Source organism: Zonotrichia leucophrys, chromosome 7 (assembly GCF_028769735.1).
Source record: "Zonotrichia leucophrys gambelii isolate GWCS_2022_RI chromosome 7, RI_Zleu_2.0, whole genome shotgun sequence".
Lineage (NCBI taxonomy): Eukaryota > Metazoa > Chordata > Aves > Passeriformes > Passerellidae > Zonotrichia > Zonotrichia leucophrys.
Genome location: NC_088177.1, coordinates 37,025,644 through 37,094,914, shown reverse-complemented (window position 1 = coordinate 37,094,914; position 69,271 = coordinate 37,025,644). Strand labels below are relative to the sequence as shown.

The 69,271-nt window shown below is 46.6% G+C and overlaps 2 protein-coding genes across 3 annotated transcripts in view; both read left to right on the top strand.

The window, feature by feature from the left end:
* Positions 1-16,430, top strand: part of USP40 (ubiquitin specific peptidase 40) — a 28,557-nt gene extending 12,127 nt beyond the window's left edge. Inside the window, exons 13-32 of one of the 2 annotated variants that reach the window (XM_064718275.1) lie at positions 476-647; positions 1,119-1,203; positions 1,956-2,026; positions 3,529-3,848; positions 4,299-4,425; positions 5,422-5,479; positions 5,770-5,823; positions 6,232-6,320; positions 6,746-6,832; positions 7,300-7,336; positions 7,929-7,993; positions 8,087-8,161; positions 8,562-8,688; positions 9,789-9,883; positions 11,007-11,125; positions 11,550-11,615; positions 11,836-12,046; positions 12,166-12,261; positions 12,992-13,086; positions 14,410-16,430. In XM_064718275.1, the coding sequence (XP_064574345.1) occupies positions 476-647; positions 1,119-1,203; positions 1,956-2,026; positions 3,529-3,848; positions 4,299-4,425; positions 5,422-5,479; positions 5,770-5,823; positions 6,232-6,320; positions 6,746-6,832; positions 7,300-7,336; positions 7,929-7,993; positions 8,087-8,161; positions 8,562-8,688; positions 9,789-9,883; positions 11,007-11,125; positions 11,550-11,615; positions 11,836-12,046; positions 12,166-12,261; positions 12,992-13,086; positions 14,410-14,515 (2,155 nt within the window). In that variant the 3' untranslated portion in view covers positions 14,516-16,430. Of the gene's footprint in view, positions 1-475; positions 648-1,118; positions 1,204-1,955; positions 2,027-3,528; positions 3,849-4,298; positions 4,426-5,421; positions 5,480-5,769; positions 5,824-6,231; positions 6,321-6,745; positions 6,833-7,299; positions 7,337-7,928; positions 8,162-8,561; positions 8,689-9,788; positions 9,884-11,006; positions 11,126-11,549; positions 11,616-11,835; positions 12,047-12,165; positions 12,262-12,991; positions 13,087-14,409 lie in introns of both variants that reach the window. The other variant, XM_064718274.1, reaches the window with a different exon arrangement.
* Positions 16,431-20,086: 3,656 nt separating this feature from the next.
* Positions 20,087-54,356, top strand: TRAF3IP1 (TRAF3 interacting protein 1). The gene is made up of 15 exons (XM_064718244.1): positions 20,087-20,249; positions 21,812-21,880; positions 23,205-23,366; positions 25,166-25,306; positions 25,451-25,903; positions 26,536-26,613; positions 30,934-31,009; positions 35,897-35,995; positions 37,694-37,775; positions 38,859-38,942; positions 39,239-39,350; positions 39,865-39,901; positions 40,433-40,509; positions 52,694-52,917; positions 53,944-54,356. Exons 1-15 carry the CDS (start codon positions 20,127-20,129, stop codon positions 54,107-54,109), a joined length of 1,983 nt encoding a protein of 660 aa, XP_064574314.1. The 5' UTR covers positions 20,087-20,126; the 3' UTR covers positions 54,110-54,356.
* Positions 54,357-69,271: the final 14,915 nt, after the last annotated feature.

Below are 69,271 nucleotides of genomic sequence, written 5' to 3'. Positions count from 1 at the left end.
ACTTCGTTTGTGGGGAATTTACAGATAAATGATATTCTCTGCCAGAAAAGTCAAGAGCTTGTGGCATTCAGGTTGGACAAAGCTTTCCCTTGTGTTGAGGGACACAGTGCTGATACACCTGAATCACAGTGAAGATATCAGAATACAGACACAAGAGTTACAGTTTATGGGATATTTCACCCAGGACTGTGGCTGCCCCATCCCTGGAAGTGTCCAAGGCCCCTTGGATGGGGCTTGGAGCAGCCTGGGGTAGGGGCAGCTGTCCCTGCCCACCCAAACCATCCTGGGATTCTGTTTCTGAGGGAATTCCACTCCTTTATTTTTTTAAAGTTTTGCTGCTGCAGCTAGGGACAGGTATAAAGGAGGAGGGGATGTGACAGGGAATTTAGCCCTGGGGGGATCAGCTCCAGAAGAGCTGCACAGAAACATCAGTTTGGTGTTAAATTCACCACTTTGTTGTGTTGTCCTCCCAAAGAGCTGAATGTGACTCAGCAAACAATGGCATTGATTTGCATCTCCACCTGAGCTCCTGCTATAAATTCCACAATGGGGCTTTGCATCCTTCACTTTCTTGGAAAGAGAGCGTGGTGGATTTGACCATTGACAGAAGGAAGACCCTGGGAGACCTCCGGCAGGCAGTGGCCCAGGTACCTGCTCTAGCAAACTCAGCTTCCTTTTTACTTGAGCCACTGCAACCTTTGCAAATAGATTTATGCTGCAGTCTATGTGTCAGGGAGAAATTTTCAACAGTAAATGGAGCTTAGGAGGCTAAAAACTTAATATAGGAGGAAAGAGTGGTGTGGGGGCTGTTCTTGAAGCCATGAAATTGCTGGAATTTTAACTGTGGAGACTTCAAAGTTCACATGAGCTAATTTATTATATTTGGGTAGCATGTGCATGGCCATGGATTGACATTGCAGGACTCCAGGCTTATTCTTAATATTTCATTTTGTGACAGAGTTGGCTTTGTCTTTTCAAGGAGTCACCAATTAAGTGTCACCCAGTGAGCTTGGGAGCCAGGCTGTGGCAGCTTTCAGCAGATTGTAATTATTGTGAGTGCAGCGAGGTGCTGCTCGCTGTTATTTGACATAATTTTTCTGGTTATATTTCCCAATTAGATGTTGGAGTCTTGGGAAGGGGACATGGTTCTCAGCATGGCCAAGCCTTTACCAGCAGGATTACACCTGTACCAGGTGCTTGATGGTAAGAGCACTGCATGCCAGGCCTCCATGCTATTGCTGAATTTTAATTCCTGCAGCCATCAAAGATTTCATCTGTAAACCATCCTGGAGATGTGTATTACTGAACACTCTTCCCAGCTCAAACTCATGTTTAATTATTTAATTTACTTGTTTCACTCTTGTTAGTGGAATGAATGATTTTAAGACTTTGCTGTGAAATCTTGGTTGTGAAATGCAGATCTTAAGCACGTTTGCTGACAAGAATGTATCAGTCTGTGTCTTGCCCTTGATTTGCTTGTGAATGTTTGCTTTCATAGGATTGGCCTAATAGGTGGAGGAGAGGATAGAAGAGAGGAGCCAGGGTGACATCAAAGGAAAATGTAGGTTAGACTCCAGCTGAAGTAGGAATTTTGTAAAGGGAAATGCTCACATGAAGAGTTCATTAATTTATTAATGGTACATCAGTTTTTCAAACTGTCATTCTTGTCTCCAGCTTTGCTTTGTTAGGCAATTCTAAGTGTCAGTTTTTACAACTTACTCAGTAACTTTCAAATGTTATGTTCTCTGTGGTCAGCTTCAGAAAATCACTGTGGAACCAGAACATAACCCAACTCTCTACAGTGTTGACATCAAAATACAGAGACACTCAGAGCTGCTCTAAATATTCCTCCCCATGCTTGTACAGTTTAAGTGTAGTGATTTTTAAAAACTTGCTGACCCTGTTTGTCTGTTTCGTGGGGAGCAAGAACTTGATGATTTTCTCCTATTTTTTAGGAGATGAGCTGACCCTGGATGGCATTGGGCTGGCTGATGGAGCAGACATCTTTGTCTGGAATGGGAAAGAGGTAAAGGAACCAAGCACTTCCTTCCTTGTCAGCTCTGAAGAGATAAGACTGTGCAAAGTCTCCTGGAAATCCTGTGCTGCTTTTATAGTTTTCCATCTTCCTTTTAATATTAAGGTTTCTGCTTAACCTGGAAGTGGTTGTGAAGCTCAGCATTTTATTCTGTCTATCAGCATTTTATTCTGTCTCTATAGTGGAATAAAATGCTACTTTTAATTACTTTTATTGTAAAAATATCCAGTTGATACTGACTTTCTCAAAAAAAAAAAGACCCCAAACTAAACAAAACCACCCAAACATGTAGTAACAGAGTTGGTTTTGTCTTGGTTTTATTTTTGGTGTAGTTTTATTCTATTGCAGCTTTTGTGTCATTAAATTTTCTTCAGCGAGGAGCTTAGGTTGAATATCAGAAAGATTAAGCTTTTAAAATGTAAAATCACAATGTTCAGTCACATTTGAGTAATTCTTTAATGTCCTGAGGGGCTAAATTCCTGTGTCCTAGATTTTGCCAAGTGTCCACTGGTTTCCCAGTTGCTTACCATGGAATGGTTTGGGAAGCCACTTAAGGATCTCATTCCACCCCCTGCCATGGACAGGGACACTTTCCACTATCCCAGGCTGCTTCAAGCCTTGGCCAGGGATCCAGGGGCACTTGCAGGGATCCAGGGGCAGCCACAGCTTCTCTGGATAACATTTTTCTTTCTCTCCCAACATCCATGGGTTACTCTAGTTGTTTGTTCAGTACAAATTTGCTCCGAGGAGGTTGGTTTGAATGGGGAGTGTCTCCACTTTGGTCTCAATTTTCTCCCTGCCCAGTCTTGTTGGGTTTTCTGTGGCTGTTGTTTGAAGGGCCTGGAAAGGCCCGAAGTGGCCTTGGGGCAGCCCGCGTATCGAAGGATGAGAAGAGGCTTCAGTTCTTCTTTCGGTTTTTATGTTTATTAATTGTTTATCTAAAAGATTTTCTTTCAGCCAAACAGAGATCTGCTCAGCAGTCAGCCATGAGCACACTGTGCTGCCTTCTGTACAGCCACCTATCTTTATACCCATTGTTACGTGTACAATATTTATCATTTTTCTCCAATACCATTTATTCTTATTACTCGGTGCACTTTCAGTAATAACCAATCTAAAAGTGCCACCATCACTAAAGAAGATGGAGGAGAAGAAGAAGAAGAAGAAGGACAGGACACGCCCCAATTCCTCCATCTTACTCCTCCAAACCCCCCTGTACATAAATCTTAAACCCTGTGTCTCACCCTCTAATTAACCAATCCCTTCACCATTCACCCCGGTGAAACCCTCCTATCCTCATACAGGTGTCGTCTCCTGTGTAGGACCAAAGTCCAGCCACCAGACACTTCTGGAACATTCCAGGGCTCCCGAGCCCCCCAAGGGTGGTCTCGGTGGCTCGGCACCTCAGGACTGAGATCCTGAGATCCCACACAGTCTCTTCTGTATTTTCTGGAGAAATCCACAGCTGTCATTTCCTTGCTGCTTTCCCTCAGGTTGGAGGCACGAAGGTGCTGACGGGCCCCGAGCACGAGCCCGTGGTGCTGAACGTGCTTCGCTTGGCCGAGCACAACGAGGGCGGCAAGGGGCAGCACTTCAGCGAGGCCCAGCACGTCTGCTCCTGCAGCACCAGCCTGGGGCAGCTGCACTCTGCCCTGGCTCCAGCCGGGGGCATCATCCTCAAAAACACCTCAGGAGCAGACCCAGAAGCCAAGAACTGGGAGGTTTTCCATGAGGAGGACATGAAGGAAACAGTCCGAAGTGTCGGGCTCAGGGACGGGTGCTCTGTGCTCATCTTAGACAGCCATGACCAGAGGTAACGTTTTTGATTATGATGGTAATGAAACAAAAAAGCAATTTTGGCAAAACCAAATTCCAATTTTAGTTCAAGTTATCCTAACAGCATATATTCTCGCAACTAATTATCACTTTGACCTTATAAATATAATTTCATCTTAAGTTTTGGAGACCGGTTATTCGTCAGCTGTTAGGTTTTCTTGCCCTCAAAATGCAGCACCAGTCACAACCTTTGATTTACCCTTGTAAAGGGGGAACAACGCATGCTCAGTGAATCCAAAGTTGCCAGAGGGAAATTTGTGCTCTCATGACACTCTGTGCTCCCTGAGGCCTCTGCTGTGTGAGATGCCATCACTTTGAACAGCTTTGGCACCATTGGTTTATTGAGAGCTGTGCTGGAGAGTGATGTAGCCCTGCTAATGTTTAGTTTTCCTGTCTCTGACTGTCTTTGCACTGCTGATTCCCACAGCTTTGTCAGCGTGGCAAGTGGGAATTTGACTGCCTTCACCTATGACATCAGCTGGCTCCAAGTGAAAAACTTCTGTGGGGGGGAAGAGGAGCAGAAACACGTTAAAATCACTGCCACTATTGAAACAGTAAGTGCGCGGGGGCGTGAACGGCCCTGGAATCCGGCTATCTGGTGAGGGGCGAAGGCCAGGGCCCCTGCGCATCAGAAAACAGCCCCCCTCGGCGTCTTGGCCTCGGGCTGAGCTGGGGGATAGCTCGGAGCAGCGCGGTGAGAGACGAATCAGGAGGCGACCACTTGCTGGGGGTAAACTGTCGGTTTATTACAGAAGAACCAACAAAGAGGGGAAACACCCAGCAAATGACCCCGAACAAGGGCAGGAGAGGGTTTTAAGGGAAAAGGGGGGAAGAAGGCAGGGAAACCTGGCTAACCAATAGAAATACATATTTGGAGGTGCGAAACATAATTGATATACCAAAGTAACCAACTGTTATAAATCATGGGAGGGGCTCCGGGCTACAGCCAACCATAACTCCCAGAGAAAAGAAAATTCTCGAAACCTGGGAGGAGAAAAGGGGTGATTGACTGGACCCAAGGAGGAGACAACTTTCACGTTATAAGAGAAATTAGGAGAAGAGCAGTTTCATTTCGGCAACTAAGAACAGCGAGGTTTCCATAGCAACCTAACTGACAGGGTAGCAGCAGGAAGTCCTGGGAAAGGAAGAAACCATTTAATACAGAAAATAGGGGAGCATACTAACAAACTTAAGAACACACTACAGCAAGTAAGGACTCTGCTTTCCTGAACAGCTTGGCCCCTGCACTTGGCCCAGCTCATTCCATGTTGCCTCAGGGATGAAGCCTTTCCCTGCTGAAATTAGTGTTTGAGCTCAGAGTTACAATGCCTGGGGTATTTGCAGGTAGCTTAAAACCAGTGCAGTGTTTTAGGGTCAAACACTTTTCTCTTTGGGCCACCCTGTAAATGGAAGTTTGAGATGGTGTCAGAACCAGAGCTGAAAGAGAGGGGAAGGATTATCTTTGTGCACTGGCACTTGAGCAAGCAGGGGTGTTGGTGGCATTCCAGGCTGGAGGTGTTCATATCCCATTTCATGTCCCTGTCTGTTAGGTGATGGCAGATATCAAAATGAAAGCCATCAGGGAGCTTCAGCTGGAGGAGGAGCTGGGTAAGTGTTCAGCTGCTTTATCAATCTGATAATGCTATAATTTACTGGCTTTTGACTGGGTTTAGTGGTGGAATTTTTCTTTCAGTGAAAGAATAAAAGCTGAGACTGTTGCTGGAGTCTTGAGGAGTCTCTCTCCAGTTATTTTTGATGTCACTGAGGGAGACCTCTAAGATAAAGCTGTTGTAATTAATCTTAAAGGTGTTACTTGTCTGAAATTCTGAGCCAAATTCCTATTTTATTCCCATTTGAATTACTTAATACTTCTCTCTTTCCTGCCCTTTTTGCTGCAGCAAACGAGAGCTGTCTTAGACCTGTTAGTGGCAATGGGAAACTCCTGTCTCCAGGTAAATTGATTCATTGAATCACTGTTCTGTAAGAAATTCACTGGGGAGGTCTCTGTTTGTCCTTCCCTGGGAGAAGTTACCTATACATAACTCCACTGATTCCCAGGCTTAACTGAACCAGTTGTGGGTTTGGTTTTTTTTTTTTTTTTTTGCCCAGTTTTAACATTAATTAACAGTACCAATACAAAGATAGGGGTTAAACTGAAATGTTCATCTTGGTTTTATTGCTTACATCCCTAATCCACCTGTGCTCCTGAGGAACTCTGGGAGATCTCCATGCCTTTGTTCTCCTCATAGGGCTCTCCCAGATCTGCTGTCAGGGCTGAGCAAGCTCTCCAGAGAGCACTGAAGGGTTTTAGCTTGCTCTGAGGATGATAAAATTGATGTTTTTATTTGTCTTCCCTGAAGTGCCTGAGGATTACACAGTCAAGGAAGCAGAGCTGAAGATGGGAAGCTTGCTGGGGCTGTGCCGTGGGAAAGCTCCAACTTCCACTCAGGTACAGCAGTGTGGGATGGGAGGAGCCTGGTGCAGGGACTCTCCTAAAGAGAATAAAGGCAAAAAAGGAGGGATATTGCTCTTGGAACATGCAAGTTGTAAATATCCCAGGATCCCAGAATGGTTTGGGTTGGAAGGGACCTTGAAACTCAGGCAATTCCACGCCCTGCCATGGGCAGGGACACCTTGCACTGTCCCAGGATGTTCCAAATCCTGTCCAACCTGGCCTTGATGTGCAGGGGAAGGAGTGGTTGTGCATTTCTAGAGACCAGGGGTGGCTAATGAGGATCTGATGATGGCCATAACTCAACTATCTTTGCTTTTTGTTCCCTTTTAGCGTAAATGTCATTTTTGATTACATTCTTGCCACTGGAATTATTCTTACACTTCCTTATTTATTCTGATGGTTTGCTTTTGGATTTTCAGCTCTTCCTGTACTTCATGGTTGGGAGTGACCAAAGCTGCAGCCCTGAGATGGAGATTGTTGTGGAGGAGACTGCCTCTGTCAGAGAGGTAAGGCTGGCTGCTCCCAAGCTCCTGGACAGCATTCCTTGCACAGGCCTGGAGGCAGAGGGGTTGGGAAGAGCCATGCACACAGTGAAGGAAACTCTGGTGCTACCAGTCCAGTGTTGAATTTGCAGCTTTAATTATTTATTTAATTTTTTTAAAAGCGCATCTGAAAACTCTGGGGCAGAATTTGTTCAAGTAAAGGCACAAACTGACAGCACAAGTTTAATTTTTTACCAGCTTGGGAAAGCTGGCTCAGCTGATGTGGTGAAATTTTTGCCTGAAAACTATCTCATCCATGAAGGGTTTAATATGTAGCCCAAATACATCTTGTCTATCTAATTATATTGTTTTAAGAATTGACCAGCAATCAGTCACTCTCTAAGTCAGAAAATTCTAACATAGGTTTACTGAAAAATCTAGTTTTCAGCCTCAGCATTGACACAACTCTCATCCTGTGTTTCTTCTTTCAGTGTCTCAGTTTAATGCTGGAGAAATCAGGATTATCAGGTTAGTTGTGTTGTTATTTACATACTTTTTAAAGGAATTTTAAATGTTTAAAAGACAGCTTTTCCTGCCATAAATTGTGTAAGTTTTTTCAATGATCTGTGTCCTTGTAATGGGAGGAGGGGAATATGTATATGTATATATGTATATATGTATATATATGTGTGTATATATATGTATATATTTAATATTTTATATATGTTTTATATATTATATATATTTTTTATATAATATATTTATATATATATGTTTTAAAGTTTTTCTATTTTTAATAAAAATACTGTTTTTATTTTAAAGAGCTTGCTGTAGATTGAAATGATAATTTGACACATGGGAATTCTTTCTTTCCTCTGAAACCAGGGAAAATAATTAGATAGGTGAGGAAGGGAGATCTGTGCAAATAAAAGATTATTTTCATACAGCAAAAGATCTGGGGAATATGAAAGTGATAATTTATTTGTGTTTAAAAAGCAAATAAAAATAAAGAACAAAAGAAAAAGGACCCTTGACACTTGTTAAGAGTTTTAGAACATTTTTCCACACTGGTTTTATTGACTGGTTAGTTTTCTGTGTGTATCTTTTTTGGTTTTGGTAGGTGACAACTGGCATTTGAGAAGGATTGACTGGTGCTACGAGGCAGGGGAAGCACTAAGTGAGGAAGTAAGAGGAGCCTGTTTTAACCCCTGGTTCTGTGCTCCCTGGGGGGAAGGCAGCTGTGGGCTGACAGGGATCCTGTGCTTTCTCTTCCTGCAGAATGCCACCCTGAAGGAGCTCAACGTTTGCAGAGGAGACACTTTGGTTATAACTGAAGGAAAGCTTCCAGAAAAGGTAAAAGGAGAGTGGGCAGTGTCTGGAGACTTGGAATCCCACAGTGGTTTGGGTTGGGAGGGACCTTAAAGCCCATCCAGTGCCACCCTGCCATGGCAGGGACACTTCCCACAATCCCAGGCTGCTCCAAGCCCTGTCCAAGCTGGCCCTGGACAGATTGTCACTCAAAATTGTGGCATTATTATTTTTGCACCACCACCTTTTTCCCCACTGAATCACACCCCCAGCTGCCACATCCACACATTCTTTGGACACTTCAGGAGTGCTGACTCCACCCTGGGCAGCCCATTCCAAAAGCTTAAGTTTTAAACAAATCTTTTCTCTCTTCCTGTGCTAAAGGTGAAATTTCACCTTGTCTGCACACCAAACTTGAGGAGCCACCTGGTATTTTCTGTTCCAGGGTTTCCTGAAAATCCCCATCTGGTGGCTGAAGCCTTCAAGCCATAAGAAACATGGAGAGAATGCACAAGAGCAGGTGAATGGGATCACCTGGAAGATGGAGGCTTTGCAGGTGTCTGCTGCAGCAGGTGAGCTTGGCCAGGCTTTGAAAGGAATCATCAAACCCAAATTTTAATCCAAGGCCTTAAAACCCTTCTGAAACATGGGAAGGGCTGCATGAATTGCATCAAGGTTATGGTGAAAGGACCACTCAGGAGACAGATGCAGTTTTGGACATAAATGCTGGCTAATCCTCTTGTAGGGATGTTCCTCAGATGGATTGGCTCAAAACACCACTAAATTTTGTAGTAGGGGCTCTTTATTTGTCAGTCTCAAAAAATTCCTAAATAGATTGAGTCTCAGAAAATTCTAACATAGATTGGAATGTTAGGCAGTGGCAGCAGTGTAAAGCAACTCCTTCATGAGCACAGATGTGATTGGCTTCAAATGCCAGACTCCTGAAGGCACAATGAATTCCCTTCAGGCTGTGTTGCTTTTTGGGAAGCTGTAAAAGGAAGGATGGGTAAAGATTGAATAGTATCAAAGATCTTAAATGCAGTGTTTTAACTGTGTTTGCTCTTAAAGGTCAAATCCAATACCAGCCAAGGCAGCAAAATCAAATGAGGGTTGAGAAGGAAGGAGAAAATGAAGTGGAAATAGAGAATTGGAAAATGTGGAAGAAATTGATTTTTTCATTATTTATTAAAAGTAATATTCCTCTGGTGCTGAATTGTGCTGCAGGGCAGGATCCCTCCCTTTGCAGAAGTTTCTTTTGCATTTTTCTCCTGCCTCAAACCTTTCCTGAGTTTCACTTTCTCCCCTGCTGATTCCAGTAGGGGAACTAAGAGCAATTTAGTTTTGCTTGAAGTAGGTTTGCCCAGTAACTAACACTATTTATCAGTGGCAATAACTGCTCCTAGCTCTGAAATTTGCAGTATAGGATCTGTATGGGAACTGTTTGGAAATTATTGGGGTGTATTTTGTGTGCTGGATGTGGCCATGGCAGGGGGTTGGAATGAGGACACCTTTAAGGTCCCTTCTAACTCACACCAGTCTGAGATTCCTGGATATGCCAAGTGGATTCCAGACTCCTTCTCTAAGTGAAATGTGACCATGCAGTGGCTGTTATCTCTCAGGACCATACAAATCACATTGACTCTTCCATTATTTGTTTCTTCCTCCTCCAAAGCTCCACCAGAAGCCACCCACCCAGGCCTGGATCTGTGTTATGCTGGCAGGATAGAGATAGCAGGAGAGGCCTCTCTGGAAGATCTGAAGATGCAGGTTAGATGTTCTCCTGTGTGGGACTGTGCAGCAGCGCTGTGGTGCCTCGAGCTCTATTAACAGCTCTTTTCTATTTCCTTTTCCCCTGTCTCCAGTCTGTTGTGCCATGGTGTTTATGCCATGGCCACTGGTAAGTACCAAGAGGCAGCTGGAGCACGTAGCTCAGACACTTCCTTAGTGTCCCTGCTGTCCCCATGCTCCCTGTCACCTGGCCTGGCCTGCAGGAGCCTCGTTGCACATCAGCTGAAGCTCTGCCTGGCAGCTTTTGTCTTTATTTCAGTGTAAAACCTCTCCATGGGAAGCACACACACGGAGCAAGCACCTCCTAAAAAACCACTTTGCCATTTCCACATTGTTCCTGTATTAGTTTCTTGCATCCTTTTGGTTTTTAATTTCTGTATGTGGAATCTGATGAATGAAGAATTGCTTTGGGGTGCACAGGTTTGCCAGCCAGGAAGGTCTGGCTCATTTTGTTTGGCCAGAAATCAAAACACCTTTGTATGGTTTTAATACACTAAAAACCAAACCAAGCAAAACACCCCAAAAGAAAAAAAAATAAACCCAAAACCCACCCCAAACTCACAAAAATGTAGCACCCAGACCTACAAAAGGCTCTGTGTGGTTTAAGCAGTGATTGATCTAGTTGAACTGCATGGGGAAGGGTCTCTCACCTGATTCTGCTCCATACCAACACTTATTTTTTGGGTGTGACTTCAGTTTTGGCCTCTGCCAGGCTACTGCTATGGAGAACTGTTTGCAGCTTGATCAAGGAGAACTGGCTGAGCATGGGAAGTGCTGTGTCCTTGGGAAGGGCTTAGAGGAGCTCAACACTTGGCTGGAGACTGGGGCAACCACTGCAACAGCCTCATTCCCTCCCAGTTGTTCAAATTCTGGTTAAAAAAAAATAATTGGGTACTTTGGAAATGGAAGTTGAGTTGAGAATTGTTGAGAGGGAGGGAAATCCCAACTCCCTTTGGGGTTGAAAAGTGAGTATTTTGCTCATGGCCACAAGCAACAGCTGGTGTGGAATAAATCTCAATACCTTGCCCTCTTTTTTGGAAGCTAATCCAGTGGTTTTCTGTTTTTCCAGAAAAATTATTGAGCAAGTATTTCTGGTTTTCAGGCTCTGACCTTGCCCTGCTGCCAGGAGCAGGTTGTGCCCCTGCCCTCGTTCCTCAGAGCTTGGACAGTGGACAGCAAAGGCCCCGGGAAGCTCCTGCGGGACAACAAGAGGAGGCTCAGGTGGGTTCCCTGGGGAATGTGCAACAGGCTGGATGTGGGATGGACTGGGGGAGATTCATCAGCTCAGTCTGGGTTGGAAATGATCTTAAAGATCAGCAGTCCCCTGGGCAGGGACACTTTGCATAGTCCCAGGTTGTTCCCAGCCCCAGTGTCCAAACTGGCCTTGGAGACTTGCAGGGATCTGGGGACAGCCACAGCTGCTCTGGGCACCCTGTGCCAGGGCCTCACTGCCCTCACAGGGAGGAATTTTTCCCAATATCCCAACCATCCCTGTCCCAAGCCCCTCTCCAGCTCTCCTGGAGCCCCTTCAGGCCCTGCAAGGGACTCTGAGCTCTCCCTGGAGCCTTCTCCTCTCCAGGTGAGCACCCCCAGCTCTCCCAGCCCGGCTCCAGAGCCATGTAGACAATCTCTGCTCTGTTTTCAGTGACTACAGGCTGGGTGCCAGAGTGGAAATCTGCATAGAACCCTTGCAAGAAGAAGAGAATTTGGGGTAAGAGCTCAAGTTCTTTCTCTTGTTTCTTACAGCTCTGCATTTGAGGGAAGCCTTCACTGAGCAGCTTTTGACTTCAGGGCTCTCAGGATGTGGGAAAACCTTGGAAGTTGTTTATTGTTTTCCACAAACAAAGTGAGGGAGGGCAGGAGTGGGAGGAAAGCTGGGAATTCTGAAAGCATGGCTGACAAGAATTTCCATTCTCTCATCCTGCTGCCAGCCCCCACGAGCTGCTGCTGCGAGTCCAGATGGGAATACCAGGAGAGAGGGACTACTCCAGCTCCCGGGATTTGGTGTGGGATATCTCCAAGGAATGCACAACCTGGGCTCTGAGGCAGAGAGTGGCTTCTCATTATTGTCTCCCTGCAGATAAAATTGAAATAGCCAAATACTTCCCTGAGAGATTTGAGTGGCTGCCAATATCTAGCTGGGTAAGAGCTGGAGTGACAGAATCCAACAGTTGTTGGAAAGGAGTGTTGGTTTGGGCTGCAGTTCCTTAGGGATTGAATTTAAGGAGAATTCCAAACTCTTCTGCTTTGATTTTGTTCAGACACAGCAAATCTCCAAGAGGAAAAGGAGGAAAAAGCAGGCGAGTTTGCAGTCAGCACCTTACCACCTGAAGGATGGAGACATCATTGGGGTGAAGGTAAATTTCCCTGGATTTAGTTGTTGCACGAGGATCAGCTTCAGGCAGTGTCCCCTTTGCTGTGTCTTTATTTCTTCCTGGTTTTCTCTCATCCTGCTGCATTTCTGGGAGTACTGGGATGTGGGTTTGGACACTTCATTCTGCTGATAGGAAATTTCTTGCTCTTGCTCCTTTTCCTTTTTCTCCTGGATCTTTTTTCTTGCCCTCTTTTTTTGACTTTTTTTTTTTTTTTAATTCTGAATAAATCCAAGGAAGTGCCCTTTCAAAATCACATTACAGACACAAACTGTTACATCTTATGGATTACTGAACTATGACAGTTCTATTTCATGGTGTGAAAAGGAATTACCCAGCATTGAGCTCTCAGCTGGCAATCAGGCTTAGTTAGAAAGAAAGAACATTCTGGCTGGGTTTTAGAGCAGCAGGAGAAAAATGTGATATCCTGTCCTGCTGTTTTAGCCTATTGAAAGAAATCCAACCCTGGAACTGTTCCTGTCCAGGTTGGATGGGGCTTGGAGCACCCTGGGATAATGGAAGGTGTCCCTGCCCATGGCAGAGATGGGACTGGATCATCCTTAAATCCCTTCCAACACAAACCATTGCAATTCTAATGAGCTTGAAATTAATCAGTGCAAAACTAGTCAAAAGAAACAATCTGGGAATTTATTGTGTCAGCTGGGAAATAGTTTTACCTTCTGACTTTGATCTCTCCAATCCTTTTTTATAACAGAACCTTCTCCTTGATGACACCAAGGACTTCAGCACTGTCAGGGATGACATTGGGAAGGAGAAACAAAGACAGCTGGCTCTGGAAAAGAGGAAAAGGTAAGTGAGCATTTAGTTTCATTTTTCTTTAGAAATATGCCAAGTGTTTGCTGCTTTTCAGAGGGGCTGTGGCTGCCCCATCCTTGGAAGTGCCCACAGCCAGGTTGGGTGGGGTTTGGAGCAATTGAGACAGTGAAAGGTGTCCCTGCCCATGGCAGGGGGTGGCACTGGGTGGTCCTTAAGGTCCCCTGAAATCCAAACCATTCCATGATTCTGTGGTGCTGTTTGCAGGGGCCCCAGGACAAGGGAAGAGATGAGAATCTTGAGTCCATGTTTCATGTATCTCACCTCTCATATCACCTCTCATATCACCTCTCATATCACCTCTCATATCACCTCTCATATCACCATCTCATTCCACCATCTCATATTCTCATATCATTCTCATATCTCACTCTCATATCACTCTCATAATCTCATATAATCATTCATATATCTCATATATCTCATCTCATATCTCATATATCATATCTCATATCTCATATCTCATATCTCATCTCATATCTCATCTCATATCTCATATCTCATCTCATCTCATCTCATATCTCATCTCATATCTCTCATATCTCTCATATCTCATACTCTCATATCTCTCATATCTCTATATCTCTATATCTTCTCATATTCTCATATCTCAATTCATATCTCTCATATCTCTCATATCTCTCATATCTCTCATATCTCCCCATATCTCTCATATCTCTCATGTCATATCTCTCATATCTCTCATGTCATATGAAAATTATATGATGTTATATGAAAATGATGACTTATAAAGAAATTTGAAGATGTTTCATTAGAAGGCTAGCTAAGAATAGAAAGGAATGAATAACAAAAGCTCATGACTCTCAGAGTGCAAGCCAGCTGACTGTGATTGGCCATTAATTAGAAACAACCAGCATGGACCAATCACAGATGCACCTGTTGCATTCCACAGCAGCAGATAATCATTGTTTTTCTTTTCCTCTGAGGCTTCTCAGGAGAAAAATCCTGGCAAAGGGATTTTTCAGAAAATATCATGGTGACATGATTCAGCCTAATTGGATAATTTTGGAGGCCAGTGGTAGCTGGGTGCTGTCAGAGCACCCAATTCCACTAATCCTGCAGGGAGCACTTGCAGAATTCAAACTCCTGGCTCTCAGTGTTCCTCACTGAGCCTCGTGGTTTTCCCTCCTGGAGCACACTGTGAGGATGAAAATGAACCCTTGGCTGGCCTGGCCTGGCTCTGGCTGTTTTCACAGCTCCCTGGAGCTCAGAGTAAGGCCAGGCTCACCCTGCTGAGGCCCAGCACTGAGCTTTACCCAGGTTGTTTGTGTTTTCCAGCCGCCAGGAGCGTGCCCAGGATCCGCTGTTCCCTGAGGAGAAGCTCCCCACGAAGCCCCGCAAGCCGGAAGTGGCTCTTTCCATCAACGTGGGCGTTTTCAGATAGCACCAGGAGCTGCTCTGCCCACACCACCCTGTGCTAACCTGGCCTGCAGCTCCAGCAGCAAGAGGGGCTCTCCCAAAGGGTCTTCAAGGATCCCTGAGGCACAAACTGGCTGTAGGATTCAGGATAACGCTGATTTTCTTCTGCTCTCTCTTGGGGAAGTGCTTTAAGGGTCCCTTTCTCAGTGTGGTACTTACTCTCAGGCTGAGTAAATGCACTTTATAGAGGAGGAAAAGGATTAATATATTGTATAACCCCTCAGTGACTCTTTTTTAACCACCCAAAATGCTTTGTTGGGTCAGATCTGACCCTTCTGCACCATCACTACTGAGATCTAATGCAGTCATAATCATCTCTTTTTAGAATTGTTTCCCATCTCTGATCACTGAAGCTGCTGTTGATACCAGAATTTGCTTTTCTCTCTTTATCTCTAAACCTAAGTCTGTAAGAGCTGGAGTCAGCCCTAAGAATGAAGGCAGTGTGGAAATCTCTGAGCAGAGTGCAGGAAATTGGCTTAAAAAGAACAAGTCCAGGATCTGTCAAGATGTAAAACCCGGAGACATCTTTTGATGTGGAACAACAGGGACGTAATCTTAGATTTTGAAGTTTCTGGGGCCTGTTTTGTTGCCCATAAACTTCATTTTGCAATTTCTAGGGTATTTTTGTTGTCCCTGAACTTCATTAACAGGCAAAGCGGTTGGAAAAAATGGACAGATCCAATGTTTGAGCTTCAGTGGGTTTTACTCAGGAAAAAGGCTTGCATTTATTTTCAGTGCTCCTCTTCAGAGGAGTTTCCCTCATTTCCCATCTTTCCAGCTGTTCTGATACTGTTACATTGGAGAACCAGTTTCTCTTGGTGTCCTGAGCTGACTTTGAGCAGCTCACTGAGCTCCAGGTCAAAGGCTCTGAAGTATTAACTCCAAAGTGAGCCTGATTATCCTGAGTTAAATCTGTGGCAATGACAGGACAAAACACAAGTTTGCTTTTGGGGGCTGCAGTAAATATTGGACCTATTTGCTGTATGTAAGAGGAGCTGCCAGTTGAGAAAATTTCTCAAATTTTGGGTCATGTGAGATTTAGATTTTTCATGTACCTTTTATAGGTTAACACTACTCTGGTATTTCAGACAGCAAAAAGATAAAAACTGACACTCTGCTAGCAGCAAAACAAAAGAAGTGAAAAGCACCATGAAACACACAATTATTATTTATTTCTGTGCATATCTTTAGAATTCAGCAGGTGCTCCTGTGCTTTTTGGGGCTGATGCTCTGCAGAAGGAGCTGTTTAATGTCCTCACTGACTTGGATCCTGAAATCCGAGTTTCATGAATACATTTTCTGCCTGTGGAAGGGGCAGTGGAGGTTTTCCCATCTTCATTTGTGTCGCCTTCTTTCCATGTCAGGTGTTCTTGGGAGCCTGGCTTTACAGCAGGGATCAGAGGTGCTGATTCCAAAGGTTTGTGTTCCCACATGGTTCCAGCCCGTTGGATTTGTTCGCTGTCCCTTCAGTTCCTCTGGTTCCTGCTGGAGAGCTGGGCTGAGCTCAGCCTTCCCCTCTTGAATAACTCTGGCCTCTCCCTGAGAACACCAAGTTTGGAGAAATTGAAATGCAAATTCCAAGTGGGAATTTTGTGCCTTTGTTCAAGTGTAATGTAGCAGCACCTGCACTGAACCAATCTTGGATTATTTCTAGTGTTGGCTCAAAATGCTTTTTGGTTTTTTTTTTCCTTCCTTGAAACTCTTGTGGGCCATTCCACAATGAGAGAGTTCATGGAAAACGGGGCTGGGGAGAGGAAACACCTTTTGAAAACGGAGTCTTGGTGACTCTGTCGGTTCTGATGGTTATTCAGCCTGGAAGAGCTTTCATCTTTATTTTTCAAGTGTTCTTCACAAAATAAAATGTCATTTTTATCTGCCTAGTTGGCTTGTCTGTGGATGTCTCACTGGTTGGGAGTGGCACAAATGGGTTTCTGATGTGAGTATTAATTAGCTTTAATTTTCCAACGTTTCTGGACCAACATTCCCATCTCTGGGGGAGGTTTCCCCATTCCTTGTGGCTGTTGTTATTTCCTGAGCCTCCTGTCTTGGTCCTGGCTCAGGGCTCTGAGTGCAGGAGCAGCTTTGCTTTGTCCCATTATTCCAATCCCTGTGGGGGAAAGCACCAAGGGTGGCAGGGAAAGTTCCTCCATCAGGACACAAATTAAAGCCACTCTGATGCCCTAGACTTATAAAAAGGCTTGGAAAATTTTTTAATTCCAATTTTAATGCATTTTTTGGACTGGTTATTTTGAGCAACAGGTTTTGACTGAAATTAGCAATTGGCTTCTAGAGACTACTAAGCCACTTCCTGGGAAATAATTATTTTTAAGGGTTTTTTTGTTTGTTTTGGGGGTTTTGGTGGGGGGTTCTTTATATTTTTCCCCCCTCTTTTTTTTTCCCCTCTTTTTTTTGTCCTCTTTTTTTTTTCCTCTTTTTTTTCTCTTTTTTCTCCTCTTTTTTCTCCTTTTTCCTTTTTTCCCTTTTTCCCACTTTTCCCCACTTTTTCCCACTTTTCTCCTCTTTTTTCCTTTTTTCCTCTTTTTTCCTCTTTTTTCCCTCTTTTTTTCCTCTTTTTTTCCTCTTTTTTCCTCTTTTTTTCCTCTTTTTTTCCTCTTTTTTTCCTCTTTTTTTCCTCTTTTTTTCCTCTTTTTTTCCTCTTTTTTTCCCTTTTTTTTCCTCCCTTTTTCCTCCCTTTTTCCTCCCTTTTTCCTCCCTTTTTCCTCCCTTTTTCCTCCCTTTTTCCTCCCTTTTTCCTCCCTTTTCTCCCTTTTCTCCCTTTCCGTTCCATTCCTCTTTTCTTTCCTCTGGCTCAACCCAGCTTGCTCAGACCTTTCTGGGTTTCCAGGTACAGCGAAATCTCCCAGACTTGAGCTGAAAGATTCCTACACTTTTCACAGCATCCTTCCTGACAAGTGTGGTTTACAGTTCATGGCATTTCCAAGAGGTTTAGCAGGGTTAAATTGGATATTGGGGAGAAATCCTTCCCTGTGAGGGTAATGAAGGCCTGGCCCTGGGTTTTGGTTCTTCAGTTAAATGGAGCTGTGCTTCCTCTGCAGGAAAATGAGCTAAATTTAAATGAGGCCAAATTTAAACTCCCCCTCGAGGTTGCTCCTCAGGCATCCTAGATGCTTCCTAGAGAGTCAATGGAAAAACCCAGATAAAGCCCACAACCCCAAAATAAACATCCCTCTTCCCCAGAGCAGCTTCTTCCCAGTGTTCTTGCTTCCTCTGAGACTCGTTCCAATGCCCTGGCATGTGGAAGCTGTCAACACCTCCTGTTCTTCCCAGCATCACCAGGTCCTGGAGGCAGAGCCTGTCTGGGAACCTCAGACAGGCTTGGGGGGAAGGCAAAATTCACTTCCTTGGAGCACCTGCTGGAAAATGAGCTGATGGAGCCCAGGTGAAATTACCCACGTGGCATGGAAGTGTCTGCTTCCTTTTTGCTGGAAAAATTTCCTTGCCTGCCCTAAGCCCAGATGGATGTGCTTTGTAATGGCTCTTTCCATTGCCAAATCTGATTCTTCCTTTACAGAAGGGTGTGGGTTGGAATGGAGTGGGTGATCCATGGGCAGGGACACCTTCCACTATCCCAGGCTGCTCCAAGCCCATCCAGCCTGGCCTTGGGCACTGCCAGGGATCCAGGGGCAGCCACAGCTGCTCTGGGAATTCCATCCCAGCACCTCCCAGGGAACAATTCCTAATTCCCAATCTCCCATCCATCCCTGCCCTCTGGCAGTGGGAGCCATTCCCTGTGTCCTGTCCCTCCATCCCTGGTCCCCAGCCCCTCTCCAGCTCTCCTGGAGCCCCTTTAGGGACTCTGAGCTCTCCCTGGAGCCTTCTCCTCTCCAGGTGAGCACCCCCAGCTCTCCCAGCCTGGAGCATCTCCCTTTCCTCTGGAATTGCTCCATGCATTCCGTTTTTCTTGTGTTGGGTCCCATAAAGTCACTGTTTAGTGATGAAACAAAAAAACCCCAATTTTCCTGATCCAATTCCCCTCCTGCTGACACACAGAATCTCTTCCCTAACATATTTTATTTACTGCCTGTTGAGCTGAGGGGCGGGGGGCACAATTTTGGGGCTACTTTCAGGTATTTTGGGGCTGTTTCCAGTTCTTTGGGGGCTGTTTACAGGGGTTTTGGGGCTGTTTCCAGAGGTTTATGGTCAGTTTCTGGAGGTTTTGGGGCTGTTTCCAGGTTTTTTGGCCTGTTACTGGGGATTTTGGGGCTGTTTGCAAGAGTTTGAGGCTGTTTCTGGGCCTTTGGGTGGTTGTTTCCAGAAATTTTGGGGTTTCTGTGGTCTTTTGGGGTTCCCCTGTTTCCAGGGGTTTGGGGAATGTTTAGGAGGGATTTGGGGCTGTTTCCAGGGATTTTTGGCTGTTTCCAAGGGTTTGGTGACTGCTTACAGTGGTATTGGGGCTTTTTTCAGGGGTTTGGGGGGGATTTCCAGGAGTTTTGGGGCTGTTTATGGGAGATTTGGGGGCTGTTTTCAGGCTGTTTCCAGAGGGTTTGGGGCTGTTTCCACAGTTTTTGGCACTGTTTTCAGGGGTTTTGATGCTATTTCTGTGGGTTTTTTGGGCTCTTTTTGGGGGGGTTGGGGCTGTCTCTAGGTATTTGAGAGCTGTTCCCGGGGGTTTGGGGGCTGTTTCCCGGGTTTTTGGGGCAGTTTCTTGGGTTTTGGGGCTTTTCTCAGGATTTCTGAGTCTGTTCCTGGGGGTTTGGGGGCTGTTTCCAGGGTTTTTGGAGATGTTTCTGGGGTTTGGGGGGCTCTTTTGGGGGGTTTGGGGGCTGTTTCTGGGGTTTTGGAGCTGTTTCCAGTGGTTTGAGAGCTGTTCTCGGATTTTGGGGCCAGTTTCCGTAGGTCTGGGGCTGCGTGCAGTGTTTTTAGGGCTGTTCTTGAAGTTTTTGGAGCAGTTTCTGGGGGTTTTGGGGCTGTTTACAGTAGTTTTGGGGCCGTTTGTGGGTATTTAGGTGCTGTTTCTGGGGTTTGGGGGGACTGTTTCCAGGGTTTTGGGAACTGTTTCTGGGGCTTTGGGGCTCTTTTTGGGTCTGTTTCTGGGGATTTGAGGGCTGTTTCCAGGTTTTGGGAGCTGTTTCTGGGGTTTAGAGGGCTCTTTTGGGGGTTTTTGGGGGCTGTTCCCGGGAGTTTTGGGGCTTTTTCCAGGATTTTTGGGACTGTTTCCAGGGATTTGGGGACTGTTTCTGGGGGTTCGGGGCTGTTTACAGTGGTTTTAGGGCTGTTCGTGGGTATTCAGGTGCTGTTTCTGGGGTTTTGGAGCTGTTTCCAGGGATTTCAGAGCTGTTCCCGGGTTTCGGAGGCAGTTTCCGTAGGTCTGGGTCTGTTTACAGTGTTTTCAGGGCTGTTCCCGGGGTTTTTAGGGCAGTTTCCGAGGTTTTTGGGGCGGTTCCTGAGGTTTCCCTCCCCTGAGGGCGGCGCGGGGCGGGCCCGTTGCTATGGCCGCGCTGCCTCCTTAGCAACGGGCCGTGCGCGCGCCGCGCGGGGCACGCCGGGAGCGCCGTGCGGGGCCGGGGGCGGGCGGGCCCCGCCGCGATCCCGGTTCGAGCCCCGGCCCGGCCGCGATGAACGAGGCGGTGTCGCGGCAAACGCGGGAGACCCTGGGGCAGGTGATCCGCAAGCCGCCGCTCACCGACGCGCTGCTGAGCAAGCCGCCCTTCCGCTACCTGCACGACCTGATCAGTGAGGTGGGTGTGTGGGGCTGAGGCACCCGCGGGCCTCCCCCGGCGTGTGGGGCGTGCCCGGAGCGCTGCGTAAATCACGGGGGTTTGGGGTGGGAAATCACGGGGGTTTGGGGAGTTTGGGGTGGGAAATCACGGGGTTTTGGGGGTTTGGGGTGGGAAATCACGGGGGTTTGGGGTGGGAAATCACGGGGTTTGGGGGTTTGGGGTGGAAAATCACGGGGTTTTGGGGTGGGAAATCACGGGGTTTTGGGGAGTTTGGGGTAGGAAATCACGGGGTTTTGGGGTGGGAAATCACGGGGTTTTGGGTGTTTGGGGTGGGGAATCACGGAGTTTTGGGGGTTTGGAGTGGGAAGTCACAGGGTTTTGGGGATGTGGTGTGGGAAATCAAGGGGTTTTGAGGTGGAAATCAAAGGGTTTAGGGGGTTTGGAGTGGGAAATCACGGGGTTTTGGGGTGGAAATCACAGGGTTTAGGGGGTTTGGAGGGGGAAATCACGGGGTTTTGGGTGTTTGGTTTTGGAAATCACGGGGGTTTGGGGTGAGTTTGTGAGGTTTGGGCGCCTGAAGCGGTAGGAAAAGGGTTAGGTGGGGTTTTGGGAATCAGGAGTTGCTCCCTGTGAGGGTGGGCAGGCCCTGGCAAAGGGTGCCCAGAGAAGCTGTGGCTGCCCCTGGAAGTGTCCCAGGATTGGAGCAGCCTGGGATAGTGAAATATCAGAGAATGCCGGAATCGCTGAGGTTGGAAAAGCCCCTTGGGATGTCTGAGTGCAGTCTGTGCCCGATGCCCACCGTGCCACTCACTGAGTGCCACATCCAGGCCTTCCCTGGGCACCGCCAGGCATGGGGACTGCACTCCATTGCCTGACCCCTCCTTTCCACGAAGGACACTGTGAAAAATGCATGTATTTTATGATTGGCTTTTTGCAAACATTGAAATGAATATTATATGTGTTGTGTGAGAAAGTAATGCTGTATTAATTCTCTCAAGTAGTGTGTTACGTATAGTTTTAGGTTATAAAAATTGTTAAAATAGAAACGATGCTATGTAGGATACTTCTTTAAAAGAAAGGACTCGCAGCGAGATAGCAGCCACAGGACACCTGAATCTTTCAGAGAAAAAGAATTTATTGCCCCATTATCAGGAGAAATGAACAACTTCCCACCTCGAAGGTGCTGTCAGGACTCAGAGGAAGAAGCTGACACTGCCCAGACAGAATCCTGTGTTTGAATGGAATTTATCCATCATATATGAGCTGTATGAATATGCAACAGGCTGTTGCTTTTAAGGGTTAATCCTCTGTTAACGTGGGTCCTTTTTTGGGCTCGTGCTGCCCAGAAAAAGGCACCTGGACGTTCAAAACTCGTTGTTTCTGTTGTCTCATATTGCCCTAATTCAAATTGTCCAAATTATTATTACTCTAATTATATCACTATTTTTATAACCACTTTATTACTATTAAACTTTTAAAAATAAGTGATTGGCGATTTTCACAGACACATTTCCTGCTGCCCCACAAGGCTTATTGAGCTTTAAATGTTCTTGACTTACCCCGTTTCTTCTGTTTTTTAGGTGATCAGAGTGACAGGTTTTCTGAGAGGACTTTACACAGATTTTGAGCTGAAGTCAGATAATGTCAAGGTGGGCATGGGACTTCCTTATTTATTTAGCTTTCAGGGTGTTTTGCAACTTGCCACAAGGTTTTTCTGGTCTTCTCTGTGTTCAGCACCAAGGGGCTGTTGTTGTTTTTGCGAAGAAGTTGTAAAACTTCATTCTGGTGGGTTATATTATACTTTCTATGGGATAAACACCTATAGATTTGTGTGCAAATTTTTGGTTTTAAAGAGTTTTTGCAATCTCTCAAGAGAATCCACGGCCCTAAACTTACTGCTCTCTATATTTGTATGTACAAACACATATATATATAGTATATAGATATATACATTAAATATCTGTGTTTAATATCCCAGGACTCACCTGTCTAGGATATGCATTCCACAGGAGCTTTATTGCAGTATAAAACTGCCTGATTACTGAAAGAGGAGGTTAATGCTGTTACTGAAAACTCCTTTTCTTAAGTCCAAGGGTGACTTTACTCTCTGTTTGCTGCCTTCCCGTGATTTTTGGCTGAGCTGATGCCAAATTCCCCAACTCCAAGCCTGATTTGGGAGCTTTGGTTGCTGATTCCTGGCAAACAAAGCAGTTTTTGTGTGTTGCCACTTAGGCAGCTGATCCCATGGTGTTTGTTTAACATAGCAACTGAAGTGTGAGCTCTGACTTCTCATCCCTCCAGCCAGTTTTAGTCACTGATTAATACATGTGTTTATTGCTGTGACTGCTCCTACTGCTGTCAGGATAACTACAATTAAGTAATTTATAACTGAATTGTTGGGTTTTTTTTTTTTGCTAGTGTCCTTGTTGGCTCAAAAAGCAAATTTCCCAGCAGCTCCTGAGCAGGTCTTTGCTGCATCCACGTGCTGCTACCTCTCTGAGAATTTCTTTCACACATTTCTTTCACAGCCCATGAGTCCATGGGGTTTTCCAGAGCTCAGGCAGAAGAGATCAAAATCTTGGACTGTGGGGAAAAATGTCTAAATGTCTCAAAACCTTGAGTTCCTCTTCCCAAAGCTGGTCAGGAGGACAACTCAGCTGATTCCTTGCTGTGATTTCTTTTGGAGTTGTAGAAGATCAGTAGAATAATTTTTATCTGAGTAATCAATAGGAGAGAGCTTATAAGGAAGGCTGAAATCATGAAGATTCCTTAACTGGGAGGACTTCTGTGAAATTTCTCTTGGCTTTACTTTGTTAATTTTGTCTTTTATTTTTTACTTCTGATTTTATGTCATCATTGGAAGACATCGTCTTTATTGAAGGGCAGGTTATTTGTGAAGTATAACTGTGAAGCTAAAACAATCATGATAATAATTGTGGAGACAAAAGTTTCTCTTAATTGCTCTTTTACCAGGATAAGGATTCCAAAATCAACTTCCTTCAGAAGGCCATCGATGCAGTTGTGATGGTGACAGGAGAGCCACTGGCAGTGAGACCAGCACGAGTTGTGGCTGGGCACGAGCCTGAGAAAACCAATGAATTCCTGCAGGCCATTGGGAAGTGCTGCTTGAACAAGGTAGGACAGAATTACACAGATTTCATGCACGCAGGAAACAGGCACAGGAGGAGAGGAACAGCCTGAGGCTGGGCCAGGGCAGGCTCAGGTGGGACAGCAGCAGGAATTTCTGCATGGAAAGCATGCTCAGGGATTGAAGGGGCTGCCCAGGGAAGTTTGGAGTGCCCATCCCTGGAGGTGTCCCAGGAACATTTGGATGTGGCACTCAGAGCTCTGGGCATCAGTCACAGCTTGGACTCTGTGACCTTGGAGGTCTTGTCCAACCCAAATGATTCTGTGCTTTAATTCCCCCTCTGCTGTCATTAACTGCACAGCAGAAACATTCTGTCACCCTAGTTGAGGTTCATGATCTTCAGCAAGAGTTTGAGCCAGTTCCACCCAAATGCATTCTGAATATTAAGGATTTAATTGTTCACTTTATTTTTTCTCTTCTAATAGCATTTATTAGATTTGAAGCCTAAAATGAAGCTCCAGAACCTTTAAAATTTTGGGATACAGATGCATTGCTTATACAACCAGTTGCTCACCAGTTGCTCCCACCCAAATGCATTCTGAATATTAAGGGTTTTATTGTTCACTGTTGTTCACTTTATTTGTTTGTCTTCTAATACCATTTATTAGATTTGAAGCCTAAAATGAAGCTCCAGCACCTTTAACATTTTGGGATACAGGTGCATTACTTATACAACCAGTTGCTCACCTTTGGCTTTATCTGCTTGGACTCTGTGACCTTGGAGGTCTTGTCCAACCCAAATGATTCTGTGCTTTAATTCCCCCTCTGCTGTCATTACCTGCACAGCAGAAACATTCTGTCACCCCTCAGTAACAGCAGGTAAAGAGTTCATAATCTTCAGCAAGAGTTTGAGCCAGCTTCCCACCCAAATGCATTCTGAATATTAAGGGTTTTATTGTTCACTTTATTTGTTTGTCTTCTAATAGCATTTATTAGATTTGAAGCCTAAAATGAAGCTCCAGAACCTTTAAAATTTTGGGATACAGATGCATTGCTTATAGAACCAGTTGCTCACCAGTTGCTCCCCCCCAAATGCATTCTGAATATTAAGGATTTTATTGTTCAGTTTATTTGTTTGTCTTCTAATACCATTTATTAGATTTGAAGCCTAAAATGAAGCTCCAGAACCTTTAAAATTTTGGGATACAGATGCATTACTTATACAACCAGTTGCTCACCTTTGGCTTTATCTGCTTGGACTCTGTGACCTTGGAGGTCTTGTCCAACCCAAATGATTCTGTGCTTTAATTACCCCTCTGCTGTCATTAATTGCACAGCAGAAACATTCTGTCACCCCTTAGTAACATCAGGTTGAGAGTTCATGATCTTCAGCAAGAGTTTGAGCCAGCTTCCCACCCAAATGCATTCTGAATATTAAGGGTTTTATTGTTCACTTTATTTTTTTTCTTCTAATAGCATTTATTAGATTTGAAGCCTAAAATGAAGCTCCAGAACCTTTAAAATTTTGGGATACAGATGCATTGCTTATACAACCAGTTGCTCACCTTTGGTTTTATCTGCTTTCAGTCAAATCTCTTAGTTGTGGAATGAAAGTCATTTTTCAAATCACTGTGCTTTTTTTGATTATGGAAATACAATAATGGAGACATTTCATAACTGTTTAAAAACAACTGCAGGGGCTGTTCTTACACAGAATCATTGCATTTTTTCACGGAATTATGATGTTTTTACACTGAATTGTTCCATTCTTCAAATAATAATTCCTACATTAATTATTTAATGAAACAATTTACTCATTTCAGTGGTGTTTTTCTGTTCCTTGCAGCTGTCCAGTGATGCTGCTGTGAAAAGGGTCTTGGCTGGGGAAAAAGCTGATGCTAAAGGGAAACCTCCATCCTCTAAACCTCGACATAAAGAAAGCAGAGAGCCCAAAGCAGAAGAACAAAAAAGCCATAAGGATAAAGAGGTAGCAGTTGCATTTTTGGGGGGTAGTGGGGTACCATGATTTATTTGTTTGGGGTATTTTTAGCATTTTTGTGTTTGTAGAGTCACTGTGTGATTGAGTTGCCTTGTGTTGGAATTTAATTTGTAGTGTTTGCTATCTTTTTAGAGCAGGAGAGACACTGAAATTAAAGAGAGAAGCCCCAGCAGAGACAGAAAACCCAAAGGAGATTTGAAAGAGAGCAGAGAAAGAGAAAAGGAGAGGGATAAACAGAAGAACAATGAAGAGAAGCACAAAGAACCTGAAAGAGACACCTCAAAGGAAGGAGAAAAACAAGAGAGGGAAGGAAGCAAAAGCAGAATGACCAAGCAAGGGAGAGAAACAGAAAAAGCCAAAGGAAAAGGAGACCCAGAGCGAGGCGAGGACCTCAGGCAAGATAAAGGACAGGAAAGAGAGAAAAGACAAGAAGGAGGAAGAGAAAAGGACAGGCTGAAAGGAAGAGACAAAGACAAGGCCAAGGACAAAGAAGGAGAGAAAGACAGAGAGAGAAGAAGAGATCGGGACAGAGAAAAAGATGGGGAGCACCTCAGGGAACATGGCAAGGAGAAAGCAGAGAAAAAGGTAATGGAAGTGTTATTTTGGGGAAGAACTTTCCCCACGCTGTGGCTGGGACTGTGTTTGCTCCAGTGGCCTTCCATGTTTGTGTTCCATCAGGAAGAGCCCTTGTTCCAAACCCCTGCCATGGGCAGGGACACCTTCCACTGTCCCAGGCTGCTCCAAGCCCATCCAGCCTGGCCTTGGGCACTGCCAGGGATCCAGGGGCAGCCACAGCTGCTCTGGGAATTCCATCCCAGCCCCTGCCCACCCTGCCAGGGAACAATTCCCAATTCCCAATATCCCATCCATCCCTGCCCTCTGGCAGTGGGAGCCATTCCCTGTGTCCTGTCCCTCCAGGCCCTTATCCAAGTCCCTCTCCCTCTTTCTTGTTGGCTCCCTTCAGCTGCTGGAGGCTTTCCCAGAGTTGGGACTGAATGGTCTTTAAGGCCCCTTCCAACCCAAAGCAGTTTAGGATTCCTGGATATTCTAAGGATTATAGGCCCTAAACTGCCCTGGGAGCCACCTCTTCATTGCCTTTCTTTTTGTTACTCTTCTGTTTCCTCTTCCTCTAAATATTTCTCATTCTGCCTTTCTGTTCTCTTGGTAGAAATTCAGAAATGCTTCTCCTGAATCTAAACCAGTTCATTTCTTTCCAGCCCTCAGATTCTGAAGAATCCTTGAATAGAAAACCACAGAGGCCAAGTAAAGACAGCAAGTGCCAGCCAGACACTGAGGTTAGTAAAGGAGGAGGTAGGAATAACCAAAATGTTGTATTTTGATCTGGGAATCTGCTCAAAAAAAATGTGGGGTTGAAGGGTGGGTAAATGGCAAGTTTTAGGGCTGGGAAATAAATTAAATAGAAGCTTCCCTGGGATTTTTGGTCGTTTATTTGTTAAGAAATTTCTCTGATCTTGGACAAAAAAAAAGTCTACTCAATTTATTTTATTTTGCAGATTTTATTTCTGTGTATTCATATTTTGGACACTTCTTAGGATCACAGACTGGTTTGGGTTGGGAAGAACCTTAGAGCTCATCTCTTTCAGCCCCCTGCCATGAGTTTTCTTTATTCCTCACAATCTTTCCTGGAAAATTGATAGGGTTTTTGCATTTGTTTTTGAATTTTAGCCAAAGTTACTGTTTTGGAAAGAAAAGGAGTCCAGTGTTGTTTCAGGTTTGCAGCTGGAGGAGCAGCTCTGCACAGGAGCTGCTGCTTGTGTCACCACTGTGCCTCCATCTGCTGCTTCCTGATGACCTGAGGCAGTTTGGGGAATTATGGAGCCACATGTTTAAAGGGGAGACTTCAGTAAATGAACCTAAAGCTGCACAGGCTGAGGAAAAACCAGGCAGGATCCCAACTCTAGCAGGACTCTCTGGGCCCACTGTCATTATTGTGTCTTCCCCCATGAGATGACAAATTTATGGCTCTTCCTTGACTCCAGTCCAACCAAACTCTTTAAGTTATTGGCACTGGGAGGGAGAGCTTATAAAAGAGTTTTTTTTGGGGTTTTTTTTAAGCCTCCAGCAAATATTCATGGCCAAGTCAAACTTCCTGCAAATTGGGTCTCTAATGGAAATTCTGAGCCTCATCCCAAGCTCTCATCATGCTCTTGGGCACCACAATAATGCAGTGGGGCAGTAAAGTTTCATTTCCCCTCCTAAGTGCTTTTGGGAGGGATTCCAAGGCTTTGGAATTATTACCTGAGATCCAAAGGAAATTCCTGCCTCTGCCTGCCTGCGTAACAGGGGAGGCTGCTCGTTTCTGAGATGCTGAAAACACAAACCTGAGAGCAGAGCATGGCAAATGTCATCATTTTAAAGCTGGGGAAGGGAGAGGTGACAGGACAACATGCCCAGTGAATTTTGGGAGCTGAGAAAGCTGCACAAAGTGATTTAGAGGAAACTCCAGCAGGAAATCATTGGAAATTGCATCTCCTGGACTGGGGTTGATCTTCTGGTCCTCCCAGGAGTTTCCCAGCCTTTATTTCCAGGGATTCACCCCAGTTTAACCACTGTGGTTCCACTTGAGTCACATGGCAGGGAAACAAATGGATTCAAAAGAAGGCAAACTACTTTCTGTGCACATGAAGGATTAACAATCTTATTTTGTGGTCTCTGCTGCAGAATTAACAAATCTTCAGCATCTCTCTTTAGCTTTTTATATGTATTTTTTCTATAGATAGTTACAGAATGTATCTATTCATTATAATAGAAGTGAAACAGCTTGAGATGGTACCCAACAAGTCAGCCACTGGTTTTTCCCCCTCAGGATTAATCTCTTTACCTTTTTACTGCATTTACTTTAGAGAACAGATCCATTTAGATTTTTTTATTATTCTACATGTACACCAAAGCTATCACTTAAAGTTTAGTCCCTGACTTTGCTTAATGAGATTTTCTCTATTTATGCAAATCTCAGTTTTTCTTCCTGCTAATTATTGATGCCAGCTTTCAAATCTACTTAAGGCTGACTTTTTTTTGTAATTTAAATGTAATTTTTTTTGTTGCTAAAGAAACTCTTTGTGTTACCCAGTGTGCAGTAGTCATCACATGGGTATCCATAATTTTCTGGAGCTAGAAGAAAGCAGGGATAAGTAGGAATTAAGAGACATTTGGCTCCCACATGGCAATCAGAAGCTGCCTCAAGGCTGGCTCTTGCATCCTGCAGTTTGGGATCAGGGTTGAGTCGTGTTCTGTTCACTCTCAGTCCATCTCAGGGAAAAATCAGATTTAAAATGGCCTTTTGGACCTTATAAATAATGAAGACCATTATTGTTTAGACTTGACAGGAGGTGGGGGAGGTCACAGAGCATCTGGTGCTGGAAGTGGCTGCAGAACAGGTAAATCATTTTCCCCTGAGGCCAAACACCTTGGAAAAGTCTCTTCCATGTTTCCCATGGCAGCTGGAGCTCTTGGCTAAAGCTTTCTGTAATATCCTGTCATTTCTGGCCACTTGCACAATGGGTTTGCATTTGCCCTGAAAACCCTATTGCTCTGGAAGTGGTCACTTCAGGCAGCCTCTAATTCCTGCCTAATGAACTTCTGTTCCTCTTGAAACTTAGTTGGGTTATGTAATGAAACTGTGGAATTAAAAAAGGACAGCAGAGAGAATCACCTCCTGGAAATCTGCAGGACGTGGCTAAAACATTTCTGTTCTGGAGCTGGGAATGTCCCTCTCTCTTTGGTGTCACTGCACCAGAAATCCATCCTTTAAACTGCTTTAAAAACAGAGATTTTCCTCATCTCTTTGTGTTGGAGCAGTTTTAATTTGCAGGATCTAATACCAATAGAACATCATCTTGTGAGATTTTAGGTGAGGAAAAGAGAATTGATTGATATTTCCCTAACAAATCTTATCAGCACAGCACTCAAACTGGCCTCAGCAAGTGGAGATCTTTCCTTGTATGTGGTTTATTTATATAAAATTATACCTGCACACTGTGTATTGTAGAGATGGAAAGATGCCTCCTGGCACTGTGGATTTAATTAGAAGAAAAGTACTGTGGAGGGTTGGTGGAATGAAATTGCTGTTCACAGACTTAATTCTTATTTATTATTAGAGAGCCATCAGTAGAGCTGATGAATTAGAGGGGGGAATCACAGTGGCTTATTTTGTAATGAGCTCTGAAACACCAGCAAACATTTTCTTCTGTCTTGAAGTGAAATTCAGCCTCTTTAAAGGTTAATAATGAGGACAAAGCAGCAGCCTGGATGGTTTGCAGAAGGCTCTGGATCCTCTCCACGTGGAAACACAATTACTCAGGACTGGGAAGCGTGCATGCATCCATCAAGGATTCTGCTGTAATGTGTTTTTCCACCATGGTGTGAGATGAAGTGCAAGATTTCCCTTTAATGGCTCTGGTGGCTGCTTTTCAAAGTCTTGAAGGGGAATAACCTCTTTTATCTCCCTTTGGAAAGCCCCCCCCCAATCATAAATACTGTGAGCTTTCTGTTTTGGTGTGCTGCCATAGTGAGTAAACGTCAGCTTTCACCCTGCACCTGCTGCCAGGCTGCACATGTGGCTCCACAAAAATTCTGTTTGTGGCCACATAAATAAATGACCAAATCCCCTCTTGCAGCACCTATTGGCAGCCCCCTCCCCACCTGTGCTAATAATGACCTCACCCAGAGAGCTGCTGGGGCTGCACTGTGCCAGATGTGCTCCTGATGGGATAAGAGCTTGCTTTCCCTTCCTTCCATAGTGTTGGCCTTGTGGAGGTTATTATGGAGAATTAAAATTAAGATGAACCACTTCAAGATTGGAATTCTGTCTGGTTTTCCTTAGACCATGCCAGGATTTGTAAAGAGGAAAAACACTTCTGGTGGAAGGATTCCCTGCACAGGCCAGGGGGTGGAAGGGGATGAGTTTTAAGGTCCCTTCTACTCAAACTATTCTTTGATGGCAAAAAAATGGCAGAAATTGTGATTTTCAGGTTATCAATGAAGGTTTTTCCCAACCTTAATGATGATCTGCAGGTCTGACAAAAAATCTTGAATGAAAACTGAAAAAAAGCATATAAGGAAGGAGATCCTGGGAGGTGTTAAACATATTTCAGGATTTGGGATATCAGGCAGGATTTTTATCCAGGGAAGTTTCCATTTAAGTAATGGACTGGGCAAACCTGGTAGCACAAGTTTTTAAATCCTTGCTTCTCTTTTGGAATGAAGTCTAAAAGATTTTGCAGCAGGTTGAAGAGGAGCTGTGTATCTGATGCAGCTGAAACTCAGAGGTGATTGTAGGAATCATCCTCCTTTTTATAACTTTTTTATTCTACAAGGTTGGATACTCTTAGGTCCCATTTGGAAGTTGTTTTTCTATCAAATAAGTTCATGTGAAAGAAAACAGCTGGCATTTATCCAGGAAAAAATATCCCCAGGCTGTGAGGGAAATAAACTCAACATAAAAGTGTGGATCAATTCTTGCGTCAATATTTGCTCTGTATAATACTTAGAAAAGCAGCACAAGGAAGTAAATTTCAGATATAATGATATAATATTTAGATCTACTGTTATATAAATTTCTGGCTTTTTATTGTTTTGTTTTGTTTTTTTTCCAGACTGAAACTCCTGCAAGGATATCAAAGGAGCCTTCAGTAAAAGCATCAAGGCATCCCTCCAAGCCTGCAGGAGAAGGTAACCACAGGGAGGATATTGTTATTTCTATCAGATATGCTGCAGGGTTATTGAGTAGGAAGAGCAGAAATACTGAAATATCCCTGTTTATTATTGCCAGGGTTTGGTTTGTACTCCCAGCCTGCATTTGTGAATCTAAGAGGCAATTCTGCCTGGATTTGGGATATAGGGAGTGAGATTCAGTTCAGTTTGCTCTCATTTCCAGTGCACAGTTGCAGACAGAAATTCAGCCTGCTTTTGGTAATTTCTGTGTAATTACTCTCTAAACGAGCTTGTGGACTTGTCTGCAACTATTCCTGACATGTAACATTTGTTAAATGTTTACAGCAGAGCAAAGGGAAGGTTGCAATGGTTTTAATTTGGTTTCCTAGACAGTTGGTCCAGGCTTTCCAAATAAATGATTTCTCTGTGGAGGTGCTTCCTTGCAATTATGATGCTGTGCTTTGTGTTTATTTCAATCAGTTATTATTACATGGTTCATTCTGTTATCCCCTCACATTTTCCCCAAGTTGTTTTTTCCTTAAGTTGTATACCTTCCTTTAGAGCTGTGCCTCAAGCTTTTCCCCTCCCTTTGTTTTAGTCCATTCCCTGCCTGTCAGGGTGATCCTGCCCCTCTTTCCCTGTCAGGGTGATCCTGCCCCTCTTTCCTGCCTGTCAGGGTGATCCTGCCCCTCTTTCCTGCCTGTCAGGGTGATCCTGCCCCTCTTTCCCTGTCAGGGTGATCCTGCCCCTCTTTCCTGCCTGTCAGGGTGATCCTGCCCCTCTTTCCCTGTCAGGGTGATCCTGCCCCTCTATCCCTGTCAAGGTGATCCTGCCCCTCTTTCCCTGTCAGGGTGATCCTGCCCCTCTTTCCTGCCTGTCAGGGTGATCCTGCCCCTCTATCCCTGTCAAGGTGATCCTGCCCCTCTTTCCTGTCAGGGTGATCCTGCCCCTCTTTCCCTGTCAGGGTGATCCTGCCCCTCTTTCCTGTCTGTCAGGGTGATCCTGCCCCTCTTTCCCTGTCAGGGTGATCCTGCCCCTCTTTCCTGTCTGTCAGGTGATCCTGCCCTCTTCCCTGTCAGGGTGATCCTGCCCCTCTTTCCTGCCTGTCAGGGTGATCCTGCCCTCTTCCTGTCAGTGTGATCCTGCCCCTCTTTCCTGCCTGTCAAGCTGATCCTGCCCCTCTTTCCCTGCCTGTCAGGGTGATCCTGCCCCTCTTTCCCTGCCTGTCAGGGTGATCCTGCCCCTCTTTCCCTGCCTGTCAGGTTGATCCTGCCCCTCTTTCCCTGTCAGGGTGATCCTGCCCCTCTTTCCTGCCTGTCAGGGTGATCCTGCCCCTCTTTCCTGCCTGTCAGGGTGATCCTGCCCCTCTTTCCTGTCTGTCAGGGTGATCCTGCCCCTCTTTCCCTGTCAAGGTGATTCTGCCCCTCTTTCCTGTCTGTCAGGGTGATCCTGCCCCTCTTTCCTGTCTGTCAGGGTGATCCTGCCCCTCTTTCCCTATCAGGTGATCCTGCCCCTCTTTCCCTGTCAGGGTGATCCTGCCCCTCTTTCCCTGTCAGGTGATCCTGCCCCTCTTTCCCTGTCAGGGTGATCCTGCCCCTCTTTCCCTGTCAAGGTGATCCTGCCCCTCTTTCCTGTCAGGGTGATCCTGCCCCTCTTTCCCTGTCAGGGTGATCCTGCCCCTCTTTCCCTGTCAAGGTGATCCTGCCCCTCTTTCCCTGCCTGTCAGGGTGATCCTGCCCCTCTTTCCCTGTCTGTCAGGGTGATCCTGCCCCTCTTTCCCTGTCAGGGTGATCCTGCCCTCTTTCCTGCCTGTCAGGGTGATCCTGCCCCTCTTTCCTGCCTGTCAGGGTGATCCTGCCCCTCTTTCCTGCCTGTCAGGGTGATCCTGCCCCTCTTTCCCTGTCTGTCAGGGTGATCCTGCCCCTCTTTCCCTGTCAAGCTGATCCTGCCCCTCTTTCCTGTCTGTCAGGGTGATCCTGCCCCTCTTTCCTGCCTGTCAGGGTGATCCTGCCCCTCTTTCCCTGTCAGGGTGATCCTGCCCCTCTTTCCCTGTCAGGCTGATCCTGCCCCTCTTTCCCTGTCTGTCAAGGTGATCCTGCCCCTCTTTCCCTGTCTGTCAAGGTGATCCTGCCCCTCTTTCCTGCCTGTCAGGGTGATCCTGCCCCTCTTTCCTGCCTGTCAAGGTGATCCTGCCCTCTTTCCCTGTCAGGGTGATCCTGCCCTCTTTCCCTGTCAAGGTGATCCTGCCCCTCTTTCCCTGCCTGTCAGGGTGATCCTGCCCCTCTTTCCTGCCTGTCAGGGTGATCTGCCCCTCTTTCCCTGTCAGGGTGATCCTGCCCCTCTTTCCCTGTCAGGGTGATCCTGCCCCTCTTTCCTGCCTGTCAGGGTGATCCTGCCCCTCTTTCCTGCCTGTCAAGGTGATCCTGCCCTCTTTCCCTGTCAGGGTGATCCTGCCCCTCTTTCCCTGTCTGTCAAGGTGATCCTGCCCCTCTTTCCTGCCTGTCAGGGTGATCCTGCCCCTCTTTCCCTGTCTGTCAAGGTGATCCTGCCCCTCTTTCCCTGTCAGGGTGATCCTGCTCCTCTTTCCCTGTCAGGGTGATCCTGCCCCTCTTTCCCTGCCTGTCAGGGTGATCCTGCCCCTCTTTCCCTGTCAGGGTGATCCTGCCCCTCTTTCCCTGCCTGTCAGGGTGATCCTGCCCCTCTTTCCTGTCTGTCAGGGTGATCCTGCCCCTCTTTCCCTGTCTGTCAGGGTGATCCTGCCCCTCTTTCCCTGTCAGGGTGATCCTGCCCCTCTTTCCTGTCTGTCAGGGTGATCCTGCCCCTCTTTCCCTGCCTGTCAGGGTGATCCTGCCCCTCTTTCCCTGTCAAGCTGATCCTGCCCCTCTTTCCTGTCTGTCAAGCTGATCCTGCCCCTCTTTCCTGCCTGTCAGGGTGATCCTGCCCCTCTTTCCTGCCTGTCAGGGTGATCCTGCCCCTCTTTCCTGTCTGTCAGGGTGATCCTGCCCCTCTTTCCCTGTCAGGGTGATCCTGCCCCTCTTTCCCTGTCAGGGTGATCCTGCCCCTCTTTCCTGCCTGTCAGGGTGATCCTGCCCTTTTTCCTGAATGTTTCCTGCCACTCAACCCATGATTTTAACACCCACTTGCAAATCCCCTAATCCACGATGCCCCATTGGCCATATTTCCCTCTCCTGCCCCTGCCCAGATTGGTCCCACAGTGTTGATATAATCCCTTAGCTCCACCCTTGAAATCCCCCTATTGGTTGTTTTCTGTATTCACCCCCTGGTTTGTAGCTGTATTTAAACTCTTGCACCGAGGTGTTTGGGACTTTTCTGCCTTTCCCTCTTCACCTGGAGTGAACTTTCCCTGTGGAACCTCGAGACAAAAGAGCTTCCTCCTTCCTTCTTGTCACGCTCCAGTCCCCAGCTGTTCCCCACCCCTCTTGTGGCTACCAGAGTGTTCAGAGCCTGGGTTCTGGTGGGCTTGGGCATTGTGTCACCAATTTTTGTAGTTCAGCCTTTCAATGTTGTGTTTACACACTGACTGGAAGTGGATTATCTTCAGAATGTTCAAAATATTTCACATCAGGAGGAAAGGAGTCTTAGCTTAGCCCTGCCATCCCTTTGTGTAGGAAGGCAAGAGGAAGGGCCTGGAGAAACTCCTGGATAAGGCATAAAAGTGGCTTGTACCCAGAGCTCAGACAGCAGCTGTGGAATTGCAATTTCTGTTTGTATTTCAGTGATTGTGCCCCTGGTATTTAAATCCTAAAGAAGAATAAAACAATAAATCTCTTTAATGTCTCATTTCAGAAGATTCAGTGAGACCTGTGAATTGATGCCTGTTAATAACAGCCACTTCTGGTTAAACATTGGTGCATGAAAATCTTCATGCACTTAATTTTCCAATCTCATTATTAATAATTTATATAAAGAGATCATGTGTTGCTGGATGTCTTCCCAAGTTCCCACTTATTTTTTGGATTTCTGTTTTAGGTTTCCATGTGTCTGAGGCAAAATACTGGAGTTATATCAGTCCTGCTTTCAGGATAATGAATTGCCTTGTTTGGGCACCTTAAATATATTGGAAACCCCCCTGTATGTGTGTTCATTTAGGAGCCTCATTCAAGTTGGTGCTAGAAAATTGAAATTTTTATGTCACATCTCCTGTGCTGTGAACTCTGAGTAATTTGGCAGCTGAAAAACCCCTGTCTGGATTCCATTAAAACTGCAGCCTTATTTTACTACTCAGTGATCCTTAGCTGATCCTATAACTTCTTTTATTTCCCAAAATTTCAATATTCATTTTATATGGCACTAAACTGTAAGGACCAGACACACTGTATTTATGGGATTGTCCCTTTAACACCAGAATCCAGTTTTCCTGATAAGTTTAATACAGGGAATGACTTTAGGGTGAGTATTTTAAAACACTCCTCTTTCCCTGATGCAGCATTCAGATTGAAGTTTATCAGAGCCAGGAATATTTTGGGGCATTACCCCTCTTTCTTTTCTGGCACAGTGAGCTTGCCAGAGGTGAATAATCCAGAGGGTTGGAAAACTTTCTGGAGCTGTGCTGATGCACATTGCACACTGGTGATGATGATCAGAGCTTTCTATTTTATCTTCTATTAATTGGTAATAAATGAATGTACAACAGGAGGGGATGTCTCTTCTCTGTGGGCAGATAAATTGTAGAGGTTTATACTGAATAGTTCAGCTTTCAGGAATTCAGTCAGCACTCATTTAAAAAGCCTTTGTGCACCTTGAATGTGATTTATTGACACTGAAGAGGGTTTATTAAACTAGGGTAGCCCTTAAAGAAGTCCTAGCAGGTATTTAGCATGGCTTTTTATTTTGAATTTTTATTGGCTCTTGGGTTTCATTTGACTATAAACTGGTTTGTTACAGGAGCTGTGGACACGAGGAGTGTGGCAGATGGGATTTCAGAGGATGGTGCTGCTGAGCTGCAGGAGAAAATTGAACCAGACCTTGCAGAAAAACAGAAGGGTAGGGAAAGTTAAAGGGTGGCTGCCATGGAAAGCCCAGCTGGAGTGTTTGGGTCAAATCCATGCAGCTGAATGATGTAAGGAGAGTGATTTACACTTCATCCAAGTGCTGCTGTGTGTTTTAATGACATCTGATTCATGAAAAATGTCCATCCCCTGATCAAGCAATTACTTTGATTTTCCTTCTCCTATTCTTTTGTTTTCCAAGAGGCAAATGCTGCGCCTGAATCCCTTGGTGACTTGTTCTCTGTAAGAAGGGAATCTTTGCACGTTGCCTTTTGTGAAGCTATTTGGGAGTCTCAGCATTTGCGTTTTACAGGATTCCAGAGGAAAATTCCATCCCTGTATTCTTTCTTACTCCTCCATTTCCCCCCCAAGCTGGATATTGCTCCCAGGACATGGATGTGCATCCAGCCACAACACACACAGAGCCAGGGAAGCAAAGTGCAGGAGGAGGAGCTGAAATTGCAGCAAAAAGCTGCATTTTTGTTCTCTCCAGCTGCAGATGCTTGAGCTGGTTGGGAGGATGGATCCCATGGATGTGGGAGGTGTTCCCAGCCCACCTTTGGCCTCCAGGGCCTCATGGCTGTGGCAGCCTAATGAAATATGGATGGATGGCCAAGACATTTGTGTGACCTTCCCCAGCTGGGAGAACTTCCATGCAAATTCCCTTTCATCTCTTGGAGCTGTCTTGTCCTTTGGAATGCATCTGGGGTGGAAAAGAAATTTATGGTATAATTGGGATGGATGTAAGAGGAGTACCCCCAGGTTCATTATGGATTTGGATTGGATCCCCTGGTGGTTTAAGAACCAAATATTCAGGATCAGAAGAATAATGAAGGTTGGAAAAGATCTCGAAAATCATCAAGTCCAACCTTTACCATTGAGCTCAACCTTGATTTTATTGAGTGATCTTGTTTTTCAGTTTTATTCACCAAGGCACTGTAAACCCCTCACTTTTTAGGTTCAGGACCAAGGTCCAAATCCAAGCCACTCCATGAGCCCAGGATTATAAAACATTGTTTATTAGCTGAAGTAAACTGATTTTCCTGGATCTTTTAGAGCATTATTTCTGTCTGTTTCACTTATATTTTGTTGCAGAGCAACGAGGCTCTGTATCCCAATTTTCCTGGCCCTGGGAGTAGTTCTCAGGTTCTGAATGTAATTCCTGTTGTGTGCTTCATGCCTAACTTGATCAGATTGCAGAATAAGTAGAACTTTTCTAATAAATAATTCTGTTTGTTATTTACAGATTAATTTGCCAGAGACTCAGTAACATTCCAGTGACAAAAGAGTAGCATCAAACATAGTTGAAAACTTTTAGCAGGAAAAAAAGTGCTTTTTAAGAAGTCAAGCTCTTCTCTAATGCTTTTTGCCCTTTTTGTGATGTATTATAGAATTTTTAAACATAATTGGGTTGAGTTTAGATGCTTTGAGTAGACTTTACTCAAGGAGTAGCCACCACCTCAACGAAGAATCCCAGCAGGGGAAGATAAGAGGTTAAGGGAAACAAAAGCATTGAGTGAGATGATGTCATTTTCACAGAGGGGGGAATTACACAATATTAAGATACTTATAAAAATGAAGAATTTTATGTGGTTTTTTTTCAGTGCAATGCCAAGATTCCAAATACTTTCATAAAAAACTGAGGTTTTCCTGGCCCAGCTAAGCCCCACTTTTATGGTGTTTTGTTTAATAGAAAGAGAAATGGAGAACACAGCTCCTGAGAAGCCTGAAAATGGTGAAGCACCTCCTGATGTCCCACCTCGGCCTGCCCAAAGGTGTGTTTCCATCCTTTCTTCCCTTCTCAACCCATAAACTGCTCCATGGAATAAAATTTTTAGTAAAATTTTGGAGTAAAATTTTTAGCAAAATTTTGGAGGAGAACATTGCATTTCCTCTGTGCATTCCATAAGGACAGTGTTATGGATCAGGTGAACTTGCTTTTCAATTTGAATGTTTGAATTTATTTTTTTTTTTTTGCTCAGCAAAGGCTTGTGTTGCTGTGTTATTGTATTTGCAGGCACCCCTGTGGCGGGGAGGAATGATGAATTTGAGTCCATGTTCTCAGAAAGCTAATTTATTACTCTATAATACTATATTATATTAAAGAATACTATACTAAACTATACTGTACTAAAGACTACAGAAAGGATACTTAGTGAATGCTAAAAGATAACGAAAACTTGTGACTCTTTCCAGAGTCTCTGCTAAAAAGACAATAATGAAAACTTGTGACTCTTTCAGAGTCTCTTTTCCAGAGTCTCAACCTGGGGATTGTGCAGGGATTATCTCGGGGGGTGATTTGGGCTGTGTAGGGGAATAGTCAGGAAGTAGTTTAGTTAAAAATGCCAGCTTTGGGAGTTGGAGATGAGGGTTTGAGTCCTTTCTTCCTGAGATGGGATGGTGGGATAACTCTAAGAAGGGGTTTAGTCTTCAATCTTTGGCTTACAAGACCAATGTTTTTATAAACTATTAGACTTAATTAGAGTTTGAGTAGTTTATTTTTTAGGGCGGCTGCAAGGGGGAAAAAAACGAGGATAATTTTGAGTAAGTGAATGAGGCTGGTTGGCCAGTGATGATGAATGGGTGTTCTACTGGTTGGCTGCCTGCTCAGGTTAGGAGCCAAAACAACTCCCAGCAGAACCCAATGGAACAATCACCTGTGGGTGAACAATCTCCAAACACATTCCACATGAGCACAGCACAGGAGAAGCAAATGAGATCAGAATTGTTTTCCTTTTCTCTGAGGCTCCTCAGCTTCCCAGGAGAACAATCCTGGGTGAAGGGATTTTCCAGAGACTGTGAATGCCACACTGTGTCCCTTGTGAAGGTGATTTTTCCCATTCCTGCTGTTCTTGCAGACGGATTCCCCGTCCAGGCAGCGCGAGGCCGGCGCCCCCACGAGTGAAACATCAGGAGAGCACCGAGCTCTTAACCCCAGAAAGGTGAGGGATGAGGGACCTGCAGAGTTGGGTGTTCCTTGGAGCACACCCTTCCCAGCTCCTCTGGCATCACCAGTTTGGGATGGTCACCTCATGGTGGAGTTCCCATCCCTGGAGTGTCCAAGGAAGGCCTGGATGTGGCACTCGGTGCTCTGGGCGGGGACTGCTCACAGGTTGGACCTGAAGTGCTTTTCCAGCCTCAGTGATTCTGTGCTGTTTGGTGCCTTTTAGCTCAGTTCAGTTTATTCTGATAGAGCTCAGGACTTGCATTCATTCCCCTGTTCCTGTGTCCCTGACAGGAGTGGCAGTGCTAAAACAGCCCCGAGCGTGCTCAGGGAGCAGCAGGTTTCTGATGAGGAGGATGAGCAGTTCGTGGTGGAGACAGCAGAGTCCCTGCCAGAGATGCCAAAGGTCTGTTCCTGTTGCAGCTGACTGAACCTTTTTCCATATTTTGTTTGGAATGTCCAGCCTGGAGAGGAGAAGGCTCCAGGGAGAGCTCAGAGCCCCTTGCAGGGCCTGAAGGGGCTCCAGGAGAGCTGGAGAGGGACCTGGGAGAAGGGGTGGAGGGACAGGACACAGGGAATGGCTCCCACTGCCAGAGGGCAGGGATGGATGGGAGATTGGGAATTAGGAATTGTTCCCTGGCAGGGTGGGCAGGGGCTGGGATGGAATTCCCAGAGCAGCTGTGGCTGCCCCTGGATCCCTGGCAGTGCCCAAGGCCAGGTTGGACACTGGGGCTTGGAGCAGCCTGGGATAGTGGGAGGTGTCCCTGCCCATGGGATGAGCTTTAAGGTCTCTTCCCACCCAAACCATTCCATGATTCCCTGACTTGTTGAAATATCCTCCAGCTGAATATTTTTGAATAGTTCCATATTACAGCAATGCCAAACTTTTTGCAACTAAAGCTCTCTTCCTGCATGTGTAGGAGCCAGAAGTGGAGCTGGTTGAGGATCAAAAGCATGGTAGGTTTGCTTTTATGTATATTTGTACAGATCTAGAATCAACCCCTGGGTTTAAAGCAAATGCTGAACACTTAAAGTGCTGAACAGAGCACTAAAATCCCTCCTGAGGGAAGGAGTTTGCAACGTTTGCAGGAAAACCAACTTATTTACCCAGGCTTGTTTTCCTGTGCAGCTGGATTTACAACTGTGTTAAGGACACGTTTTCTATGCATCCTCAATGTCAGCAGGATTTAAAATTCTGCATGAAGCTCATAAATTAACATTTCTTCAAGTATCAGGTACAGCTTTTCAGCTCTGAGATACGAGGTTGGATTTAAAGACAAATTCTAGAAAAGCTTGGGAGAAAAAAGGTCAGATAGCAAATACCTTGTGTGTCAGTGTTTAAAATACAAAATAAAATGCTGTTTATGTTGCTCTAAAAATTGTCTGCATTAAAAAAAAAACAAACCAGTTGGGTCTTATTTTATTGTCTGAATGTTTGAAACTATTAAGTGTCCATCAATGCTTAGAAAAATCCTGATTTTTCAACAGGTGGGCTGGTGAAAAGAATCCTAGAAACCAAGAAGGATTATGAGGCATCACAGAAATCATCACAGACCACAGACAGGGTGAGGTGGCAATGGCTTTCAGAGAACTGAGAGATGAGATGTTGCAATTGTGACCTTTTCCTTTGCTTTAAATGTGTTTTATTCCATCTGTGATCGATCTTTTCTCTGTCATATCTTGTCTTGCTTATGTGATTTTTTTTCCACAGTTGAGAAGGAGAAGGTAGGTTTTGTTTTTGCTGAGTTTTGTAGGGTTTTTTTCTTGTTTTGATCACTTAGAAAGTGTGTGGGAAGGATCTAGCAGTGATGGCAAACCAGAAGCAAAAGCTGGATCCCCCATATTTGAGTGTCTTGCTGTTGAAACAGAGAGCTCTGGCTTTGTGTGCCTTGCAGAGCTCCTGGTATATGAGAAACAGCAAAGGCAGAACACTGAGATGGATTCTCTGATCCCATGGAAAGTTCCTAAATCCATTTTGGTGTGCTGGGGAGAGGCACTGCAGTGATAAAAGTCTCATAAAATTAGACAAGTGTGTTTAGATGTTTTGGGGAGGTGAATGCATTCCATGAGCTCTTACATCTTCCAATCACATTTATTTTAATCTTAATTCAGTATCTTAGGGTTTTCCTACGTGTATGCTTTTCAGGAAAGGTCTCTGGTGTTGGAGACAGCTGTTCACAGCTGTTCCCTGGGAAATCAGTGGTGACTCCTGAAGACTCTTGAAGCAGACTCCTGTCTGCCTCTTCTGGCTTTCCTTTCTTTTCCAGCACATTGATGAATTTGGGATGGCAGATCTGACTCTTGGGAGAGTATCCTCCTTTCTGGAGTTTGGGATTGGCTGAGATCCAGGCCTGGAAGAAAATTCCTTTCATGTGTTGCAAGAGCTGTAGTTGAGGAGCCCAGGTAGGGTTAGGGGGGATATTGGGAATTAGGAATTGTTCCCTTTCAGGGTGGACAGGCCCTGGATCCCTGGAAGTGCCCAAGGCCATGTTGGACAGGGCTTGGAGCCACCTGGGACAGTGGAAGGTGTCCCTGCCCAGGGCAGGGGGGTGGCTCTGGATGGACTTGAAGGTCCCTTCCAGCCCAAATTCCTCTGGGATAATTCTAGAACTGAAGAAACTGAATCCTTCTAACAAGAGGAAAACACCTTTAGATTGCTGCCCACAGTCTGTTAGGAGTGGTTTTAGCTTTACCCAACTTGCTGAATTGCATCCATTTGTTAGAAATGTGCTTCTTGTGGTGGCTGAGGTCTCTGGAACATTCTGGCTGCTTGGCATGAGATACCCAATGGGAAGATTTGCCTGCCTGGTGAAATCCTGCCTTTAGAGAATTGTTTGGAGACAAAGAAGGGTTCCAGGCTGATTCTGGAGTTTCTGCAGCAGCTCCAAAGCTCATTCCTGAGCTGGCACTTTGCCCAAGCCATGCAGCTGTCCCTGTTCCCAGGTTTGTAACTAGATGGTGCTGTTGGATCATCAGTTCCCAGCTCAGTTTGGGAACAGCTGTAGGAATTCATTAGTGCTGTCTCTCAGCACTCCCTCACCCTCTTTGGTGGTGTGTCCTGTCCAGCACTGGGCATGGAGCAGGATAATGGGGGAGGATTTACACAGTCACATGGATTTCAAGCTCAGGAAGCTTCCTCTGGTGTCTGTGCTGCATTTTCTGGTTGGGTTTTTTTCCCTGACTGAGAGTAACAAACGAAAACAGTCCCTTTTTAACCCCTTAAATATTTTTAAATGGCCAATTGTGACCCACCACAATCACCATTGAGTCCCACTGCTGGGTTTCAGCCCCTGAAACATTCATTCAGCACTTGTTGGGCTTTTGTTGCACTATTGAAGCCCTGCTCTGCGTTAGCAGTGCCGAGAATAGAGAACTAATTCTGGAAAAAAACCTGCTGACTTCCTAGTCCATCACATGGAGACCTGTCCCAGCTCCTGGAATGCCATGGGATCTCCTGGCCAAGCAGCTGCTTGCTGCTGCAGGAGGTTCCTCTGTGCTCCTGCTCTGCAGAGCGTGGGGTGGAAGTGGTTGGGATCCAGTCAGGAGTGTGGTTCTCCTGGAATTGGGATCCAGAGGGAAGTGTGGCTTTCCTGGAATTGGGATCCAGAGGGCCAAAGTGATTTTCCTGAAATCCTGATCCAGACAGGATTCTAGTTCTGAAATTGTGATCCAGACAGGAGTGTGGTTCTCCTGAAATTGGGATCCAGACAGGAGTGTGATTCTCCTGAAATTGTGATCCAGACAGGAGTGTGGTTCTCCTGAGATTGGGATCCAGACAGGAGTGTGGTTCTCCTGAAATTGGGATCCACAGAGAAGTGTGGCTTGCCTGGAATTGTCATCCAGACAGGAGTGTAGTTCTCCTGAAATTGTGATCTAGACAGGAGTGTGGTTTTCCTGAAATTATGATCCAGACAGGATTGTGGTTCTGAAATTGTGACCTAGACAGGAGTGTGGCTCTTCTGAAATTGTGATCCAGAGAGGAATCTAGTCCTGAAACTACGATCCAGTCAGGAATGTTGTTTTCCTGAAATTGTGATCCAGAGGGAAGTGTGGTTCTCCTGAAATCCTGGTCCAGAAAGGAGTGTCATTTTCCTGAAACTGTGATCTAGACAGGAGGGAGGTTCTTCTGAAATTGTGATCCAGACAGGAGTGTGTTTTTTCTAAAATTGTGATTCAGAGAGGAGTCTAGTTCTGAAATTGTGATCCAGAGGGAAGTGTGGTTTTCCTGAAATTATGATCCAGAGAAGAGTCCAGTTTTGAAATTGTGGTCCAGAGATGAACCTAGTTTTGAAATTGTGATCCACAGAGAAGTGTGGTTTTCCTAAAATTGTGATCCAGAGAGGAATCTAGTTCTGAAATCCTGATCCAGAGGGAAGTGTGCTCCTCCTGAAATCCTGATCCAGACAGGAGTGTCATTTCCCTGAAAGTATGATCCAAAGAAGAGTCTAGTTCTGAAATTATGATCCAGAGAGGGGTGGGATTCTCCTGAAATCCTGATCCAGACTGGAGTAGTGGTTCTTCTGAAATTGTGATCCAGACAGGAGTGTGGTTTTCCTAAAATTGTGATCCAGAGAGGAGTCTAGTTCTGAAATTGTGATCCACAGAGAAGTGTGGTTTTCCTAAAATTGTGATTCAGAGAGGAATCTAGTTCTGAAATTGTGATCCAGAGGGAAGTGTGATTTTTCTCAAGTCTTGATCCAGAAAAGTGTCATTTTCATGAAATTGTGATCGAGGGAAGAGTCTAGTTCAGAAATTTTGATCCAGACAGGAGTGTGGTTCTTCTGAAATTGTGATCCAGACAGGGGTGTAGTTCTGAAATTGTGATTCACAAAGAAGTGTGGTTTTCCTAAAATTGTGATCCAGACAAGAGTCTGGTTCTGAAATTGTGGTCCAGACAGGAGTGTGGTTTTCTTGAAATTGCGATCCAGAGAGGGGTGTGGTTTTCCTGACAGCAGAGTTGAATGGAAAAGATGATTAAAAATGCTTGGAGTGTGTGACAGGCACTTGACAGTTCAGAAAACAAGAGCTGGAGACACAGCTGAATCCTGGGGAGTTATTTTAGAGAATGGAGTTGCTGTGACAGTAAAAGTGAAAAAAATCCCCCACATTTCCAATGTGGTCTTGCCTCTGGGAATGCTTCTCTGTCTATTTAATTTGTTTTCCATCCAGAAGTATCTTCTGCATCTGGATTCAACTGTATTCCAAACTGTGCTGTGCATCACAGAGTAAAATAATGGTACTGCTATATTTTTGGAGTAAGGTATCCAAAAATCCAGGGAATACTTGAAAGAAAACTTGCTTTGGGAAATTCTATCTTCCCTCTATCTGTCACTAGAATGTTCATCTTCCCTTATTTTATTAAACTATTCAATACATCCAAAAGAAATGAAATATTTTTCCCACTTCTATTCATTAGTCTTTAAAGCCTTGATCTTCTGCCAGTTGGGAAAATGAAGAGGGGGAAAAAAATAGCAGGCTGAGTGCTGGAACTTTTGGTTAATACATTATTAACTGCAGCATTCAGCAAAAAAATGATCAATGGATCCACCTGATTTATTGGGGATTAATCAACCAGAAATGAGGTGAAGTTGGTGGATTAATGCTTAATCCAAATTTAATGCTGGTGCCCTCTCAGGGATGTTTCACACCTTCCAGCTGCTGATGCCTGGGGAACATTTATTTATGTTAAAAACATTCCTCCAGAACCCTTTCTGTGCTGTGTTTCCCAAACATGCATTTTCTTTTTAAGGAGTTTTAATAAAGGAGAACAAGGGAGAAGGAAAGAAAACTGGGACTTTCATCATCTAGGTTTTGCATGTGCAGAAACTTAAAATAATATACACAATTTTGAGGTCAAACAAAGGGGTCATTCTGAAAATACACAAGATTTTTGCTGCCTTGATTAGCTGTGTTCAGCCTAACAAATTCCTAAAAAAAACTTCCTAAATGTATTTGTTTAGAGTCTAAGCCTCTAATGTCAACCAGAGAAAGAAACAGATGTTTCATTTTGTATTCCACTTCATTTATTTGATGTGTGGAAAAACGTAGGCAGGTTATTAAATAGCTGAAGCAAGTGGGATAGCAGAATTCCCATCTTTGCACTACCAAAAAAAAGGGCTTCAGAAAAGCAGCAGCTTGGAGGCTTCTGGGAGGAACAAGTGGTATTGAATAGCTCAGCACCTGGGCAATATTAACTTGAATTAGCAGTGTGGCACATGATGCACTTCAGAGCTGAGGACAGATCTAATCAGTGCTGATTCTGTTTGTTTGAAGAGCTGCAGGTCACTGATTTTTACAGGAATCCATCAGCTGCACATCTGGGTGTGCCCTGCAGGCCCTGCAGTGGATGTGCTGTGCTCAGCAGCTGCAGTCAGAAATGCCAGCAGTTGAGTTTTTGGGAGAGGCTCATCCTTCCCACCACAGCCTCCTGCCAGCTTGGTGTGTCCTCAGGAATGCTGACAGGGAAATGGAGGAGGAGGAGGAGTTACCCATGGAAGGGTTTTCACCTCTGTCACATCTCTGTGGATGGTGATGTGATGCTAATCCAGTGGGAAATCTCTGGTGCAAGCACACAGTTCCTCCAAAACAGGGTTTTTACTCTTTCCTCAGATGGAGGGAGTGTGTGCTCCCACACTGCTCCCACTCTAGGGAACAAAAATGTGCCCCAAAAATGTGCCCCCCAAGCGGTCCTGCTGCAAGCTGTGAACACAGGAACAGGGCTCTGGCCACTCTTGGGAACATCCTGGTGTCAGGGCTCCTTTGTGCCCCAGACCATGGAATTCCTGTCCTGTGGGTGCACTATAAATCCAGGTGAGACAGCAGATGGATCCGTGGGCACAGAGGATGTGTAAAAGTGGTGAGGCAGCTGCGGCTGCCCCCAGGAGAGGTGCAGTGTGAAAAGGACACAGCACAGGGCCTGTCACGTCTTCCAAGGTGCTGGGGCACAGCCTGGGGCCAGGGAAGCTGTTTAATACAAGGAGCAGGTTTATCCCAAGTCCTTTTTCACCAGGAAGGGGTGCTCTTTCAGCAGGAAGAGGTTCTGGACACAGAGAGTGTAAGGAGAGAGGGAAGGCTGAGCAGAACTGGCACCAGTGTGGCATCGTGGGTGAATGAATGTGCTCTGCTGTCACTGATTTCAGGTGGAATCATCTCCTGGCTTTTCTCTGGCACAGGATTCACAGGGCTGGAGCCAGGCTGGCAGAGCTGGGGGTGCTCACCTGGAGAGGAGAAGGCTCCAGGGAGAGCTCAGAGTCCCTAAAGGGGCTCCAGGAGAGCTGGAGAGGGACTGGGGACAAGGCATGGAGGGACAGGACACAGGGAATGGCTCCCACTGCCAGAGGGCAGGGATGGATGGGAGATTGGGAATTGGGAATTGTTCCCTGTGAGGGTGGGCAGGCCCTGGCACTGCCCAGAGCAGCTGTGGCTGCCCCTGGATCCCTGGCAGTGCCCAAGGCCCGGTTGGACACTGGGGCTTGGAGCAGCCTGGGACAGTGGGAGGTGTCCCTGCCCATGGCAGGGGTGGAATGGGATGAGCTTTGAGGTCTCTTTCAAGTCAGACCATTCCATGATTCTATAATTTTGCTTTGTGTGCTGAATACTGCCCCAGATACAGGAGATTTTGGGAATGACTTCTCCCAAGGCAGGCAGGGTGGGTGTGGGTGTTCATGGACAGGTGAAGAGTCCAGCTCTTTTTGGAAGGATCAAGTATGAACTTCAGTTAATGTGGAAAAGCACCACCCTCAAAAAAAAAATTAAAAAAGATTGAAAAAGCTCTCTTGAAAGAGCCATTCTTTTATTTTCTTGTGGAGCCTTCCAGCCCAGGAGCAGGTCAGACTGACTCTGGCATGTGCAGTGATAAAGAACATTGTGTCTCCAACTCCTTGGCCTGTGCCTGAACCCCATACCTGGCATCAGCAGAAAAAGCATCCTGTTCATTTGAAATGCTTTAACATTTACTGTTTCCCCCGGTTCTGTGAAAGAGTTTCTTATGGGGATCCCTGGTGGATAGTTACAATATACTTAAAACACAGACTCTGTAAAAACCAGGAAAAGAAAACACCCTTTATGATCAAAAAATATATTTTATACAATAAAAAAAGCACCACACCTTGTTGGTTTTGCACTGGATATATCCCAGTTACTTGTCCAAAATGAAGTTTCTGCCCTGTCCTGCAGAATGAGGTGGGGGGAAATGGTGGGGCTCAATAAAACTGTGATTACTTGGGTCTGTTTTCCTAGTGGTACATAATAATGGTGTTAAAAGGGGCTGTAGAAACTATTGAAATGCTTGATGGATGCCTGTACTAATTTGATTGATATTTAAAAGCCTGTTAATTAAAAAAAAAAAAAACAAAGGGGAAGGTGTATAAAAGTAAGCAAATGCTGTTTCTTGAAAATTTTGGTGGCTTCTGGAGCCTTGTTGATAATTTCCACCTTTTTGATTAAAAAAGAAAATTCCTGCTTTCAGATTTCTCAGGTGGCTGCCCCCAAGTCCACGTTGTGTTCTGCTCCCATTGAGGTAATGGGAAAAGCAGCCTTTTCCCAGCAATCCAAAGCAAACATTTCTCTTGGTGCCTCATGAAAAACACGAAGGAAAGGAAACGTGTTGGGCCTACAGAAGTGATCCAGCCTTTTGCACGGGGATAATTTATTGATCCTGGGGCTGTTGGGAAAGGGGAGTTGCTTGAGGTGTAGGGGCTGATGAAAAAGCCTGGAACAATTTGGGTTCTGGCTGGAAATCTCTCCGTTTGTGCAGAGTGAGCAGAGGTGGCACTCAGGGCCCGTACCGCCCACGTCGCCGGCTGGGGGAAACCTCCTGCCACCATTCCAGAGATTTTAACCCATAGCTGCACCTGTGGCGCTGGGAACAGCCTCTAATGCATTTCTCTCCCCTTAATTATTTACAATCAGCGTGGGTTGGCAAAGCTTGAGAGTGTCACAGTGATAATTCTGAGCCTCGAGCTGCAGGACGTGGAATCGTGGCTGTCCCATCCCTGGAATGTCCCAGGCCAACCTGGGATAGTGGAGGGTGTCCCTGCCCATGGCATGGCTTGGAACTGGATGGGCTTTGAGGTTCCTTCCCACCCAAACCACTCTGGGATTCTGCCATCATTAGCACAGGTGTTAATGAGACAAAGAAGGAATGGGTGGTGATTTTCACAGCTGGAGCTGCTGTGCATTCTGGTTGGGAAATCTTCCTTGGGAGGAAATTGTTCTTGAAACTTGGGCATTCTTACACTTCACTATCACATGTTTCAAAGACACTAATTTAAATTTTTTTTGTTTTATTTTTAAGAATCCTATGATGAACCTGTAGGAATAGTATTTATTAGATTTTTATTTCAAATAGTATTTAATAGATTGTTTCGTGGTGTTTTTGTGGTGTTTCAGTTCTTGCAATGCCAGTTGGCCATGATGATCCTAAAGGTCTTCTCCAACTGTGACAATCCTGTAATTCCATGACTGACTTTGGATGAGATATTTTCTCCTTTGAATCTCACTTTTGAAGTATTCAACTGCATAGGAAACATGCTGGAGTTACAGGGACACTGGAATTAATTTTCAGTATCTACTAATGCACTTTGAGGAACTGATTCATGAAAAACACTCCAAATTTTTGTTTTGTTTCACTTGAGCTTTTCAAGCAGCTGTGTATTTTAGCCTGGAATATTTCAAATTGTGAGCTGTGTTTACAGATCTGTGTAGATCTGTATGTAAATATATTCTGTAGCTAAAGCATCATTGCTATTTTCTTTTTTTTTATTTTGATCCTACACTTCCTTGTGGAGGGAAGTGTGGCTGCTTGGTCTGTCTAGGTATCAGAGAGGTCATGCCAGCATTACAAGGATGAGAAAGAGAATCACAGAATCATTTGGGTTGGAAAAGGTCTCCAAGACCTTTGCGTCCAACCTGTGCCTGGTGCCCACCTTGTCCCCAGCCCAGGGCATTGAGTGCCACATCCAAGTTTTCCTTGGACATCTCCTGGGATGGGGACTCCACACCACCCTGGGCAGTGCATTCCAAGGTCTGAGCACCCTTTCCATGCAGAAATTCCTGCTGTGCCCACCCTGAGGCTGCCCTGGCCCAGCCTGAGGCCGTTCCCTCTGCTCCTGTCCCTGTTCCCTGGAGCACAGCCCGACCCCCCGGCTGTGCCCTCCTGGCAGGAGCTGTGCAGAGCCACAAGGGACCCCTGAGCCTCCTTTGCTCCAGGCTGAGCCCCTTCCCAGCTCCCTCAGCCCCTCCTGGGGCTCCATTCCCTGCCCTGGCCATTCTCCAGTGTCCCTCAGGGTCCCTCTGGCTGTGAGTGCCCAGGGCTGGCCCAGCCCTGGAGAGGCCTCAGCAGGGCCTGCCCTGGGGACAATCCCTGCCCTGGGGGTGTCACACCATGGCTGGCACAGCCTGGGCCATGCCCTGGTGTCACGACGCCAGGGCCTTTCCAGCTCTGTCCAGCCTGGGGTTCACCCGTCCACCTGCCAGGGCCTTTTCCAGCCTGTCCCCAGCACGCCAGGGCCTTTTCCAGCCCTGTCCCCAGCACTGCCAGGGCCTTTTCCAGCCCTGTCCCCACACCGCCAGGGCCTTTTCCAGCCCTGTCCCCTAGTCACCACGCCAGGGCCTTTTCCAGCCCTGTCCCCAGCACCGCCAGGGCCTTTTCCAGCTCTGTCACCTGCACTGCCAGGGCCTTTTCCAGCCCTGTCCCCAACACCGCCAGGGCCTTTTCCAGCCCTGTCCCCAGCACTGCCAGGGCCTTTTCCAGCCCTGTCCCCAGCACTGCCAGGGCCTTTTCCAGCCCTGTCACCCGCACTGCCAGGGCCTTTTCCAGCCCTGTCCCCAGCACTGCCAGGGCCTTTTCCAGCCCTGTCACCCGCACTGCCAGGGCCTTTTCCAGCCCTGTCACCTGCACTGCCAGGGCCTTTTCCAGCCCTGTCACCTGCACTGCCAGGGCCTTTTCCAGCCCTGTCCCCAGCACTGCCAGGGCCTTTTCCAGCCCTGTCCCCTGCACCGCCAGGGCCTTTTCCAGCCCTATCCCCAGCACTGCCAGGGCCTTTTCCAGCCCTGTCACCAACGCCACCAGGGCCTTCTCCAGCCCTGTGACCCACACTGCCAGGGCCTTTTCCAGCCCTGTCACCTGCACTGCCAGGCCTTCTCCAGCCTGTCACCCACACTGCCAGGGCCTTTTCCAGCCCTGTCCCCAGCACCAACAGGGCCTTTTCCAGCCCTGTCCCAGCACTGCCAGGGCCTTTTCCAGCCCAGTCACCCACACTGCCAGGGCCTTTTCCAGCCCTGTCCCCAGCACCGCCAGGGCCTTTTCCAGCCCAGTCACCCGCACTGCCAGGGCCTTTTCCAGCCCTGTCCCCCGCACTGCCAGGGCCTTTTCCAGCCCTGTCCCCAGCACTGCCAGGGCCTTTTCCAGCCCTGTCACCTGCACTGCCAGGGCCTTTTCCAGCTTCCCAGCTGCTCCTCCCTGAGCCTGCAGTGTCCCGTGGGCTCACAAGGAGCTGGCCCTTGGCCTTGTTGGCCCATGGATCCCTGTGCAGAGCCTTCCTGCCCTCCAGCAGATCCACATCCCACCAGCTCTGTGTCTGCAGCTGCCTGAGGGTGCCCTCCATCCCCTCAGCCACATCCCTGATGAAGATAAAAATATTAAACAGATCAATATTAAAATATTATCCCCAGTACTGAGCCCTGGGGAACCCCACAGTGAGCAGTCCCAGCTGGACGTGGCCCCATTCCCCACCCCTGTCTGGGCCAGGCCATCAGCCAGGTTTTATCGCTTGGAAAGTGCATTTATCCAAGGCGTGGACTGCCAGCTTTTCCAGCAGAATGCCTTGGGAAACAGTCCAAAACATGGCATTTGGAAAATAGAAATGAAGCAGCAGCAACTCTCAGATAATGGACTGGCTGAGTCTTCTCCCTTCTGAGAGAGCTGGATGTGAAATAAATTCCTTATTTTTTGGCTGAGCCTTTGGATAATGGATGGTGGGGAGTAAAGTGGAGAGGGTTTGGAGCACTTAGGAAAAACAAGGGAATGGGATGTCTTCCTGGGAAGCTGTTGGACCTGATACAGCTCTGCTGATGGGCTGGAGGTGCTTGTGTGCACAGCTCACGTGCCAGCCCCATGTGGGAAATGCAGTGCTGGGGACTGAGCCTTCCCTCTGCCTTTGGGGGAGCACAGAGCAGGAAAAGGAGTAGGAAAAGAGGCAGGATAGAGACAGAAGGGCTTGAAACGCTGTGAGACCACAGCTCTTCCATCCTAAAGGACAGCAGAGACATGGATGGCTCCAGAAAAGCCCTGAACCCTGTGGCTGGTGTGGTGTGGTGTAATGAGCACCTGCTGCTGCCGCGAGGGAGGCATGGCCTGAACAGAGGGGAGCTCAGGGCTGTGTTGTTTCTAACAGCTCTTGTGAGGTGACCTGGGCAGCCAAGGGCTCAGCTTCAGCATCCTCTGTCACCTGAACCCAGCTCCTGCTGAAACCCCACAAACAGGAGCCCCCAGTGCAGTCAGAAATGCAGCATTTCCTGCACCACGTGTGTGGCAGGGCGCGGGCAGCAGCCCCCAGCGAGGCTCGGCTTTTCCCCCAGACACATCCCTGCGTGTCCCCAGCCCTGCAGCCAGCCCAGGGCTGCTGAAGTGTGCTTGGCAGGAGGCCCTGCAGCCTCCAGAGCCAGCTGAGCAAACAGCCCAGCTCGCACAGGAAGGCAGGCAGCTGGGAGAGGGGTAGGAGGGGACAGGGGACAGTTCCCTGTCCCAGCACTGCCACCTCTGTGCTGAGCAGGAATTGTGCCAGGAATCAGCTCACCCTCTGGTTGGGGTGGCAGGGAAAGGCCTTTCTAGTTGTTTGGAATATAATAAACAGAATTACTTTAAGTAAACTCTACTTCAAGCTCTGTGTGTCTGGGTTTGGGAATTTGACCTGCAGCAGTGTTGGAAGGAAAGAAAAACGAGGTTGTTTTTGATTCATGGGGGAGAAAAATCCCAGCGGGCTTTTCCTTAATGGCTTTGCTGGAATAAGATTATTCCAGTGTATTAGCAGTGTGGCATCACTCTGCTCTTTTTACAACATCCTCGTGCTCCTGCAGGCTTTGCCACTGGAGCAAACTCTGGGTTTGACTTGCAGTGAGCTGAGGGGCCTCAGGAGCTGCACCACAGAGACTCTGCTGGCTGCACATGAGGGAAAGCAGCACAAGCCCAAATTCCTCTGGAGTAGTGGGGTTTATGGAGGCCACACCTGCAGCCTGTATGGTTTTACAGCCCTGAACAGGAGTGCAAGGCAGGGAGTAACCATGGCTGTTACAGCTCTGAAGTGCTCTTGTCAGGAACAGCTTTAGGAGCTGGAGATCCAGATATGGACAGTGGAGGGAGAAAAGCATCTTGAAGGGGCTCATGCAGAGAACTCAGAGGAGCTGTGCACTGGAGCTCCCACACAGCAGCAGAACTTGATGCTGCTTTCAAAGCTTGTCCAGAAAGGTGTGGCTGCCCCATCCCTGGAAGTGTCCCAGGCCAGGCTGGACAGGGCTTGGAGCAACCTGGGATAGCTGGAGGTGTCCCTGTCCATGGCAGGGGATAAGATGGGATAGGCTCTAAGATCCCTCCCAACCCAAACCATTCCACAATTCTTCTCTTCCATTTCAAACTGTCATGAACACTTCTCCAGCTCATTCTCTGTTTGCAGTCTCCAAACACCCTTCATTCAGCCTGCAGCCACAGTTTTCCCTCCTTCTGATGCTCCCCCTGTTTGTCCCTCCCGTTAGGAGAAGCCAATTATATCAGAAGCATCCAGGAAGAGGGAGAGAGACTTGGTAGCCAAAGAGATTGAGAAGTTCCAGGGCTCCATTCAGACTGTGTGCCAGCACGTGCTGAGGCTGGGCAGGATGGTGGATTACATCCAGGAGGACATGGATGCCATGAGGAACGAGCTGCTGCTGTGGCGCCAGGAAAACCGGGAGCACGCCGAGGCTTTGCGCAGGGAGCAGAGGTGAGCTCGGCTCTGGGGACACATTTAGGGGCCCTTAAAACTTAAAAACAGTGTAAATATTGAACCCAGAGCAGGACAGTTGTTCTGGTGTGAAGGACAATTGGTGAAACAGCTCCTTTGGCCTTCCTTGTTGGCTTGATTTGGAAAGACAGGAGTCTGCTAAGGAAGGCAGGAGTCTCCCCTGAAATGGAGAATGTAAACCCTCCCCACCCCTCCCAATTGCTATACATTTTAAATTAAGGGACTCTCAGGCAAAAATATGGGAGCAGGGAATAACAGTTCTTTAATAGGGAAGGAAAAAAAAATAAAATAAGCAATGCAGTACACTAGAACAACAGTGACAGAGTCAGAACCCAGCCTGACACCCTGTGGGTCAGGCTGTTGGTGGCAGTCCCATTGGAAATGTGGCTGCAGCCCTCCTGCAGTGTCAGGGCTGGTTCTGTTGGAGCAGGGGGATCTGTAGAGAAGGATGGATTCTTCCTCTGAAGATGCAGTGGAAGGAGAGGCAGCTGCTGTTCCTCTGGGGAATCCCGTGGAGAAAGCCGTGCTGGTGTCTCACAAACCTCTGGATTATATCTGGGTAGCAATGCTTGGCTCCTCCCTCTGGGCTCACATCTCCCAATGGGATGTTCTAGTTCTTATCAGCCATGCAGGGACATTCAATAGTCTGTTATCAGCAATGTCCCCTCCCAGGGAGGTGTGAATGTGGTCACTCAGAGAGAGAGATAAAGCAAACTGCCCACTTGGCAAAGGTAATCTGCCATACAGATGGTGATTTAAAACATCTTGCATTGCAATCTTCAACACTTGTCTCACACCAGAACATGATGAATCCATCAGTGTCCCTGCCCATGGCAGGGGCTGGGACTGGGTGGGCTTTAAGGTCCCTTCCAACCCAAATTCTGTGTGATTCCATGGAATGCTTTGCAGCCTTTCAGGTATTGAAATGTATTTTCTTGGAGTATTAAATAACCTGAAGCAGCTTGAAAGCTTCCAACAACATCATGTTCCTTGTGTCCCTTCCAGCATCACAGACAGCACTCTGGAACCGCTGAAGGCTGAGCTGGCTGAGCTGGAGCAGCTGATGAAGGACCAGCAAGAAAAGATCTGTGCTGCAAAAGCAAATAATTTAAGGAACGATGAAAAAATCCAGAGGATGATTCTTAGCATAAATGTGTCTGAAAGAAGGTGAAGAAGGAAAAGAAAATAAAGAGCCTTAGGACTCACTGACTGACATTGCTACCAAAAAACCAAAACCCAAATAGCAGATATGCCTTGTTCAGATATAGAATGTTTAGGGACCAGAACCCTAAAAACATTACGAAAAACTCTGTTATTGCATTGATTTTTAGATGTTGATATTATGCAGGATAAAATGATATTCACTTGAATGCTAAAGTAGCAGAGCTATTAAAAGAACTTTATTTGTTTAACTGTGAGCTGCTGCTTCTCACTTCCAGAGCCCCCTTTCCTCTCCTTACCTCCCCTGAAATTCCCTCTGAACACACTGTCCTGATAAGTGGGTATTAAAGAATTCTTTTTCCCCATCAATGTTCCAAACTCCTGCAGGTCAGAAGGTTCCTGAATCCTGTTCAGAGCTATCAGGGATCTGATTAGGACCAAGTGAAAATGCAATCCGAGCATCACCACGTAAGGGAGCTGAAGTGTTTTATCTGCACAGGTGTTAATTCCATTTTTATGGCATATGTTCATTTGGAAAGGATTAATTTAAGTACCTGTTTCCTCCCCAATGCACGTCCTTGCAGCTTTTTCTACGGGAATAATTCCACTGATTTTTCTTTAGTGAACTGCAGATGTCTGGAGCATTTTCCTAATGACCCCTGGAGTGTTCTGCCCATGAGAGTCCAGCGTTAGTGATTCCTAAATCTGCAAAGAGTATTAGTGCAGACACAACTGTGTGACTGTGCTGGGTGCAGAGGCTTTAGTCCCCTGCAAGGCTGTTGCCAAGGATTTTATGATGTTGTTTGGGCTGTGGATGAAGTGTTAGTGGCCTTGTTTTTCCTTCTTTGATTGGTGTATCTATGTTTTTTTGTGTTATTTGTTGGGTTTTTTTTCCTTCATGGTTTCTTTATCTGGTGTCTGGACCTAAAAATCCACCAAATGATCATCATCATAAATGTGAGTGTTTAGGGTGTTAAATAGAGACATTTGGAAGGGTGGGAGGCTTTGCTCTGTGGGGTTTTGGAGGGGGTGGAAAAGCATTTGGGGGCTCAAGAAGGAAGAGGAGAAATTTTTTGATCTCTTGTAACAACAACACACTGCGACACTGAGCTCTTAATGTTTGCATGGCTCTTTTCCAACACCTCAACTGCACCCTGGATCTCAGCACACAAAGGAAAAGGGGTTCAGGATGTCCAGCAGCACCCCCAGAACAGTGGTGAAAGCTGTGTGGTCACTGTTCCCTTCAAACACTCGGATTTCACACTGGAGTTTGCTGGGATTGCTCAGACTCCTGCCCCGTGAGCTTCCCAGTGCTCTGAGCCACCCCTAAAGGGCATTTGTCACCTGTCCCCCAGCCTTTGTCACCCCACGGTCCCCTCTCATGGCCTCTGCATCCATAAAATCCAGCGTGGTGCTGCTGGAGCCTGGGATAAGGCAGGAAAGCAGTGGGAGCAGCAGCAGGTGTTCTCCAGGGACCTGCAGGGATTTCTGGCTCAAACAGGACTTCAATCATGAAATCAGGATTTCAATCATGATTTTTCCTTTCCCTCAGCTGCCCCATGGAGTTCCCTTCAGCCTCCCCTCATCGTGTCCCTGCTGCTGGGCTCTGGGTGGCCTTTCCCTGGTGACATGGCCCTTGTGTCCATCTGTCCTTGTGTTAGAAGTGCCTGTCCCTTCTCAGGGTGGAGAGGTTGGGCTCAGAGACCTGGCAGAGCTCAGGGATGACTTTTTGCATCTCCACGTGCCCACTTTCTTGTGCTCGCTGACCAAATACGACTTCAAACATTGTGTTGAAGTTTATCAGCATTTTAACATCACACAGCCTCAGCTCTCTGGATTTGTTCCGTGTGTCCCAGGCAAATGGAACACAGCTCGGAGCTGAGGCAGGTTGAGGAGGCAGCCCCAAAAAAGCCTCCAAAAGGGAGCAGCTGTGCCTGGAGGAGGGGCTGGGGATGTGTGTGTGTGTGTGCACAGCCAGGGAGTTGTGTTTCAGCCTGTGGGTGGTTCATTAGCAAAGGAAACTTTGCCGGAGCGGTGGTTTGGGATGGAAAGCCCTTCTCATTGTCAGCCCCGGCGGCGCTAATGGAGCCTGACAGTTCTGGGAAGCAGGATTTGTGTTTCACGACGTGCCTGACATTCCTGGGCTGCCAGCCCCTCTGCCTCGGGAATGGTTCTCAGCTGCAAAGGTGCAGCTGGTGGCAGGGTCCCAAAACGCTGCGGCTTTGGGGCAGGGAGGGACACGGGGGGTGACAGGACCTCCCCAGGCCAGGAGCACTCGGGGACAGAGGAGGCTGGAAGGTAGGAAGGGCGTGAAAAAGGCCAATCACTTGTTTTTAAAAATTTTAATGATAATAAAATGGTTATAAAAATAGTAATAGAGTAATAAAAATTTGGACAATTTAGATTAGGACAATACGAGACAATAAGAACAAAGAGTTATGGACAGTCTGGGTACCTTTTCTGGGCAAAATAAGCCCGAAAAAGGACCCACGTTAACAGAGGATTAACCCTTAAAAGCAACAGCCTGTTGTATATTCATACACCTCATACATGATGCATAAATTCCATTCAAACACAGGATTCTGTCTGGTCAGTGTCAGCTTCTTCCTCTGAATCCTGACAGCGTTTTCAGTGCTGAGCGAGGTGGGAAGAAGTTCGTTTATTCTGATAATGGAGCAATAAATTCTCTTTCTCTGAAAGATTCAGGTGTCCTGTGGCTGCTATCTGGTGTGAGTCCTTTCTTTAAAAAAAAGTATCTTACATAGCACAGTTTCTATTTTAACCTTTTGTTATAACCTAAAACTATATTTAACACACTACTAAAAAAATTAATGCAGCATTACTTTCTAAACTTTCTAAAAAAACACATAATATTCATTTGAATATTTGTGAAAAGCCAATCATAAAATACCCATTTTTCACAGGGGACATGGGGTGAGCTCAGAGGTCTCCACTGGAACTCGGACATCCATGAGTGCTCTGGGTGTGGCAGGGCAGGTTTGTAAGGTTTGTAATATATGTTATAAAATAATTCGTTTGTAATATATGTTATAAAATAATATGTGCTAAAGGAAATTAAAACTCACAGAATTTTGTGTGCTAAAGCCAATGCTGGGCAACAAGAAGTAATAGGCAAAGTGATAAGGATGGAGGTTCAAACACCAGGAGGACACTGTCTCCAGGGATGGATATTTCAAGGAAATTTTTTTTGTCTGACAAGACCCCGGCAGGAGGCATTTGATAGGCATCATCAGAAGTTTATCCCAGAAGGTTTTCACCTGCCAAAATTCCAGCAATTATCCACCAGTTCTGGGAAACATGGCAGCAAGAAGGAAAAACCTACAATAATATGCTAAAATATGCTAAAAAATGTTTCTTTCATCTTTCAATCTCCAGTTTCATTTATCAGCAAACCTAAAGTCTATTTCTAAAAGCAAATATCTTTTTCCATTCATCTTCCAGAGCCCAAAAGACTGTATAAAACAAATCCCTTAGAAATGACATTTGGAGACCCACGGGGACTTTGGTGCGATAGAAGCCAAACCCTGGGTTCCCCCAGCTCTGATCTCCTGGCTGAATCAAATTGCTTGTGGCTTTTCCCAAATTTATGCTTTGATTCATTAATAAATTTAATTATTAAGTTGGAGTATTCATTTAAAACAGGTTCTTCTCCCATGAAGTGGCTGCTGGGACGCAGGGCTGGCTCTCAGAACTCCATGCCCATGCCGGGAAGTGTGGAACTGCCTCGGGATGGGGATTTACCAGAGGCAAAACCTTTAGAGCCACCTGCTCTGAGGTGCCAGGCACAAACCACGACAGGGACCAGGCAAAAGAGAAGGAGGAGGCACTTCCACTGGGAGGTTCCACAGGCAAAGGTTTATTCCAAGGGAGGGATTCAGAAGCAAAGAGCCAAGAGCACTTCTGTGCACAGGATTTTATAGGGGTACAGCTCAGGGGGTGGATACAAACGATTGAGCAAGAAGGAATCTGCAGGGCAAGAGCGAGGTGATTCCATCAGTTGCTTGGGACTAATTAGGACAGATGGGAGGAGAGGGTAGGTCCCATGGGCCAGTGGGGTTTCCTGCAATAGGGGAATTCCAAACGGGTGGTGCAGCCAGGGATTGCTCCAAGACAAAACTGACAGGGAAGGTTCAGGAATAAAGAGCTGGGTCATCTTGACAGGCAGGGAAGGAGCTGGAACAAAGAGTGGGGCATGGCATGAGGGACAGCTTTGAGGGAGGGGAAAACCGAGGGGTAAACCAACTTGGGGAAAGCATGGGGTACAACAGAAGAAACCACTCAACAAGGAATCAATAAAATAAGTTTGAACCACAACGAATTTATGGCACTGCCCAGGCTCCCCCAGGGCATGGGCACAGCCCTGAGTCTGCCAGAGCCCAAGGAGCTCTCAGGGATGCACAGGGCAGCATTGTTGGGGTGTCCATACAGGGGTTGGATCAATGATCCTTGGGGGTCCTTTGGATTCCAAATTCCACTCCCCTGGTGCCCTGCAGTGTCCCCAGCAGGGACAGAGGTCACTCTTGTTGGGACATGGCCCTGCTGGGCAATGAACACGTGTGGATGCTGGGGAAGCGTTGTGGAAGCTTTGGCCTCAGGTGGATGCTGAGGCTTTGTGTTGTCTCAGGCTGTGGCTCCTGGCTGTCTGCTGCCCTGGGAAAAGAGCTCCACCTCTGCTCCTGCCTCGTTATCCTCTTGTTGTCCTTCCCTTGAGATCAGGAATTTCCAATGTGTGGAACATCCCAGCTCCAACTCAGCCATGATGTCGCCAAGTCCAGGCTGGGTTTCTCACTCCCCGGAGCTTGTGCCTGCTCTTGCTTGTCTTGCTCTAGCAGTTTGCTTGAAATATGAAATATTCCAGTGATTTTTAAAAACCTTTTTTTCTCCTCAAAGCAACTTGGATCTGTTCGAAAAATTAATTCACAAACACCAGAGGTTTATGTCCAAAAAGGAGACAGAGGAGTCCTGTAACTTTATTTGAATAAGGGGAGATGCTATGGGGTATTTTCCCTGGAGTCTCTCCAATTTTTGGAGGACGCAGCCTCCTTTTTAACCCAATTTCCCAGCCACATTAACCTTCTCTCTTTTCCCCATTGGCTGAGGTGCTTGAAAGGTTCAGACTTCCAGAAACCTGCCTGATACCAGAGATTTCCCTCCAATGTATCACCCTCCCTTTTAATTTCTAATTCTTATGGAATTTAGGAGTTTTTCTTTCCCATTGTTTCTTTCATCTTTCAATCTCCAGTTTCATTTATCAGCAAACCTAAAGTCTATTTATAAAAACAAATATCTTGTTCCATTAATCAATCAGTGGAATCCTTCCCATTGTTTCTTTTATCTCTCAGTGCTGTTTTTATCTACCAGCAGACCCTTGTTTGGAAAGGCAAATCCATAATTCCTCTTGGATCCATCCACTGGGAAAGCAACCACCACAGACCGATGGTGTAGGAGAGGAAGGCAGCACTGTGGCTCTGTAGGAGTGTTCCAAGGATTTTTAGGAATGTGCCCTTCTCCAGCAGGACAATCCAAAGGGATGGGTTGGCACTGAGTCTTCACTTACTGTGTTTGTTTGGAAAGACAGGAGTCTGCTAAGGAAGGCAGGAGCCTCCCCTGAAATGGAGAATGTAAACCCTCCCCACCCCTCCCAATTGCTATACATTTTAAATTAAGAGGCTCTCAGACAAAAATATGAGAGCAGAAATAACAGTTCTTTAATAGGGAAGAAGAAAAATAAAAGGATAAAATAAGCAATGCAGTACACTAGAACAACACTGACAGAGTCAGAACCCAGCCTGACACCCTGTGGGTCAGGCTGTTGGTGGCAGTCCCATTGGAAATGTGGCTGCAGCCCTCCTGCAGTGTCAGGGCTGGTTCTGTTGGAGCAGGGGGATCTGTAGAGAAGGATGGATTCTTCCTCTGAAGATGCAGTGGAAGGAGAGGCAGCTGCTGTTCCTCTGGGGAATCCCGTGGAGAAAGCCGTGCTGGTGTCTCACAAACCTCTGGATTATATCTGGGTAGCAATGCTTGGCTCCTCCCTCTGGGCTCACATCTCCCAATGGGATGTTCTAGTTCTTATCAGCCATGCAGGGACATTCAATAGTCTGTTATCAGCAGTGTCCCCTCCCAGGGAGGTGTGAATGTGGTCACTCAAAGAGAGAGATAAAGCAAACTGCTCACTTGGCAAAGGTAATCTGCCATACAGATGGGAATGGAAAACATCTTGCATTGCAATTTTGAACACTTACTTAGAATGGCAGAACTCTGCCTCAGGTGAATTTGTGCTCTTCCCTCCTCCCAGATTTACCCTGGTGGAGGTGAGCCAATCCAGCACAAGGGATGGATTTGAGATCTCCCAGCCATGGAGTCCCCTCCAGCTCTTGGAGAGCCCCAGGCACCCCCACAGCTCCCTGGAAAACTCCCTGCAGCACCAAGGGTCCGTCTCTTCCGTGCCCTGTTTTGTGAAAAAACACGGCAAAATAACATTTCCGTTTTCCAGGGAGAAATTTAATTAAAAGGAGTTAAGAGGCATGGTTTATAGTTTCATTTAACACGATGAAAAAAGGATTAGCTCCCACCTCCTCCTGCCCAAATCCAGGAGCTGATGGAGAGAAACGCTTCCCAGGAGAAAAGGGAGAGGAATTCCCCCCCAGATTTATGACCTGTGAGGCAGAGGTTGCTCGGGTTGGCCCTTGTTTGGAGCCCTGCTGGCTCCCACAGCCTTGGATTTGTGGTGTGCCCAGGAAAGGGCAGGGAATGGCTGGGTTTGGCTGCTTTTCCCAGGTCACTCCTGCTCAGGTGCTGCTGGGTCACTGAGGATCCAGCTCTGTGGGGAACGTGCAAGGGTGTCACAGACAACTTTTATGAAAAATCCTTTCCTTAGGATTTTTTCCTCCTGAGAAGCTGAGAGGCCTCAGGAACAAAATGTAAACATTGATTATCTGCTGCTGTGGAATGCAACAGGTGCATCTGTGATTAGCCCATGTTAGATGTTTGTAATTAATGGCCAATCACAGCCCAGCTGCCGAGCCACAAGCCTTTGTTATCATTCCTTCCTAATCTATTCTTAGCCAGCCTTCTGATGAAACCTTTACTTCTATTCTTTTAGTATAGTTTTAATGTAATATGTATCATAAAATAATAAATCAAGCCTTCTGAAACATGGAGTCAGATCCTCATCTCTTCCCTCATCCTGAGACCCCTGTGAACACCGTCACACAAGGGGAGGCTTTGCCCTGGCAGCTTCTTCCCCTTTTTGGGCATTTTTTGGTTAGTGAGGAGCATCAGGCAATGGGGCCAGGCAGAGAAGGAAAAGGAGAAACTGTTAAAATACCTGAAATAACAGAGCCAGCCCAAACGCAGACACCAACAGAAGGAATTTCTTTTCCCTGGGAAGGACAGTGGATCCTGCATGGCCAGAGCAGAACAGGACCTGTCCCCTCCCTGGAGAAGACCTGTTCCCTCCCTTTTCTTATCTTGAACTGAAAATGTTTTCTGGCATCCAGGACAAAACTGTGGCACCTCACCTCTATCCCACTCTCCTAAACCAACCTCAAACGTTAGCAGGGAGCTTTGATAACAAACAAAGGTCTAGAAGGAAGTGGGACAGGAGCTGCCCAGTGTCTCCTCATTCCCAGGCTTTGGGATTGCTTCCTGGCCAGCAGCTTTTCCTGGGATTAGCTCAGTGGCAAGAAGTGCTTCATTTCTCCTGTGCTTTCAGATTTTCTCTGATTTTTGGAGCAGCATCTGCTGCTGCTGGAGCCTGTGACGGTGGTCACAGGAGTTCTTGGATGAGGGGAGAGATGAGGATCTGACTCCATGTTTCAGAAGGCTTGATTTATTATTTTATGATATATATTACATTAAAACTATACTAAAAGAATAGAAGAAAGAATTTCCTCAGAAGGCTGGGTAAGTATTGAAAAAGAAAGAATAATAACAAAGGCTTGTGGCTCGGCTCTCTGTCCAAGCCAGCTGACTGTGATTGGCCATTAATTACAAACAACTCTATGAGACCAATCACAGATCCACCTGTCGTATTCCAGTGCAGCAGATAATCATTGTTTACATTTTGTTCTTGAGGCCTCACAGCTTCTCAGGAGGAAAAATCCTAAGGGAAGGATTTTCCATGAAAGATGTCTGCGACAGGAGCCCAAGAGTTGGCTGGGCTTGGGAGGAGCTGGGGATCCACGTCTGGGAAGGAGGAGCTGTTTGGATAAGCAGGATTTGCTCTGAGCTGGAGGTTTCCAAGCTGCTCTGGCTTTAACCTCGGGAGGGGGGAAAGGAAGTTTTCCTGTCCAATTCAAATAAATCCGGGCAGAACTTCCAGTGCACGTTACAGGGCTGGAAACTGGAGGGAACCTGAGCTGGGGCCTGGGTCAGCATTGGGGGCTGGAGGGGACAGAAACGACCAGGGTGGCACTGATGGCCAGAGCACTGAGACCTGGGCTCCCGTGGAAACCTAGAGGGATTTGGGCTGGAAGGGACCTTAAAGCCCATCCAGTGCCTCCTCCTGTCGTGGGGTAGGTCCTGTAGGAAATGACCAGTGTGGGTCCCTTTATCCATGGGCTCAGTGCTGTGGGATCTCTCCAGTGTGGGTCCCTTTATCCATGGGCTCAGTGCTGTGGGATCTCTCCAGTGTGGGTCCCTTTATCCATGGGCTCAGTCCTGTAGGATCTCTCCAGTGTGGGTCCCTTTATCCATGGGCTCAGTGCTGTGGGATCTCTCCAGTGTGGGTCCCTTTATCCATGGGCTCAGTGCTGTGGGATCTCTCCAGTGTGGGTCCCTTTATCCATGGGCTCGGTGCTGTGGGATCTCTCCAGTGTGGGTCCCTTTATCCATTCAGGAACTGCTCCAGTGTGGTCTCCTCTCTCCATGGGTCCTCTCCATGAGTTTCCCATGGCACCAGAGGTTCCTTTGGGCATCTCCCTGCTCTGGTTTGGGGTTTTCTTCCCTGGCAGTGGCAGGTGGAGGAGAGGCCTGAAAGGAGAGGTGGCTTTATTTAGGTTGGGCAAAGGTGTAGAGCCCTTTGTGGGACGTGCAGCTTGCTGTACAGGAAGGTTTATTTGTTCCAGTCTCACTAAGAGCTTCATTCCTGCTCCTTGTTGCTCTTGGGAGGGCAGCAGCTCCATAAAAGTCCCAGCAGTTTGGGTCCAAACACAAATGTCCTGAGGAAAACAAGGGGAAATCAGTTCTGGAGGGTGCTCTAAGAGAGCTGGATTTAAAGAATCCCACAATAGTTTGGGTTGGGAAGGACCTTAAAGATAATCTTGTTCCATGGGCAAGGACACCTTCCAGTGGAGCAGGACCCCATCCAGCCATGATCCTGAGCAGCTGGATGGGGGAAGCTGCTGAGCAGAAGAGCTCGGTGGAGTTTCTAAAGGGTTTTCAGTGTGAGTGCTGTGCCTGTCCCCACACACGGGATGGGGTGAGGAGTGTGACGGTGTTCACAGGGGTTCTTGGATGAGGGAAGAGATGAGGATTTGACTCCATGTTTCAGAAGGCTTGATTTCTTATTTTATGATATATATTACATTAAAACTATACTAAAAGAATAGAAGAAAGGATTTCATCAGTAGGCTAGCTAAGAATAAAATAGGAAAGAATGATGACAAAGGTTTGTGGTTCGGACAGAGAGTCCAAGCCAGCTGGGCTGTGATTGGCCATTAATTAGAAGCAACTCTATGAGACCAATCACAGACCCACCTGTTGCATTCCACAGCAGCAGATAACCATTGTTTACATTTTGTTCCTGAGGCTTCTCAGCTTCTCAGGAGGAAAAATCCTAAGGAAAGGATTTTTCATGAAAAGATGTCTGCGACAGAGGAGAGCCAAGGAAAAGGTCTCAGTACTCCTGCAGCCAGGAGGAATTCCAGGCCACCCAGCACCAGAGCTCTGTGCTGCTCAGGTAGCCTGGCAGGAAGGGAAGGTGTTCTCCTCCAGTTTCAGCGCTCCCGAGCTCCGGCATTCCGCTGGAGTGTGGAGAAAGGGCTGGTTTCATGTTTAACCCCTCTGGGCTGGGGACTGGGGGCTCCCATTAATGGGATCCTTGTCTTTGGAGCCAGGTGGGAGCCCCCAGGTCCCTCACACCCAAAGACTGCTCCATTGTGCTGGCTCCAGAGCTGCTGGTGGAGCCAGCGGCAGGGAAGGCGCTGAGGAGGTGGGGTTTGGTTCCAGTGTCACCTTCTCAGGTGTCAGGGCTGTGTTTGCTCTCTGGGTGGGACTGGGGGAGCACGGGACCACCCAGAGGCTGTGGAAACCCAGGGAACCACAGGGAATATTTCTGTGTCTTCTCTGGGGTGCCCTGACCCCCAGGAGAGCACTGACTTTGACCCTCATTCATGGAGAAAGTGTCCTAGAGCTCAAGATAGACTGGAATCCACAAAAGTGTGAAATAGATTGTAGAGAGTAGTGTAGGTGTACAACCTGGTGAGAAATTTGGGTTTTCGGAATTTTAGTATGTTGTGGATGGAAACAAGATGGAGGGCACAGGGTGTCATCCTCGGTTTCTTCTTCATGCTTCTTTGTCACAGACATCTTTTATGAAAAATCTTTTCTTTAGGATTTTTCCTCCTGAGAAGCTGAGAGTCCTCAGGAACAAAATGTAAACATTGATTATCTGCTGCTGTGGAATGCAACAGGTGTATCTTTAGTTAGTCTATGTTAGATGTTTCTAGTTAGTGGCCGGTTGCGGCCTGGCTGGCTTGGGCGGAGAGTCCGAGCCACAAGCCTTTGTTATCATTCCTTCTTATTCTATTCTTAGCTAGCTTTCTGAGGAAACCTTTTCTTCTGTTCTTTTGGTGTAGTTTTGGTGTAATATATATAACAAAATAATAAATCAAGCCTTCTGAAACATGGAGTCAGATCCTCATCTCTTTCCTCATCCAAGAACCCCTGTGAACACCATCACACTTCTTCCTGCTTCTCCATGGGTTTGGGTGGAATTTTGTAATTGGACAGAAAAGCTCCCATTGCATGCTCTGTGGGATCAGTTATTGGGTTAAAAGGGAAAACAATCCAGGTGTCAGTTCTTAACTGGATAGTTTAGCCTTAAAAGACCTTGTAACAAGAGATTGTCGGCCATTTTGTGCCTTCTAATGAAAAGCTGCCGAACTGAACTCACAGCAGTGAGTCTGTTTTACTGATAAGAAATAATAAACACTTGAGTACCAGCATAAAATACTGTCTCAAGTGCCTTCAATCCAGACACAGAGAAACCCACAACTGGAATCCCCACACAAGGCTTTCACCTTCCAGAGGTGAGGAACGTGTGGGGGCTCCCTCAGCATCAGGCTGGGCTTTGTGGGGAGCCATCCCTTGGTGCAAAGTGTTCTTGGAGCCCCTCCAGGAGGCAGGAAGCCCTTCCCAAATCCATGGAGGATCCATGCAGGGCAGGAGCAGGTGGGCAGGAGGTTCTGTGGCACTTTTGGGGCAGTCTTGGTTTACCAAGGGCAGATTTTGGTGCCCAGGTGATGCTGGAATTTGCCGAGGGTTTGTGTGAAGTGTCTGATGCCCACTGGGTTTCACTTCCAGCTCGTTCCCAGCTCCTGGCCAGAAAATTTGTCCTTATTTTGTGCAAGTGCAAAGTTCCCTTTGTTAAATCAAGTAGCCAAGTGTGGGCCTGGCACAGCTTTGCCTGTCCTGGGTGACTCCACACCAGGGATTAATCAATGTGGGCATGTGCTCAGCTCCCTCTCCTTTGGATGGGATATTGGGAAAAATATCCAGCCTGGGCTGAAATGTGTGTTGTGCACTCCAGGAATCACAGAATCCCAGACTTGGATTCTGGATTGCCAACCCTGGATTCCCTGGGGTTGGAAGGGACCTTAAAGCCCATCCAGTGCCACCCCCTGCCATGGGCAGGGACACCTTCCACTATCCCAGACTGCTCCAAGCCCCATCCAAGCGGGCCTTGGACACTTCAAGGTTGGAGCTGAGAGTGAAGGCTTGCGCCACCAGGAATTAATCCATGGAGAGGACAGGGCAGGAGGAGGAACATGCTGTTGGGGGCAGGAAGGGCCCTGCTTCCAAATCCAGATTACTTTGCTGTTGTTGCTTTGTGCTCCATTTCCCAGGGTGCCCTGAAGAGCAGGGAGTGAGAAATCCAAGGAAAACCTGGGATATGTTTGACAACCTGTGCTGGCTTCTCCCCCAGGCCCCAGCAGCCCCCTGAGCCTGCCCAGTGTCACTGGGAAGCTCCTCCTGACCCCAGGGCACTCTGAGCCCATCCATAATTAATGATGGACTTGCCAGCATGAGAAAAAAAACCCATTTTGATGGAAAAACTCCTCCTGGCTCCAGGAGAGGCAGAGGCAGAGGTGCCAGAGGAGCCCCAGGCTCTGCACCACCCACAGCCTGACAAGGCAAGGAGAAGCACCTCATTTTCAAGTCTTTGGGGTGGATCAGGGTTTTCAGCCCATGGCTGGGCTCCAATCCTTTTCCTACAGTGTTTGTGGCAGCTTTGGAGCAGAATTCTTTTGAGTTCCACAACATGAAGTGTGGTCACAATTTTTTATTTTTTTTGAAAGTTTCTTGCCCGGGGCCAAGCGCAGAAATGTGGGATGGATTTAGATCAAACTTTACTTTTTCTTTTGGAATTTTATTTAAAGTAAAAAAAAAAAAAAAAAAAAAAAAAAAAAAACAAAAAACCCCAACCCAACAAACTAGCACCTCGGGCAAGAGCTGAAGCATGGAAAACTTTATCCCAAAAGGTGGAATGCTTTGTGAAATTGTGAGCGTGTGAAAACAGGTGGTTAAACTGAAACGGTTTCACAGCTTGAAGTGCAGAGGGTGCTACCAAGGACCTGTTGTAAATCCTGGAGTGAAGCCTTCCTGAAAGGCAGAGGGAGGAGAAGAGGCCACCAGCACGAGTAACCTGAGCCACCACGGAGCCCACAGGCGGCTCTGGAGAGGCCAAGGGAAAAATTAAAAAAAAAAACCAAAAAAACTCCAAGAAGCACCAAAAAATGCCAAACAAAACAAAAACAAAAATAAAAAGAAAAACCAAAAACCCAAAAGGAGAGGTTTGTGGAGAGCTCAGAGAGGAGCTAAGCCCAGGATGAAAACCCAGGCTCCCAAAGGACACCATGGGTCCACCATGGGATGGGTTTCACTCCAGGCACCTGATCCAAGACCTGCTCCAGGCACTGGGAAGCTCCTCAGAGGGTTGGATGGGGGCCTGGAAAGTGCAGCCAGGAGGGAAAATGTGTAAAGGATAGGGCTGCAGCATGGTGCAGCGCAGAGGAAGGGAATGATCATTGAGAGGATGAGGGGGAATGGCTTTAAACTGGAAGAGATGAGGTTTAGTCTGGATATGGGGATGAAATCCTTCCCTAGGAGAGTGGGGAAGGATCTGGGAAGGTGGCACAGGGTGCCCAGAGCAGCTGTGGCTGCCCCTGGATCCCTGGCAGTGCCCAAGGACAGGTTGGACAGGGCTGGGAGCAGCCTGGGACAGTGGAAGTTGTCCCTGCCCAGTGGAACTGGATGATTTTTGTCATCCCTGCCAACCCAAACCATTCCAGGATTTCATGACCTGTGAGTGAAAGGCCGGTTTTGGTGGATGAACATGCCCACATGTCTGTGTGGGCTCCAAAGTATTCATAATTCCATTTTCTGCACTGGCAGGCTTCTGTCTTCGCACACAGATATTGTTTTCCTGCTTCCCCTCACACACAGGTCACTTTCCTGGACACAAAAAGAATATTGAGCCTCAGCTCATGCCAGGGGTTGCCCCAGAGCCCTGCCAAGCAAACCTGCAGTGGGAAGCACCCAGCAAGGAAGGGGATGCTGCTCCCAGTCCCCCTGGATCCCCAGGAAGGAGCTGGTTCCTGCCAGGTTGGGATTTCAGCCTGAGTGTGATTATGAAGTGTTAGGACACGAGGTCTGCGGGGTTTTACAGCTGGGTCTTAAAGGGATCAGAACAAGGGGGGAAAAGTGAAAGTGGGGCTTGACCTGGAAGCCAGGAGTGTGGTCAAATTAAGGAGTTGCTAATTAAAGCCCCTGGAGAGAAGGAAGGAGGAAATGACCCAAATCCCAGGGCTCTCACGGGGTGGTTCTTACCCAGGGACAAGCTTGGGAGATGGGACACACAAACCTACTCTGTCCCCTGCCACAGAGCAGCTGGGTGTCCCTGCTTTGCCAGGAGAGAAAGCAGGGAAGGATCAGCCATGGAAAAAGCTGTTTGAGCCCTTTGGGGCACGGAAGCCTTCAAAGAAGGGCTCAGGCAAGGGGCAGAGCTGCAGCCTGCTGTGTATCCTCAGGGTTTCCATCATTTCTTCTCACGTTAGGCACTGAATCTTTTCGCTCTCTGCAGGGGGAATTGGTTAAAAGTACAAACCTGAGGTGTTGTGGTATTGGCTGGGTCCCCAGGATGAAGGAGGAATTGAGAATCTGACTCCAAATTAGAAGGCTAATTTATTATTTTATGTTACTATATTATATTAAAGAATGCTATACTAAACTATTGTAAAGAATAGAGAAAGGATACATGCAGAAGGCTTAACAAGATACTGATTAAAAACCTGTGGCTCCCCAGAGCCTTGACACAGCTGGCTGGGATTGGTCATTGAGTAAAAACAATTCACATGCTGGATAAACAATCTCCAACCATGTTCCAAAGCAGCAAAACACAGGAGAAGCAAATGAGATAATATTGTTTTCCTTTTTCTCTGAGGCTTCTCATCTTCCCAGGAGAAGAAATCCTGGCAAAGGGATTTTTCCAGAAAATATGACAGTGACAAGGTGTCCCTGGAGTCAGTGTCAATCTCCTGCAGAAGGATGGGATGTTCCAGCCTTGGACTTCTCCATCTGGAGACCTCCAGCCCTTGGCCCTGAGATCGACTTTTTCCCTCAGACCAATCCAAGTGGAAAGTGTTTCGGAAATGCCAGCCTTGCTGTTTTGGGCTCCCTCTGTTCAACACAGCACCTTCCACTCCTCTCCAGGATTTCTGGGAGTTGCTCAGGTGAGATGATCCTTCCTGCGGCCATGACTTCTTCAAGGGGAATGGCTTTAAACTGAAAGGGAGGGGGTTTATTTCAGATATTGGGAAGAAACCCTCCCCTGTCAGGGTGGGCAGGCCCTGGCACAGCTGATCCTCCATGCTCTGATTTCCCTGGATTTTCCTTTCATTTTTTTGCCTTTTATGCCTGAAATGGGCTT

What these genes read in the sequence shown, in the direction of transcription:
- TRAF3IP1 (XM_064718244.1), top strand. Translation starts at nt 20,127, where the DNA reads ATGAACGAGGCGGTGTCGCGGCAAACGCGGGAGACCCTGGGGCAGGTG. An exon ending in GGAAGTGCTGCTTGAACAAG is followed by an intron (nt 23,367 to 25,165) that starts GTAGGACAGAAT and finishes TGTTCCTTGCAG; the next exon opens with CTGTCCAGTGATGCTGCTGT. An exon ending in AGGAGAAAGCAGAGAAAAAG is followed by an intron (nt 25,904 to 26,535) that starts GTAATGGAAGTG and finishes ATTTCTTTCCAG; the next exon opens with CCCTCAGATTCTGAAGAATC.